The sequence below is a fragment of the Tinamus guttatus genome, unplaced genomic scaffold (genome assembly GCF_059628265.1).
Source record: "Tinamus guttatus ecotype Peru unplaced genomic scaffold, ASM5962826v1 Tinamus_guttatus_pri_ptg000150l, whole genome shotgun sequence".
Classification (NCBI taxonomy): Eukaryota; Metazoa; Chordata; class Aves; order Tinamiformes; family Tinamidae; genus Tinamus; species Tinamus guttatus.
Window position 1 is genome coordinate 7,291,836 of NW_028288684.1, and position 72,089 is coordinate 7,363,924.

At 40.1% G+C, this 72,089-nt stretch overlaps 1 protein-coding gene across 1 annotated transcript; it reads left to right on the top strand.

Annotated features, from left to right (window-relative positions):
• The first annotated feature begins 11,210 nt into the window (after nucleotides 1–11,210).
• On the top strand, nucleotides 11,211–44,413 carry USP12 (ubiquitin specific peptidase 12). The gene is made up of 9 exons (XM_088522280.1): nucleotides 11,211–11,311; nucleotides 21,480–21,560; nucleotides 29,305–29,518; nucleotides 31,718–31,944; nucleotides 36,843–36,919; nucleotides 37,137–37,220; nucleotides 39,411–39,608; nucleotides 41,273–41,351; nucleotides 43,335–44,413. The coding sequence occupies exons 1-9, from the start codon at nucleotides 11,264–11,266 to the stop codon at nucleotides 43,434–43,436; spliced, it is 1,110 nt and encodes a 369-aa protein (XP_088378406.1). The 5' UTR covers nucleotides 11,211–11,263; the 3' UTR covers nucleotides 43,437–44,413.
• Nucleotides 44,414–72,089: the final 27,676 nt, after the last annotated feature.

Sequence of the window (72,089 nt, forward strand, 5' to 3'; positions counted from 1 at the left end):
CTAGATGCTGGTGGATTTATACTGAAGCCAAACAAATGACCGCTTTTTTTGTAACATTATTTCTGGCCCTGCCAAATCTGAAGTACTGAAACAAATTTTGTTTTTCAATTAAATATTTGAATAATGTGGCAATCTACTTGTGCATCTGTGTATATACATATATGGTCTAGTGCTCTTAAAATCTTAATTCCTGATTTTATTCCTTTTGCATCTCCTTTGTGTGTATATATATACACTATATACATATTTTTATATACTGCATTATTACCGTACAGTAGTCATTAGGAACAAAGGATTATAAGGAACCTGCTGTATAACTTCAGATCAGCTCCTCACAGATACAAAATCATATAATCCATTAGTAAATTTATCAAACTTAGTTTTAAAAGTAGTGAGTGTCCCTCTCCTCTCTTGTTGTCCTTACCAATTGAGTGGCTTTTCAGGAAACTAATTTGACTAATGCAGTGGGTTTTTTTTTGCCTTTTTTTTTTGTTGTTGTTGTTTGTTTGTTTTGTTTTGTTTTTCCATCTTATGTAAGTGGAACAACTTTTTGAGGTCTGTCTTTGGGTAACCTCCCCTGAGCCCTGCCCATGTAGCAAGGACCAAACAAGTCCAACACAAGTAGTTATTTGGACAAAAGGTGATTTGCCTTCCCTGGTCAGCATGGACAGTAATTACAGATAATTTCACTTCTCTGTCCTAGAGGAGCAGAGCTGATGCCAGCAGTAAATCTGTATAATTGGTGATTTTTTTTGGTTGAGATTTTTTGATAATGAAGTATATAATTAATCAAGAAAATATATGGGAAAAAAGGGATTTTGATCTTTCACAATCTCCTTCAAGCCCTCCCCAGTCGTCTGGGGAACTATCAACTACGGTTTAAGAGGTCCTGGCTTGTTGATTAGGATCATACAGTTATTTCTATTCATTTCCTTATTTGTGAACTTGCGTACTTTATGTGTACTTTTAGCTTGAATAGTGCTGATGTGAACCCCCTTTTCTGCATTTATTTACGCAGAAGAATGATACCTGCCTTGCACCTACATTTTACTAAGCTAAATAATGCAGGTTCTTGCAGGCTCCATATACATAACAGGCTCCATGCACTTGCTGCCCGTCCCACGCTTCTGTCAAATATCACCGACCAGAATCACTACCTTTCTTACAGCGCATTGATTATCAATGAGCTACCTCCTGTTATTGCTGCATATTTCCACATTTTGTGGGATACGAAGCTCCAGGGGTACGAAGGGATACGAAGGGACACGAAGCTTCACTCAGGGAAAATTCACAACATCTTCAAATAATTTTTGTCTACAAGGAATAAACAGCCATGGACAGAATTGGCCTTTAATCGCTCAAAATAGATTGGCCAGAGCAGAAAAAGCATAAGAAAAATTGCCCACTGGCAAGGGCCAGCTTTAGCTGACCTTTCCCTCATGTGATTCCCACCATGTTGCTTTTTTATTCACAGTGAAGTATAATTTAAACAGAAACTCAACCTATGGCAAATGTTTTTTTCAAGAAACTTTAAGCAGAACTGAATATGTTTTAATAATTTAATTATAATTTAATAATAAATATAATTTATCATATTAATGGTGAAATTTTACAGAAACTACATTGCAAGTCATTTTTATGCTCTCAGCAGCTTTGCCGATGGAGGAAGCGGCCGATACCCTGGAGGGCAGAGGGACTGGGGAAGGGGCTGACGGGAGACGACCCTGCGTGGCAGGACGGGCTGAGGGCGACTGCCTGGAAAGTGGCTTTGCAGAAAGTGACCTGGTAGACGACACGTTTCAAGTGAAGTGTGTCCTCCTTGCAAAGAAAGTCAGCGCCAGCCAGCGCTGCAGTACCAAGAAAACAACCAGCAGGTCGAGGACAAGAGACATTCAGAGATGCCCGAGACGCTGGGTGTCTTTGATTCTAACTTTTCAACTGTATCTGCTGTAATTTAAAAAGGCAACAGATTTGATGGATACAACAATGTAGAATAAATTTTTGGTGGAATCATTCTCTTTTCTAAACACTCTAGGAAATTGTATTGATATATGATATTCGAGGTAGTCATTTATATTTGTCATTAATTGTTCTAATGGGAGCCATTAACGTTATTGTTTCTAATTGCTCACAAAATGACAAAGAGCCTTGCTGGAAGAAAAGGAATGGCTTTACAAAGTGTTGCCAATTTTATTTCAAGTAAAGGAATGTATTCTGCTTATTCTTCAGCATTGGCTGAATTCCAGTAAAAACAAATTTCATTTCATTTTCAAAATATACCCAGTTAAATTGATTGTTCTTTATGAATACAGTAAATGAAGTGGAATGTTTATAGTTTTAATGGTGCTACAGATGCCCTTTTTAATAAGGCATGAAGTAACCAGCGTTAGTGCAAACTCAAGTATTCAGCAGACTGTAACAATATTTCAGCAAACAATATTGTCTTACTGGTTGTACATATCTCCTGGATGCTAAAAACCCTCTCCTACCTCTAAAGCCATTTCTTGAAAAAAAAAAAAAAAAAAAAAAAACGAAAGAAGAATCGAATACAGAAACTACAGAACTACAAAGTATACTGTTTTTTGCATCAAAACACTTCATGTTTGATTTTAATCCAGATTATATTCTCTTTCTTAGGTGCTACAGCAGAGTTTGAATTTGTGCTCAGAAGGTTTGGGCATTGCTGATTTGCCTTTTTGCAGCCCAACCTCTTCTCCAAAATTGAAAATTACCTCTAGCTTCTGCAGTCCTACAGGTATCATTAGACAGCCTGCATGACATCACAAGGTACACATGCTTTAAAATAGTCCTATTTAAATAATAAAAAAAATCATTTTATTCTCAGTCTTTTGCAAACATTTCAGTCCTTTGTCATCACTCTTTTTTTCAAGAATTTTCTAGCTTATTGAGCTAGGAACTTATTAGGATAAGTAAAAGGTGAACTTCTCAAGTCAGCTTCATAACCAGACCCCAGTAACCGTGGTTGCAAGGGACTCTCCCACATCACAAGGCTTGTGATAAAATAATGAGCGTAGGCTGTGTTCTGACACCTTCGCCAATGCGGAGACAAGAGCTGCTCTGAGCAAGGATTGTACAGTCCTAAAAGAATAACATAAGGGGTAAATTAAGTGAAATTGAGAATTAATAAATCATAAACTTGACCAAGCTATACATCAACTTTTCATCCTGCAAAATGGGAATAATAATATCTATTTATTGAGCAGGGTTACTGTTGATTGATTAATATTTGCAAAATGCTATAGAGGCCTGAAGTAGAATGTGCAAGGGGGAGAGAGGCAGCAGCAGTGAGGGCAAAAGGGGCAAAGAAAATGGGAGGAATGGCAGAAATCATGACTGCAGGGAGAAAAGAAGAAATGAGGGAGGAAGTGGAGAGGGGAAGTGGAAGGAAATCAGCCCATATGGGACACAGAGGCCATGCCGGGTTGCTGAAGTGCACAGGGCGCAAATCCATAGGAAGCTTCATTAGTTCTGCTGCCTACGGGATAACCTATATTAGTAGCTGTTGTTTTTTCCCTTTGTAGAGAAAGCTAAATGCTAAGTATAACCAGATGGGAGTGTTTAACTGGCCACCTGCAAGTACAGAGCGGAACTGTGGATTTTTCAGAGTATAAATCTTCTACGAGAAGAAATCAAAATTATTCTACTTCTGTTTTACTGGCAAAGAGAGCATTGTATGAGAACTGATTGCAACATGTTCTTCAACAATAGCTTTAGATCAGCGGAAGCACAAAATATCCCTAGCTGTGACATATGTTTAAATTAAAACAAAAATAACAAACCACCCATTAGTATCTTGAAAAACATAACAGTAAATGTGCTTTAACAATTTTGTTTTCTACACCAAGTTGTTTCCAGTATTTTTCCACCTCTCATTAGCCAGGTTTTCCACTACGTAACTGTTTGCTCTATGCGTGGTGGTTATGGTGGCAAATAGCTAATTCCTCCTCAGCTTCCTTTGCATCTTAATACTGTATAGAACTGATTAGTGGGGGAGACTGAGATGATACAAAGTCTCTTCACCTGGAGGCTGCCTGTGAGTCAGTGTTGTTGCTACATGACAGCTAATCTGGAGAAATGATGACAGGCTCACAAAAATACTGGCTGCAGTGGGAAGCTCTGCACGATATTCGGGTAGAGAACACAAAGACTCAAGTGTCTTGTACTTCTCGCCTCTAGGAATAGCTTTTCCAATCTCACCTCTAGGTCATGGATGAACTGTCTCAAGATCAAATCCACTCAGTTTTAAAAGGGTTACTACTAGAAAGCATTTAATTATAATATTGCCTTATTTCCATGTATACCTGTGGCCCTGTTTCTGAAAAGGAGCCAGCAGAGGACTCTGCAGCAGCTCAGAACAATGAACAATGTCAACCACCCCACCACAGTTAGAGTTTTCACACCTAACTCACACCCTTCCATACCAAGATCACTGGGACCTGAGTTATACACATTTCGCTTGTGGAGTATGACCAAATCTATCAAGAGTTCCCATTTTTCAAGTGGAGTCTCTTTTTTTTTTTTTTTAAGAACTTTTTATTCTCAGCAAGAATTTCGTCTTCTTTTAACGGATGAAAGGCTGTAGTGATAATAATTTAGAAATTGACTTATTTTCAACAAATTTAAGTTCTATCTCCATTTTACAGTCATGTTGGGCACCTCTCTGTCTGAAGTATATTTTAAGTGCTGTTGGTAGAAATTTGAAGCAATTTGTATTCAGCACAGTAGTGTATAATTTTATCTTCTCTGTTATTCTTTTAACTTTTCATATGTTGGTAATCTTTTGGATAATAAAAGATTAATCGTTTGCTGGCTATATATGTGGAAAACACCCAGTATATGCTGAGTTGTGAAAACAAAAGTATCAAAATATCCTCATGTGGGAACTCTGTAAGAAACAAATACTACTTTCTGTACTTTGTGCCTTTTTTTTTTCTTTAAATAGGGCACATTTACTGAGGAAGCTTTGGTCTTCTAAAATGGGCCTAAGGCTAAAAACAGCACAAACAAACTTTACACTGCCATAGAACTCTCTTTCACCTGAGTTATTCTGTTCATAGAATTGATCTAATAATGATTATTTTTTATTTCTCTTTGTGAATTATTCTGAGGTATATTGATGCAAAGTGCATAATAATTCAATAATATGTATTTATATACTTTACAATTATGATAAATATTTAATATTTTGCATCATGTGCATATTTTTGTATAGTAACAGCGTTAATTTCTTGTTTATAACTAGTGCTGAACTTACTCTTTTGAAACTATAAATGAAATATATATCACTTTTTTAACTACATGCCTGAATTTCTCCATATGCAGTTAGTCCCCCAACTTTAATGACTCCCTGAACAGCAAGTACAGCTATTTTGAAAATAGTTGTATTTATGAAAATGTACCATGAACATAATTTGCAAAGATTAATCCACTAATGTAGTTGTTTGCCTGTCAGTCAGTAGAAGATGATTCAGTATAAAAAAACTTTCCAAATATATTTCTTGTTTATCTCTCCCATCCCTGAGAAGGATCCAATTTCCCTCACGTAATCTTTTAAGATTCAACGTTCTATATAACTTACACAGAGCTTCTGCTTTTCTCAGAAATACTAAATACAGCTTTCCTTTTACGTCTGCTTCTCTATTACTGCTTAGAACAAAACTTGTAACACCGGCTGCCCAGAAGGTGAGGTGTGTTTCCCAAGCAAGGTTGGTCCACTGATATCATGACAACAGTGGATGGCCCCACTGGCCTGTGTGTCAATAGCAACCCAGAGGGTGAATTCAGATGGCATTTTTACACTGACCAAAAGCCCCACTACCATGTCTGGATCATGTCTGGATCATGCCTGGTCCTTTTGCCCTTTGATCTTATGGTCATTTCTATTAGCCCAAGAGGCAACATGGCTGCATTCAGATACTGCAGCTACAGGCTGACTGATGATTGATTGACAGGTAAGCAGAGAGGAAAATTAGATTGATGAGAACAATTTTGTTGTCAAGCAACATCAGGGAAAACCTCATGTGCCGCAGACTCAGTCAAACCATCTGTAGCTACAGGCAGACGTAGATACAGGCATAAACATATCTGCAGCCTACACATGAGCTACTGAAGCCAACCTCCCCACACGCCCCAGGGTAAGCAGGACTCCTGCCATCCCACATGATGCTGAAACACGGAGAGGCACAGGATGAGCAGCAGCAGTTTGCACTTGTGGAGTTGCCTCTTTGCTCCTGTGTCCAGGGGTGTCTCTGCACATTTGGGGAATAAGCTCTTACCTGGTTTTCTCACTCTGTCTTGCAGAGTGATTAAGGAGATGATGGGTCCCTGACATGCATTTCTAGGTGTAATGGTAACTCAGATAGTATATAATAAGAACAGGAAATATAATGTCCTGGATAGAATTCATTCTATTTGTTCATCTAAACATTTCTGCTTAATATCTGTTCTTCAACTGAAGCCTTCAGGAGATGGCAGATGTACCATTTCTCTTGGAAGCAAATTTCTACTATTAATTTCTTCCACTGTTAAAAACTTCATATATTTTCTAATTTGAATTTGTTTGTAGATATTTGTTCTTATAATTTTTCTCTCTGTGCTAGATTAAAGAGCACTGTAGTCACCTTTCAATCTTCTTTAGATAAGCCAGACAGATTCCACTCTTTAAGTCTCTCTCTGCAAAGAATTTTCTCCAGCCTCCAATCGTTTCTCAGCATCATTTCTTTAGACAGTAAGGCCACCAGAGGCAAATGCAATATTACCACAGAAATCTTGCCAATGCCATAGAGAGGTGAAATAATGTCATTTTTTCTCCTTGCCATGTCCCTGGTTTTACAATCACAGATGTCATCACTTGTTTATACAATAACATTAGACTGGAAATTCTCAATTTCTTTTCCGTCACCACAATCAATAATATAGCCTGCACACTATATTATTAAGCATATATAGATTAAGTATATTCTATACTTGTGCCTATATCAAAACACAGTGTGTTTGAATGAGACAGATTTACCAAGCAATACAGGTCCTTATGATAACTGTCCTTAATTTAATTTTCCCTTTAGCCTCTCTTTTTCTCTTCTTCACAGAACATACATTTTGCTTTCACATCACTGACAATATTGACTGGCATATAGTCTAGAGCTAATCCATCAAGAGCTTCTCTTAATGTTTAGAATAATATCTTTGAAAACTTTATCCTAGTTATCCTCATGAATGCCATTCTTGTTTCCTAATGGTATATATAGAACAAAGACAGATTTACTTGTTTTCAAATGCTGGATAGAAACATGCACTGAAAACTTCTTTTCTAGGTCATTATTTAGCAGTTTATCATCTCCATATGATAATAATAATAACAATAATAACAATAATTCTCTTTTCTAAGCTGAGCAAGCCCAGAGCAAGTGCTTTAGCCCATGATCATTTTAGTGATTACTTTGTTAGCGTTGATCTGCATTTGTCTTGCATTGGAGACCTCTGAAATGGACATATCAATCTAGATGTAATCTAATGAGTGCTGAGTAAAGAGGGACAATCACCTCCTTCCAGCTGCTTCCAGCTGTTGGCCTGTTTAGCTGCCAGCACGCACTCCTGGCTCATGCTGCCCACCAACCCAGAGGGCCTTTTCCACTGAGCTGCTCCCCAAACAGCCGGTCCCCTACGTGTACTGGAACCAGGGGTTCTTCCTTTCCAGGAGGAGAACTTTGCATTTGTACATCTTGAATTTCTAAACGTTCCTGTTTTCCCCCAGTCACAATCTTCTCCTTCGTATGCCTAGAACTGTGTTCCAAGAGGAACTCCATGATTTTCTCAGAGACTGAAGTTGATCAACCCATACTTCTGCAGATCGTCCTTTTGGATGATCGTCTTTTTATTGGCCTATTTTACTTTATTTCAGATGCATAAAATGATTGCCTTTCTCCAGTTACTGGGGACCTCCAATGAGGTCTTTAGTCACTGGAGTACCCCACTCTCCATGACATATCAAAGGTGATAGAGAGTAGCCTTGCAAAGACATCAAACAGCTCTCTCAATATTCTTGGATGCAGCCCACCCAGTTCCATGGAGAGCCAAGATCTCTCAAGTAATCCCTGACTCAATCCTCACCCACTCCTGGTAGTTTTTTTTCCCTGAACTCTGCCTCTAAGCAGAGTCCTGGGAGAAGTTACTGATGAAGACATGAGCTGAAGAAGCTACTGAGTGCCTCAGCATTCAAATGCTTCACTATATCAACCACCCTGTTCAACAACTGGTCCACATTCTCTTTATTCAATTTTTACGATGGAAGTAACAGTAGAAACTCTTCTGTTTGTCTTTGATGACACTTGCATTAATTCTCAGTGTGCTTTGACTTTCCTAACATCATCCCTACGTGCCCAGGCAAGGTTTCTAAATTCCTCTTTTGCAACCTATCCTTGCTTGCTTCCTTGATCCTGATGACCTTTTTTTTTTTTTTTGGCACTGGAGCTAAGTCATGAATTCTCTGTATTGCCAAGGCAGTCTCCTGATACATCTACTTGTTTCCATACATATTAGGTTCCACCATTCTTGTGCTTTTCCTCCAGTGTTCCTGAGCTCCTTTATGCCTCAGAGTTGTGGCTCAGAAGACCCCACCTAGCAGTTCCCTGAATAAGTCTGCTCTCCTAAAGCCCAGCATCCATCCATGCTACACTCCTTCCTTAGTGCCCTACCACTCCTAGACACTGTTACTCATTTAACTGTGGGTCATGATCTGCCTTCCCTGTTCTTCCTACTTTAAAGTTATCCACACCAGGTTGGCCAGTCAATCAGCAAAAATGTTCTTGTCCCACTTTGTCACCTGGATTTTGTCTCTCACCACTGATACAAGATATTGCTGATATTTTTCTCAGATGAGATTAGTTAGCATGCTGATCTATGTATATACATTACAGTAACTCCGTAACAAGCTGTTTTTAAAGCTCTATCTTCTCAAGCACACACATACACACACAACATTCCTAGTCTACATGCCCTATTTTTATCCAAGCAGGTCAAATAATCAGAACATTGAACTCATGATTCCAGTCACCTAAAGGGGCTTGATGATGAGAATTAAATGGGAACTTCCAATTCTGTTGTTTCCTCAGATTTTATGTCATTTTAATAGTCAAAGGTAGAGAAAGCATTTCAGCATTTCCCCCATCTACGAAGCATGAGCTCAGTTTATTCATGACACAGCATCTCAGTTTACACAGCACTGTTTTTTTTTTTTTAATCGAGTTCCTTGTTACTAATTTAACATCTCTCCAGCTCCTCTGTTTGGACTCCCTCTGTGATTAGCCCCCATGCCTGTCAGAAGTGAGCTAGCATAGTCATACACCCAACGCTCTTTCTGAAATACGGTCCAATATTCCACTACACCTAAACTGTCTCATGGAACTGCAGACAGCACAGTTCCCACTGAGCGTATTCCATTTTCTTGGACAGGAAGGAGCATAAAGACAATCTCCGACTTTTCCTCTGAGTGCTTTTCAAGACTCCTGCAGTTTTCTCTGACCTCTACAATCCCACTTGGTGCCATATAATCAGTTCCAAGATGAATTATCTTTCAGATAATTGTATAAACTCATCCAATAGTGTTTCATGGTTTGTTCAAGGGAGACAGCATGCTGCCTTATTTTCCTTGTGTCATCTTTTGAATATTTTGTCCATTCTGGGTGACACAGGACTATCCCTTGTAACGCGCCTGATTAATACTGCAAGGAATCAGATGGCATACGAATATTGCAGCAGATGAATTGCTCAACATCTGACATCATGACACTTCTAGCAGGACAAATGTCCTTTCTTTTTCCCCCCTTTTTTTGTTTTTCTGCTCATAAATGGCCAATCCACTTCTTTTGTTTCTTTTCTTTCTTCTTCCCTTGATGCTGTCCTCCCCCATGGTTTCTGTGGAAACAATTTCTGAGTGTAGTCATCCAAGAGGCATTAATTTTCTCAAATACTATGCTTTTGAAATGTGCACTTCTAGACCACAGATCTTATATAAAAGATTGCTGTAGTATATTTCAGGTTCAATAAAGAATCCAGTTATAAAACTTTTTAAAGTCAAATACAACTTTAGCTGAAGGAAAATGCTACTCTGTATTTCCATTAATGCAGTTGTAAGCATTTTAAAAAACTGTTTACTTCTGAGAGTCATAAGAACTATATAATTTTGTAGGTATTAAGCATATTTTTTCACAGTGAAAGGATGTCTTCATGATACAGGTCTTATGTGGCTACACATTTTTCTTTAGAATAATATATCTCAATCTGGTAGATATTCCCCAAATATTTAGAAAGGTAGGACACAGCCAACTTTAGATTCTTATAATGCAGACATCAACATCTGATATGAACATCCCAATTTTCATTAGAGTCCGTAGACAGAAACAGGGACATGCAGGAGGCAATTTGTCTCATTTGAGAGTTGACACCTTAAGTGTCTTAAGCAATGCAGATGAGAGCCTTGCAGGTCAGCTTCTATTCTGGAGATGCCTGAGGTTGGGGCAGGTTAATCCCAAACCCACTGAACCCAGGGAGCTGGTAACGAAGAAGGGAAGGGGAAGGGAGGAGAAGGGAAGAGAAAGGTGATATACATTCCTCTATGCACCTCCCTTTTCTGTGAGGCATTCCAGAGGAAAGGCTTGGACAAAATAACTGCTAGCTACATGTCAGAAGTTACCTTGGAGTCAGCTTGGCTTTTCCCTAACTAAGGCTGATCAGAGACAAACGTTTTACTCCTCTTTTCTTTTAATTTGCCTTTGCATACACGGTGTCCGTTCGCCCTCCCACCCTCTAGGCCACTCTCCCCCTCCTCGACCCTCACCCCGAGGAGGCTCCCGCCGCCTCCCCGACCCCGCGGGTCCCCCCGCCGCACGCGGGAGGCGGTTGGGGCGGTTGGGACGGTTGGGGCGGTTAGCAGCGCCGCGCCCCGCCCCGCCCCCAGCCGCGCAGGCGCGTGGGGCGCCGCGGGCGGAGGGGGAGGCGGGGCCCGCGCCGCAGGGGAGCGGCGGGAGGGGGTGGCCGCGGGCGCCCCCGGGCAGCGGGTCGGGCGCTCTCTGGGCGCCGTCGGGCCCGCTGGGCAGTGCGCGGCCGGCGCTGGCGGCGGCGGCGCGGGCTGCCCCCGTCGCCTGCCTCGCCTCGCCTCGCCTCGCCCTCCTGCGGCTGCTGCTGCCGCCCGGCCCGGCTGCGCTCGGCCCGGCGCGGTGATTGGGCGGAAGATGGCGCTGGGCGGATGGAAATCCTCATGACAGTCTCCAAAATCGCCTCCATCTGTACCATGGTGAGCACGGGGGCGGCGGGACGGGGCGGCCGCGGCGGCTCAGTCGGCTTGGGAGGCTGCCCCGCGGACACCCGTGGCGTGGGAGCCCGGCTTGTGAGCGCAGCGCTTCCCCCAGCTGCGCGGGGAGCGCGGGGGCCGGCGCTCCTCAGCGCACACGCGTTACCAGGGCGGGTTTCTGGAGCCCCGTCGGCGCTGCCCCCTCCCGCGGCGCTTCCCGGTGTCGCGGGGCGCTGATTGCCCCGCACGGCGGCGTCTCCGGTTACCCGGAAAAGCGCCCGCGCCGCGCGTGATCTCCGGGTAATTTGAAGTGTTCGCATCGATCCGAGCCCTGATAGGGGACTTGCTCCACTGATTGCTTTTCATTACGCGCTCTTCTAATAAATTAGAGCCCTAAACACATGCACAGCTGCAGTAAGGCTCCCACGGTGTATTCTCTCTCCCTTTTTTTTTTTTTTTTTTTTCCCCTCTTTCTTCCCAAGAGGTGCGGGGAGCTGAATTTAAGGAAATTTAAGGAAAGCTGAATTTAAGGACTTATGTCTGCTATAGGCAGCTTCCACTCCTCGTGGGTGAGGGGTGTTGATGGGCCATAGTCAAAGATCTTGCATCTGTGCTCTTTTCTGCCTGTTCCTTGAACAAATGAATATTCTGGTTCCCAAATCTGTCCCCACAGAAGGAGGAGGAAGGGTTAGTTAAGAGATAGTTAAGGGTGAAAAAGAAAATGTACTCAGTCATCCAGTTTGTTACTTTGCTAAGTAGAAATTATAATGTACATTAATGTCAAACAATGGGAAATGCTCACATGCTGATCATTGGCAAGTGCTCCAATTTTCAAAAATCTTGCTGCAGAGACACTTTAGCATCGCAAGCAGACATTTCAAAGGTGGCCCAACAGTATTTTAAATGAATGAAGGTCAGTCAGTTCAGCTGTAGCCTTTGTGCGTGGTACAGGAGGTCACATCTTTTCATTTGAGCTTGGAGGGTCAGGCTTCGGGTACTCGTGAATATATGCTAAGATACTTATGTGACCACATTCTGTACCTGCAGGTCAAGAGTGCTTGTTCTCTGAAGCAGCTGGATTTTAGGTGAGGCTGTTGAGGAGCCAGTGTGATTGGGATCCTTGTGGAATGGAGTAGTCCCGTTTTGCTGTAGTTTTTGCTAACATATTTCCACCCACAGTTGGCCATCATCTTTGTCGGCAGTGAAGTTTCAGTGCTGGTTCCTTGATTCAAGTCTAGCATGGGACCTCACATTTCTTACAGGTAGTTTGGAAATTACAGGTCTGTATGGGCCAACCTGCTATCTTAAGCTTATCCTGTGTGGATGATTATTAGAGCTGGCATTAAGCTCCTTATGACAATCCATAAACATATTTTTAACAAAAAATCTTCTTGCTATTAACTAAAATGTCTATAACCCTGAAGCTAAAACTGATATCAGTTAGGTATTATCTGTCCAATCGCAATCATGGGCCCTGAGGTGAGGAACTCCAAGCAGAAGATTTTTCCCAGGCCTTTCTACTGCTTGAGCTCTAATAGTGCTGTGGGATGGGACAGCCAGCAAAGGATGCTCAGAGTACAACCTTTTAAAATACTTAGTAAGTAATGCAAGATTGTACTTAAACAAACACAAAAAGTAAGGATAGTACTAAAAAAGACTTAATATTTAGTCTAAAGTTGTTTAGAACATTATGCTTAGGTTCAGGCAGTGGGTTTTTTTAATTTTAACAAGCATATTAAAGCATACAGTTTGTGGTGAAAATGAATAATCACAGAATGGTTGAGGGTGGAAGGGACCTCTGGAGATCTAGTCCAACCCTCCTGCTCAAGCAGGGACACCTAGAGAATATAGGGGAATCGGGGTGGGGGGGGAAATAACTCTCTGAAGCTTTGTGTTATGCAGGGAGTTAACATCAAAATGTGCCTGAGGTAAGGAGGGCAGGGGCTTCATTTTGGCCTGCACACAGAGAACAGGGCTGTGAATTTGGACACAAAATGAAATCTTTTGTTTCTTTTCATGGTTCCAGAATTCCTACACGAACACAAGAGCCACGCCGTGTGTATATATATATTTCGGGCAGTTTTTCTTTGTGTCAATCTACCGTTAAATAAACTTCCAAATAACTTTCTGAAATTTCTCACTTTTTTTTTTCACCTTTTCCCCATGCCTCTTGCAAGAGCTCTCAAGTTTTTGCTTCTCTTTAGGTTTTGTACTAACCCTACACAAGTAACATGCTGTTTTTATCTAGACATGATTTGTGCTGACACAAAACCTAACATGATCTTATGATCTGTAAAACAGCTGTTTGAGAGCTGTGTATGTTGAAGAAGCTCTTCCACCTCGGGCCTGCATTTCATGACTTCCTCTTTTTTTGTATCCAAATTCAAGTTGTTCTACTTCTGACTAACTTACATTTTATGCATATTATCCTTTTTGTTCAAGCTCTGAATATTAGAAAGTAATGTTAAGTTTTACAGCACTAGTAGATTTTTAGTTTGTTAGCCACTGCCTTTTCAGGTGGTGTTCTCATCATTACTTCATTGATCTGTACTCCTGCGTTTATAGCAGTGATGTTATAGGCCTTCTTAAAAGTCTCTAATATCTCTCTTCCTGTATTATATACTTTATATGCCACATTTGGGCTTCTTTGGACACTCTTTTTTTTCTCATTTTTTTTTCCTACTGTCACCACTCCAGTGGTTCTTTGTGCTGTAGTGAGACTTACTGACAAGGTGGGAGATTGTGAAGAAACACTGTCCTTGAGTGATTTAACTACTGTTATAGATGCAAAATGCATGAAGTTAAAGGCTTTTGGGGATTTTTTTAATGCTTTTCCAGTTAACATAAACTTGTCCTTTTACTGTCATCCATGCATTAAACTGCAATAGCAGTCTTAGTTGAGTGAATTATATGGGGGTTTTGTGCCCGGCTAGGGAATAGCAACTGCAGTGAAGATGTGCCCCAAGTATATTCATCACCAACCAGAGACTGAATCAAGTATTTCTGACTTCCGTTTCTGCTGTTCAGAATCTAGCAAGCATTTGTTAGCAACTTAAAGGTATCAAGTCTTTTGAAGCAAAGAGTAGAAATGATCTTTGTAGCTTAGAAATCAGTCTGAATATGGATCTGTCTGAATTGTGCATGTCTCACATGCACAAAATGAAGTTGTATTAGTAGTAATACTTATTTTTCAGTGTTTCGTATAGAAACAGATTAATTATGTTAACACAGTCTGAAAAAGTTTAAAGCATAAAAATGCTGATCTATAATCTGTAGCATTAGATATGAAAGCCTTTTGCCTCATCTTTCAGGTATTTGTCAACATGCTCCCATCCTCTCTGACGGTCCAATATCTTATGTATGGGACCAGCGTACTTTGTTTTGAAGTGCCACAGAACATCTCCAGCGATTAATTCAGACACTGAAAACTGACATCAAACACACTGTTGTAGTTTAGATATGCACTGTATAATGTGACTGGATCCAGTATCAGAAGTCTATGCATATCGTAGAATCCAGATTTTTGGTTTTGGGCAAAATGGGTACCGATGGGAAAGAGAAACAGGCAGGAAAAGGTCAAAAGCCAGCCTTTTGATATGACTCCCTTTTTGCTTTTAAAAAACAAGCCACAATTTCAGTCACATTTGGCACTGTTGAAGAGGCCTCAAAAATTCTTAACTTCTTACAAGAGTGTGGGACAATAACGCTGGTAAGAAGAACCAGATCCTGTAAGTGCACAGCTGGGGTAGGGTTGCAGGGCACACTGACATATCTCAAAGGAGAGAAATTTTATAAAAATGCCTAATTGCAAGAAAAGCTTATACTTGTAACTTGACTAACTTGTAAAGTTTATAATTTGTAACTATACTTGTAACTTCACCTGGGTTAGTGTGCTGGAGTGTGTAGACACAGGCCATGTGGCGGTGATTCTGTTGCAAGTGCATTGAATATGGGGGAGATTATTTGTTAGGCAGTTGGGGTAAGAACTTAAACCACTACAGGGGGTTTCATTTATTGGGGTTCTAACCAGGAGAATTCGCCGTGATAAATGTGACACTAAGATGCAAGGCAAGATTTGACATTTGCCATCTTTACTTTCACAGATGTAACTGTTACAGTATGATAATGGAAGATGAGTATATACATTTGCTCTTTAAAATACTGGATTCGTCATACTCTCAAGTATTCTGTTTAATTTATGTAAATTTGTCTTAGGGTACATCAAAATAGAAATGCAACTCTCCAAATTAATATAAAAAATGCCAAATATCAGACATTTGAAACAAACAAACAAAAATCATGAAGCTGTGTAGTTCTAAAGCAATATTTATACCATAGGGCACAGAGAATTTACCTAGTTGGCGTTTTGCTAGAAAAATTGAAATTATACAAACACCTTTTTTTCTTTTTATACCTACATGTATACGTATGTTCATTCTGAGCATGAAAACATCATCAAACACAAACTCTAATCTTGCCAACAGTGAGAGTTAGGTGCTTCACTGAGATTAATTGATCCTATTAATACACAAAGCCTGTATAAATATTTAGTCTTTGCATGTATGTAGTCTTTATATTTACTCTTTTAATATAAATTGGTTGCCTCACTAGTTTAAACTCGCGGTGAGGATTCTATAAAAATGTACTTAGAGCATATCTGTTAATTATTTATGTACTCTACTTTTTCAAATTCTTTAAAGAAAAAGGGATAACATTTCCATTCCTAGATTAGGAAGTTTATATGTTAAATGTGTTTAACAAATGATACCTTTTGAATAAGGGCCTTATTCTATCTGTTCTTTGTATCCTTTCTAAAGAACAGATATTCTATCTATCCGGTCTAAAAAAAAAAATTGATAATTTTTAAAATTGATGTTATCAGAACTACATATCAACAGAAGAATACCTGAATGCAAAAACACTTTTACCACTTTTCATAAACTAAAAATATTTAATGATTACGTGATACCTGTGATTTATAAAAGCGGTATGCTTGTTTTTATCAAATAGGAATTACATGCATTAATTTCATTTTTAAAAGGGTTCATGAAACGCAGCATAGTGTGCAGTTTACTAATGAGACAATTTGAGCAAATGTGTTTTAATTTTAAGCACAGTATTTTGGGTGATCAAGTAAGTCTCTTTTCTAGAAAGTGAGTGTAATCCTTTAAACTACCAATACTTTTTTGTGTGTGTGTGTGAAAGTTTTTGATCCTCTTAAATACTTTTCATAGACTTCCTGTATTGTCAGTTAGTATAATTCAGCTTTTAACTAAAAATCTTCAAAGGTAATAGTTTTCATTGTTTGGGAACCTGCTTAGTAGTGTCATTATGAAATGTTTTACACTGAAACTGGCAAAGTCCATCTAGTTGGAGGGATATAAAGCAAGCTCATCTGATATTAGAAACATTGTAACCTCGGGAGGTTTTTGGAAACATACAAGATAAAATACGGTCATAAAATAAGTATTATTTATTCTTAGTGGTGCCATTGACTTCCTTCTGCATTGAGGATAATAAACAAAGTCTATTTCCAGCGTAGCAGCAAATTCGTTAAGAATTCTATTATTGCATTATTAGGGTTTTGCATGTTTTTGAAGATCCAGTCCATGAAAGAACAAAGTCTAGGATTCTAGTTCTTGGCAGTCCTTGCTTCATATGAGAGTAACTTAGATTTGACTTTAATATTCACACTGGACTTCTCTGGAGAAAGTGTGAGTGTCCGGCTGTATGAAGGAAAAAGAAGGAAAATGTGTGTGTGTGTGTGTGCGCGTGCGTGCTCAGTCAGGGTCAAAAGCACAGGTGTGGTGGATGCTCCAAATTTGAAGGGAATGTAATTTTATGCCATACTGCCGTCTTTTTTTGATCCACCAAGCATTTTCTGTTTTACTTGCACAGAATCACGGAATAGATGAGGTTGGAAGAGACCTCTAGAGATCATCTAGTCCAACCCCCCTGCTCCAGCAGGGACACCCAGAGCACTTTGTACTCCATAAAAACTTTCTTTTTTTCCTTTTCAAATAAATGGACAATGAGGATTGCTGAAACTTATGCAGCATACTTCATTTTTGCTTCCTGGGCAAGAAACACATCATAAGAAACACATTTCTGTATTGGTTTCTGTTGAAACAACAAATATAAACTGACTTAATATAGCTACATTATTTGTTCTTAGTCCTGATTATATAAATATAGGGGCAAATGTGAACTTACACTTTCTGACTAAATATAACTAGAATATGTAATTCTTTAATAGAAAACTTAGCCACAGTATTGTGCATTATTTTAGAACAGACTATGCAAATCTTTACATCTCTAGTAGCCCAAAGAAGAGTCTTCTAATACCTGGCCCCCAAAAAAAAGCAAAAAAAGAAAAATGAATGCTTAAACTGCTGAAACTTATTTTTACAAATTATAAATAATTGTAAGTTTAATTTTGCACTCATAATGTTTTGTGACAGACTATTAGGCCTATCTTGAAATCTGTCCAGGACTAATGTGTGAAGATTAAGAACCAAATAAAGCTGTCATTTTTGACACTTATCTTTTAAAACATCATGTATAGCATCTAGAACAGAATAGTTTAGCTTTGTATGAGTCTCAGTTTTGTATATATTGTTTTACATTTCTGCAAACTATGTGACTTGATAATTTTAAGGATAAATAATACTACATTCATCAAAAATACGGAGATCTTGACATTTGTTTCTTTATAGAATTAGCTTTGTATTTTGTTCAGTGTTGAAATAATAATGTTTAATAGGTCATAATCAACATTCTGATCTTTTCATACAACATTATAGTGTTATTTTCCGTGTGCTGTTTTAACACGCACTTCCATTGGTCCAAACCAAATGAAGTTTATGTTTTGGCATTATTCCATTGTTCCAGTGTCTGCTGTTACAAGCCAAACTAGATGTGTTATGAGATTTCATATTATGTTCCTTGATACACACCTTAGTTGTTGAAGTTTTCACTTTGTAATCCTAGTTAACAGAAAGAGAATTGTGTTAGCTGTTACAAATATGCATTCTGTATGCCAGTGTAATTATCTCTGGGCTGGAAGGAGGAGAGCAGTGTAATGCAGTGTATATAGGTAAATATTAGCTTTTGTTTGATCTCTGTTGTTCCTCTGCTCCCTTCCACTGCCAAAAATTTGGAGTAAACAATCTGCATGGTCCCTGTGCTTCCAGTCCGGAAGGCAGAGAACCTGGAGATAGGATCTGCAGACCAGAGCTCATGATGTTCCCTTCTCTGCACTGCACAAGCTCAAAGTGGGGAATGAGCAGCTATTGCATAGGTTGATTGGTGAGTCTCAGAGGAGTAGAGAATCATTCTGGGATCGTCCAGCATCTCATGAATTGCCAGGGAAGTGCTGGTCTGCTCTGCAACATGCATCACAGACTGAAGCATCCCAAACCCATCTTGAAGCCCACTAGGTCCATCGTGGCTGTAGATAAGGCTGCTTGTGCCTCAAGCTATTGCTGACCCTTGGCCTGAAAAGTGCAAACCAAACAGTACTGTAATAGATGGTGCATCTCAGTGCTTCCTTTACCTCCAGGTTTGCAGAATGAAAGATTCAAAGGTATTGACAGAACGCGCTGTCCTACAGAATGGAAACCCTTTCCTAGACAAGGCTAGTTAGATTTTTAAAAGCTTGTCTGGATCACATGTTAACATGCTTATATTTTCTAAAACCTGCTTTTGGATTTATTTTAATGAACTGAAGATTATAACAATAGGGCACAAAAGGCCTTCTCTGTTCCTTGTTTTTCCCTAGTTTATTAGTAAATAATATTCACCTTGGCAGACCTTATGGCTGTTTTTCAATTTGGGTTTGTTTTAAGGTTGGAAAATCAAATATTCAAAAGTCATGGCATGCTTTGATCTAAAAGGTCTTGCTCTCCTTCACCACCAGCATCGTCATTTGAGACCAGCTTCTAAAGTAGCAGGTGCTGAGGCCATGTCCCCATGAAAGAAAAGCTGTATGAGACCGGAGAGCTCCAGGGAATATGACTGACGAGAAGGTGACCAGGACCATGTTTTGAGCAGAGCTGTAGTGGCCATCTGAAGTGCAGAGTTATGTTGGTTTTGGCTCTAATTAAAGCTGCCATCTCCTGGTGGCTCTTGGCAGGGTCTTCCCAGCTTGAGAATGACTGAGCTGAGTTGTGTAACCGGTCACAGCTCTGCACTATTGCAATCCCATCATGGTAGATATCACATAATACAGTTTTAACTCTAAGCATTTTGGTACAGTCACAAATTTAGCTCTGCCCCCTTTCCCTTATCTGCAATTAATCTGTGAAACCCTGAGCACTATTTTTAATGTACTTTGTGATTTTTAACTTTATTCTGCTAATGCTCAATGCCATTTGTGATCCATTTGGTATAGATGAAGACCATGGGAAGGAGCCTTGTGTGTTCTGAAGATTTTTTTGCTGTGTAGTATGGACTATTTAACTTATGTGGACCTGTCTTTAGACTGGAATATTCATGCTCATTCATTAGCTTGATGGAGAAAAATATATATATATATATATGGGGTGGGGTATTGAGACTGATTGACATATATATGTATGTAGCATGCAATGAGTATTGTATGCAAAAAAGCATACTTAGGGTTGGATAAAATTGCTTCTCCATTGAAGCACTTAGTGAGCAGTGAGACTTCATAGAAAGTTGTGGGGGTTTTGTTGTTGTTGTTTTTTAATTGGTTTTCTGAGTTTTTCAGAGTGGGAATTGGTGTATTTTATATGCATAGTTATTTGCTTTTGGGTAAGGTTGTGTTCACAGGAAGTGACTGAGGAGAAACTTAAATGCAGCAATTTATTATCCTCTGAGGAAAGTATTGTTTCACCTACCAGAACAAGTCTAAAAATGATGCATCTAAAGTTCCCCAAACTAATTTAAATACCCTATTTATAAAAGCTGTGTGTGCTATGCTGATAATCCATTTATGAAAAGGACTTTAGTGTTTTTTTTCAAAAGGATTTACTTGCAACTGTTGCTGCATACAATATTAAGCTCCTGGATAAAATATTATGTTCCTCTGCTTCCCCCCTCATTGTAGAGGGGAGCTCACAATTTGGCCTTGTATCACCTGCTTGACAGTACTATATAAGGGCAACTGTTACTCAAGGAACTGTGTTCTGAAAATAATATATACAGCACACCAAAGCAGAGTAATTGCATGAGTATACATAAAAATAGTGTCACTTATTTTGAGGTGTTTTTTGAATAGTATGTGCTTAGGAAAAAAGTCTTGAAGAGGTTTTGGGTGATGTTGAAATAATTAGCTGATGTTGGAAATGTGTTAGGTTCCTCTCTGTATTATGAGGATCTAAGGCTTGCTGGTGACCTGTCCAGTTTTAGACATGATTTTGGCACCAACATAAGCAATTAGAGAGTGTAGATTAGCAGGAGACTCAAAGAATCCTTTTTTTTTTTTTTTTTAATTATTTTTTCTCCCCTCCTGCCTTTTTGGACTCTTTTCAAGCAAGGATTTGTCTTTGCCCTAAGAAATAGGACTAACTAAATGTATTTGGTTAGTTTGCCATGCATGATTGTGAAGCTGGGACACAAACTCTGCTTTCTCCTCCTTTTCTGGATACGAGTGGGAATATGTTTAATCTACTTTTAATATTTACTTTCTGGTTTATTTTTGTTTCCCCGCCACTAGAGGAATTGCTTCAGTGCTAGGAAGTCACCTAACTCATAAACACTAAGTCTTATGGGCTGAGATCTGACAATACTGGTTTGATGTTAACAAATTCTATACCTGTGAGCAGTATTTTTTTATATATATATAGGTAAAAGAAAGTAAAGAAACTAAAACAACATCTTGTTTGAGAATAATAATATTTGAACCAGGCAGCTTTAAAATTATGCAGATGTCATGATTAGGATTGAAATGCATTGTGAAATGCATAGCTGCGAATCAGTACCCACTGCAGAGGATCAAGATGGTTCTTGAGCGACGTGTCTTTGCCCCGGATGTTGGTTGTGTCCAGACTCTAGGCTGGGACTGTTTCATGTTCCTGTCATGTGTGTGAGTCGCTGCTTACGGCTGTGGTTGCACACTGGAGAGTTTTCAGAATTATCTTTCTCAAGTAGTTAAGCTCTCTGTGCACATAGCTATAACACTAATACTTTATTGCTTTTAATTTTCTAGGGCGCCAATGCCTCAGCTTTGGAGAAAGAGATTGGTCCGGAACAATTTCCAGTCAATGAGCACTATTTTGGTTTGGTTAATGTAAGTTCTAGTGCATTGCTTGATTGCTTTAGAATTACACAAGCCAATTTGCTAAATTACAAGATTTTCTTTGAGTGAATAATTAAAACACTGAAAGACGTATTCATTTAATATGTTTAATATTTTGAAATATATTTCAGAATTAATATATTAAAATGTTGAAATTGGACTATATTTAATATTTGATTTCATTATACTTAGACTATTTTTTGTTTAAATCACTGTCTTGCTATTAAAATGAAGAAGTATTAAAAGATATATTTAGAATATATAACTTGCAGTTGGCAATATCACATTTTAAATGAATAAATACGCAAAAATAAAAAATAATCTGTGGAAGGACCTTGAGGATATGGATCATCCTGTCTGCTCTTTGTAGTAAATGTTAGAAGAAAAAAAAAAAGCTACTGAAGGGGAAAAGGAATTGTGGAAAAAAATAATCTTGTTCAGTTATATCATATGTTTTCAGGTGTGACTTATACTTTAATTTCTGATATTACTTGTGAGAGATGTGTCTTGTTGAAAGTTTTGTGATTCCATCTGAAATCAATTATTAAGTAGTTTTCTTCTCTGGGGCTTCAAAAAGTACATATTAAAACCAGGCTGATCTAACATGAGCCATCATCTTGACTTTTCATAATGAAGCTAATGAATTATAATACTGTTCTGCTATTGCAATATGCATCTCTACAGTCTTAGCACTGACATGCTGCTGGGAAGTGCACTAATAATACTAATAAACTAATAATTTAAATTAGGTTTTATTTTTTATTTTTTTTTCTTTCTCATGAAATGTTGAAATACCTTTAAAATATAGCTTTTTTTTTCTCTCTCTCTCTTCTCTGAAAAGACGAAATATTGTAGTTGAACTGTTCAGGCTTGCTGTTACTTCCGTAGCTGAGTTTAAGCTTGTAAACTCATTTCCTTCAAAGTTGTTCTTACCTTTTCTCAGATCACTTACTCTGACAGATAAATCCATTTTCCTAGTTTCTTGTCCCAGTCTAGGGGATTTGTCATGCCTCTCTTCACGCATTTCCAAAAGGACTGAGATTTCTTTTATATCTATTAAAAAAACTCTGCTAACACTAGATTGTGCCTAGGATACTCGTTGAGATGATTGTGGTCCCATTGCCCCATTTTAGATTTGAATGTATCTATTTTTACTGTGGAAATGTATCTGGATGAAGGAAAATACAAAACACAGATGTGAAAACTTACAACACCCTCATAATAGTCCTATACAGTCAGATATCCCAAGTGAATCTTGTCTGATGATCCTATTGACCAATTCTCTTTCTCATGGCACTTTTAAAACTTGAATGGAGGCAAAGAACAAAAGCCCTTTCCAGTCTTGGCACCGTCTTTTAATGATGCTTTAACATTTCTGGAACAATGTCTCAGCATAAGCCTTTCTCTTGCTCTGTGGTTGTTTGTCTCTACCAATGCTTATGGTATGACCCAAATGTTCATACATGACCCAATGACCCAAATATTCATCCATTAAACAAACCAAAGTCAGATCCAGCTGTAGATCATGATTTAGAGAGAAATTCCAAATTTAAGTTAACCATTTAAATATGCTTCAGTTCAGCAAAAACCTGTATTTACTTTTTAAAGTCTGCTATGTTCTTTGCTCTTTTGTAGCTATTTAATAGAATAAGTTTATGCAGTCTAACTGTAGTTTCACACACAGTATGGTACTATATTAAGAATTAATAAAACAGTAGAATTCTTTCGAACTGCTCATCTGTCTGCCTGACATACTTAGTGGCTGTAAGAAAAGCTTCAATAAAGGATCCACTTCCTGCAATGAAGACATCAAATTCTGTCCCTCTGCCATCCAGAGGGAAGAGGGAACTTAAGGGGAGCTCGTTTTTTTTTGAAATCCTTGCCCTCAGCCATGCACATAAGGGATCAGCAGCTTGGATATCTCAAGATGTTCTTAACGGCCTGTGTGGAATAGAATAAATATTTCTTATCTTAGTATTGAACAACAAAGTTTTGTGGACCAAACTGTTTTGAATTGTAACTGAAAGTGAAGTAGGATTCTCTGAAGCCTGTGTCAAGCTGGTGCTGTTTGTTTCAGGTACAGCGAGTTGGCCTAGGCAGCCCAGCCCTCCTGTTGCTGGAATGTTGCTGTTTCCAGATGGGTTATGCTGATCGTGTTTACTGTTACGTTATCTGGATGCCATTACACGTGTGATAAACTTGCAGAACTCCAATCAGCCAAGAAGGGGGAAAGGTAGCAGTCTCTTTACTAGCAAATAGCTGATTTCCTGGTCAGAAGGAATAACAGAGCTGATAAGAATTAGGAGTAATGGACTGTTAGATTGCGAAGCAATGGCAGTCACAAATATTGTCCCCACAGAATTTTTAAATCCTTTTATATCAATTACAGAAAGTGAGGCTTTTGGAGGTTAATTAACATTTACTACTACATTTTTCTAACTCATTTATCAATTTTGTTTGCCCTGTTTTTTTTCCACAATAACTGAAAAAGGCCATATGATGTGGAAATTGGTAGCTCTGTCCAGCTGTGTGATATCTAGTTGTTTTTAGTGTCTGGGGCAGTATTTTTACATGCAGATGATAATTTTGTAAGAGAGACCTGTGAATCATAAATGTAGAGATTACCCAGGTATAGAAGAAGAAAAGATAGAGAACTCTTTATACTCTTATCTCCTCCCCAACTTTTGAGGGAATCCAGAAATTATTGAGACTATTCTGAAAAAACAACTTGAGAGGTAAAAGAAATATTAAGAAGGGGCAATTAAGGGAAGCATGTGGAAGAACAGATGGTCAATGGATTATTTGATCAGGTCAATGAGAGCTCTAAATAGAAAACTCTGCTTACAATGAAAAGGACAAATACATGTTCGTGAATTCAGCAGAAAATATTTAAGATACATGGTAAGATGAAAATGTTATTAGCATGAAGTACTGCTGTTTGAATCCTCTAAACTGAAGATCATTGTGAACCAGCTATCTGAGGTAGTGACTCCTCTAAAAATGCTCGACATGAGCAATGTTCGACTTTATTCACCTACTTCTAATTGCCTTCTCAGGGGAAAGTCAGAGTGCATTTCAGGCTCGATTCCTGCTGATTCCTTTTCCCCACATGTCAAGCCAAACACTAGCTGCAGGAAAATGAAGTTAGCACTGCTGATGTTGTCTGGAAAGCCTGAGAGTGAGGGAGTGACTCCTGATAGCGGCACAGAGAAAGGTTTCCTCTTTTCCAGAGAAAGGAAACCTCTGAGTAGAGGTTTTGCAGATGGCATTCTAAAAGTAATACAAAATATTACAAAATGCAAAAATACAAAAAGTATTAGCTGCCCATGTAGATGTGGCTCAAATCTTTAAGCTACACATTAATAATATATATATAGTATATGTTTGATACTTAGCAAAGCTGTAATCTCACCATTCCAAATCCAGCTCAGGTTGTCATTTTTTTTTTCCAAAAAAAAAGTTTTTTTTTTTGGGGGGGGGGGGCAGGGTCAATTGCAGGCTTCATTAGACAAATTCCTGCTCTGCCATCCTGCAGCTCTGGCCATCTCTGTCCTCATGCTGATGCATTTCAGCTTGCTTGAGTGCCAGATTTACCCCTTTCTTTGCCTTGATTGAATAGTTTTCTAGTAGCTGAGTAAGCTAAAATGGTTCTGTTCCAGGTCACACAAACTACAGTGCTGGCAGAAGATATAATAGGGAAGATTATGCAGCTGGCAAAGGAAAGGAGTGTGGGACTGTGAGGCCAGGGATTGGGATAAGACTATGGAAATGCAGCACCAGCCCTGCTTCTTGTCACTGCACTTCTGAAGTAGCTCTGGCACCTTGTGAGCAGGTAGAAAGAAGTATCCCTTCAGTTCCTGTTTCACTAAAAATGGCAGTCATGAGTGTCAGGTGTAGGACTTCAATTAGTTTTGCATGAGCTGAAAATTCAAGAAATGTGGCATGCAGAGAATATGGGAATGCACATGAACAGCCAGGTCTGCATATCATTCTTCTCCTCCTAAAATTCAGTAATGCAAACTGCATGTGTTCTTCATTAATTTAATTCATGATCTTATCCGATGAGTATCAAATAATGAACACTCTTAAATCTTGTAAGGTGACCCCTCTCCAGCGTTTATCAGACTTCCAGAGCAGAAAGTCTGATTATTCAGTGTCCTGTGATGGATCTGTGTTTTGGAAGAACCGCAACAAGCGGAAGTTGTCAGAACTACTGATACATCAGGTGGAGGAGGAACCAAGATGAAGGAGCAAAGCCATCTTCTGAGCAGATCTGTGTTTGCTCAGAACATCTTTGTAGCTCTCTTGGAGATCATTTTTGGAGAGCTGTGTGGCTCAACGAACAGTTCTCTTTTTCCCCAATGTGCATTGCATCAAAAGAGTAAAAACTGTAAGGCCTTTTGCAGTGAGTTCAGGTTGTTCCAACTTTCCTGATTGTCTTGATCTATTTTTTTTTCCTTTGTTTCCACATAGACTTAGATGTAACTTTGATATTGGACCTTAAAAATAGGGGGGAAAGTAGAGGAGAAATCATTGTGTGCAGTATTTTTGTGAAAGAAAATAATCTGATTTCTCAGAACTTAGAGCAGAAGAACCGTATGAACAGAAAAAAAGACACTTAGCTACGTAGGTTTTAAGATGGTCCTGGCACAAAGAAAGGAGGCAAACAAAAAGCTAGTTGAAAGCATTAGTTAAATAGCTTCTCTGTACAGTCCCCATTAACCTTCCCCTGATAAGATAGAGAAGCTTCAGTATCCAGCACATATGGACAGATTAACATACAAAGTTCCTGGTGGCCTTTCTGCTGTTTTTCTCTGAGGCAGACTTCATAAACATTTCATTTTCCAACTGTTTTATTTTGAGTAATACTAGCTTAATGTCCTTGTTTTAAATAGTTTGATGGGCTTTCCACACTGTACAATTTCATATCTTAGAGTGGTTGGAGCATATAAAGTGTCTCTGGGAAGCGTACAGTTCTTGCTTACAAGGTGTGTAACCCATATGTAATGGGTTACTTTCCTCTTTTTGCAAGTATTGTGCTTCTGAAGCACCCCCAATTGTAAAGGGAAGAGAGTAGGAAAGCGTCTCTTTTTCAGGTTGACAGGCGACCTAAGGATTAAATAAATGAAATTAGAAAACGCTACATGTTGTAGAGGTCAAAAAGGCCCAGATTGGTAGTGGTGAGTCGATGATTGGAGGACAAGGAGACCGGAACAAGGTTTTAGGCATTTTTAAAAATAAGTTTGTGCTTTTGTATCAGAGTTGAAGATGGAAAGGAAGGTAGTAAATGCTGAACTTACCACATTGAGCTGTATTACACAATCATTATAAGTTTTTGAATAAGGGTAAGCTAACATCTTAAGGATTTTAAGTTTGAAACTATGAAGATTGTGTGAAAAGAAAAAGAAAAAATGAGGTGTGAAGTAATAAAAAAAAGAGTGTCATCAAACAATCTTCTATTGATTACTGTCTTTCTGAGTTTGTATTTCTATCTACAGGCATATAGCTTAATGTATAATCATGTTAATCATCTCAGTTTCTTTCAGTGTTTTAATTTCTCTGTTACTTTGCATTTTTGGTTGTGTCTCACTGCATATTTGCTGTTCTAATTAATTTGTTCTCAGACTGCTTCCTTTTAAGACAGGAATATTATGAAATTTTTAATTTGCTGCCTTTTTATCTTTTGACACCTGCTGCAGAAATTCTAGCAACTTTTTTTTCCATTTGTTTTTTTAAGAGGTTTCTTAACATTTTAATATAATTCTCTTTTTATGATTATTTTTACTTGTAAACTCAAAAGTAATCAGCTTATATTTAGTATTTTGTCATAGACTACTGCATGCCTTTATCTGCTTCTTTATAAGAAAAAATGCCTTTTCCTCTTAAAATCAGTGACCTACTTGAGTATAGAACTGGGCCACAAAGAAGCTAAAATAAGCATTCACTCTTAAAAAATAAACGTGTAAAATTGGTGTTAATTTCCTCATTTTTTTAATATCTTAGTCTTAAGAATTTATACTTTTTTAAATTGCTCATTCTTTTTATCAATCTTGGGTATAGGCAGTTCTGTTTACAGAACAGTTTTTCATATTTCTTGAACTTAAATAATCACTTTTCATTTTTTTATTTGCCAGTTTTCTACTTAAATTATGTGTAGTGTTCTTTTTAAATCAGTGTCAATTGTGAGAGAGTTACTAACGGTTGTTTCTCTGTTATTCTTTAGTTTTAAAAACTTTCAGTCCTTTTTTTTGCTAGTGAAATAACTTGCACTTAAAACACCCCCCAAATGCACTCTTTTTTCCTGTAAAATAGAGGTCCCATGATAATGTATATAGTGTTATAATTTGCTACAATTATAGGGTAATATCTTTATTTAAAACATAAATATGAACAATATTTCTGCATTTTACAGAAGGTATGTAGTGGGCGTGTGTTTCAATTTTCAGGCCAAGTGACTGCAGCTGAGATGCTGGGTTACTTGCTGAGGGCCTTACAAAGAATTTCCAGAGCCTGCCGTGTTGCAGTTCAAACGGCTGCAGCGACCTGGTTCAGGGACGGCACGGCGACCACCCCCAAGCCACTCGGGCCATCAGCTAGTTGACACCAATGTGGTGGACAGCAAAATGGCCTTTATTGATGGGTAACAAGGTGTTATATAGCTAGGTTTACAACGTCACATCCGTCTGCTTACACCATAGACTAAACACTATTGGCTATTAGGGGCCCTATCTTTCCGTACAGCACGATATCTTCCGGCCGCCGTTCCCTAACTATCTGCAACACTGCCGGTGTTAGGTAGTGGGCTGCACAACGGGAGAGCAGTATGAAGTGGCAGGAACTGCATCCACTCACTGCTCGATGCCTTCGTGGAGACAGTGTGAAAGTTTCTGGGGTTGAGGTGAGCTAGTGAGTGTCAACGATCAAAGGACTCGAGGAGAGGGAAGGAGACCTGACAGCTGGCAGGAGCTTAGGGGAGAGGAACATCTGGGGCGTCCTGGTTACAGAATGGGTTACAGATGCCTTTTTTTTTTTTAGCAAACTCTTCCCTCCTTTCAATTCAGGGACCTGCCTCCATCAAACTACGCATGTCCAATTTGTGTGTTCTTTTGCTTTCAGTCTCAATTTTGAGCCTACCACCTGTGCCATAGCTTTGAATCCTAAACTAATGATATTTCAGTGATTTAAGAAATTTCTTGGATGTGAATCCTGTCACCCTGAGGTGGAACTGACACTGTAAGGACAGGGTAAAGTGGTTATCTCTGACTCTGATTGCAACTAACAAGATTTGGTGAATCTTTCTGAAACGTCTGAAAAACTATTGTAATTTATAGCTGAGATTCTTCACACTACAAGGTCGTGCTGTTCCTGTTCTTTACTGTTATGGCTGACGTGGTAGATCGATAAGTATTTTTACTTTTCTGGGTAATTCTGGATGTATTTTGGGAACTGCAAAATTTTTGGTATTTGCTGAATATTTTGATACATGTTACTGTAAGATATTATTAATAAATTCAATTTACAAGTAAGAAAATAATTGTTTGAATTTATCAGGGTATTCCTTCTACTTAAAGTATACTAGTCGTTTATGAACAGGGATATTGAGTTGCTTTCTTAATGTCAAGAAGACTCACAGAAAAAATTGTCTCTGCTCATGCACTTTCTTAAACTTTACATTTAATATTTCCTCAGTACAGTATTACAATGCAGGCTAATACATCTCTCTCTTATTTTATAGTTTGGGAATACATGCTACTGCAATTCAGTTCTTCAGGCACTTTATTTCTGTCGCCCATTTCGAGACAAAGTCTTAGCATACAAGAGTCAACCAAGAAAAAAAGAGAATCTCCTAACGTGCTTAGCTGATCTCTTCCACAGTATAGCCACCCAGAAGAAAAAAGTTGGAGTAATACCTCCCAAGAAATTTATAACAAGATTACGAAAAGAAAATGGTAATATTTTTCTTTTTTTCTCCATGTAATATCAATTGTGATTTAGTAATGAAGTTGACGTAATGGAACAATTCACCTATGTGTTTGCTAAGCATGAGCGTTCTTGGTGCTGCAGTAAAAGAGAAGAGTTGGCCCTAGAGGAAGGACATAGACCATTTCAAGCCATTTTGACTGAGAATCATCATCTCTCTTCTTATAGAGCAGAATAGTGTCAGTGGCAACTTCTGAAATTGCTTGTTAATTTTGCCCCTGTAAGATCTGTACTTTTATAATCAAAATTCACTCTAATGTTTTCGATCTGTATTTAAGAAAAAACATTGTTCTTTGAATGTAGATACTAGTTTCCCACATTGTATGTGTGGAAAGGACAATATGATGTCAGTGCAAGAATATAGCTTTTAAAAACAAACTTTTTTTTTTTGTTTAATTTAATGAGGATTTATGTAATACTTAATTTGACTAGCTTTTCTTTTTCTTAAATAATGTGCTTTAAAAGCAGCAAGTGGTTTCAGTTAACTTCTAGTGTTATGGATATCTCAGGTATCTAGAGTTCCACAGATTTTTACTCTTTCTTTGTTTATTTTTGCTTATATTAGCTAAGTATTGATAAGTGTTTACTGATTTAAGCGTTTTAGAAAATAATTCTATATTAAAATTCAAATTCTGTAATCTGCTACTTGATTTGGGTACCTTTAAATTATAACACAAAATTTACAAAAAAAGTAGCCATGTATAGTAGCCAGTATAAGGTAGCATATTTTTCACTTCTGCAATAAAAAATGTTCATACTATAGTAATGTCTCTGAGAGCGTATATTCAGACTGAAAAAAAATGTTAGGATGGCCATCTCTATAAGTAAAAACAAACAATATTACAATTCTATACCTGATTTTAAGTGCTCCCCCATAAAATATAGTCCATGAATACTCGTAAGTGACATTATGCAATGTTAAGAAAGCTTTAATTTGATTCTGCAGTCCCTTACCTATGCAGATTAGAAGTCTGCCATTCAGTAAATATAGTTGAATTTTGATGCATTTACAGAATAAATTAACCATATTAAATATTGCTAACCTCAGCCAGACTTGGGGTCATTTCAGATAGCAAGTAGAAAGTAAAACACAGGAGCCATTAAGTTCTTTTTAGGAAAAAAAAATTAAATTCATGCTTATTTATGTCACAATACTAGAATTCTAGGCAGGAAAAGGTGATTGGAAAATCTTTATGATTGGAGATCAGATGTGAAAGTTCAGCTGCTATTGACTTTTTACGTCTATTTTAGTGATGATAATCTCACTTCTTACAGAAGTAAATGGCTAAATTGTTAAGCATAGACACTATATATGCTATTAAGTATTTATCATAAAGATATGTAATTTTGTGCTGTGAATAAGAGCTAGTTTACAAAAGAAATACAGTGGCCATTCAGGACCTTTGAACATTTCCAAAGTCTGAGTCCAGTTTATGTTCATTAATGATCTTAAGCCTAGCCTGCTACAATGCAGTTTTAAGTCAGCTCAAGGCATACGGTTATGCCTGCTTAAAACTCTTCTCATTATAAAATGAACAGTAACAAGGTCACATTCTGTTGTACTTTGTGTCAGTTTACTTCCTGGGCACATAGTCCTGAAGAACTTCTGAAGTAAGTGTTTTACCTCAAGGGACTTGCAGCTCTTGTTTTATTTATTCAGTTAAATAGGGGTATGACAGCGGGTTAGATTCAGAATTAATTATTATTCAGGCATGGTGAAGGCAGTATAGTGGAGTCCAACAGTAAGAGAAGTGTTACATATTTCTACATCTATTTGAGATGGCCTGTTCTGTCCAAGAGATTGACCTAGGCTCGGCTGACATGATGCTCATATGATCCAACTTAGTAGGGACTGACATCTGGAGGCCGGACTGGATAAGCTAGACACGTCAGATAGCACTGTATATTTAGGTAGTTGAATCATGCCCTAGTTTTCTTGCAGAATGGTTTGCTGGTAATTCTTCTGAGTTGAGATACTGCTGTAAACATGAGCTGTGTTTTTCCCCTCTCATTCTGTATTTTTTCTTAGTTTGTGAAGTGCTCCTCGTAGGATGGTGTTGGATGTCGTGTATGATTCAAAGCCTGAAATAGACTGGTTGTTTTTGAAAGTTTTTTTTTTTTGTATTATAGTACTAACACACTAATTTAAAATTTGCATTATTTTGTAGAACTTTTTGATAACTACATGCAGCAGGATGCACATGAGTTCTTAAACTATTTATTAAATACAATTGCGGATATCTTGCAAGAGGAAAGAAAACAAGAGAAACAAAATGGTCGCCTACCTAATGGCAGCATCGACAACGAAAATAACAGCCCACCAGACCCAACCTGGGTTCATGAAATATTTCAGGGAACCTTAACGAATGAAACTAGATGTCTTACTTGTGAAACTGTAAGTGTTTATTTACTCTATAAAACAAATTCTTAATGTTTTCTCAGGAAACTAATATATTACACTGATATTTTTTTCCTTTGGAAATCTTATGTTTGTATGAACATTTGTGGGATTTTTTTCTTTGTCGTTAAGAATATTTCAACAGCCAATGCATGAGTTCTAGGAAAAGGCTATTGGTCACCTATTAGGAAAATTACCTGTTGAATTTTGTCGGTGTGGTCATGATCAACTTCAAAAATTAGATTAGAATTGATGCATTTCTAAAAGCAATGAAGCCTGATATTTTCTGGTACGGAGGTTTGTGCGGCTTTTTCTTTTTTCTCCAGACTTACTGTCTTAATGTCAGGCTTAGTCATACTTTTCAGAAATAGGTATTCTGAAGCAGTTTGCGCAGATTTCTAGTTTTTATATTACACAACGAAATCAACGTCCTTTGCTTTTGGCTTTGAGACATTAGACTGAGGTTTGCAAAGAATGTGGTCTTGGTTTACAAAAAGTAATTCTTTCTCAGACTTCTCTCCACGGGAGTTCTTCTACTGCTATAGTATAAGAAATAAAAGCCCATTTTGAAAAATAGCTATCTGAAAATTTTCTTTGAAGAGAGTTCCACATAAGAAAACACATGTATTTCAGAAAAACTTATCATTGAATTTTACCTGCTTGAGAAAGATAAAAAGCAGCACAATCTGAAAATTATAGTAATTGCTTTGTGGTCTGTGCTTTAGATAGTGTAGAGAGCTAAATGTATGGCTCTTCATATCTATTTTCTTATCAAAATTAGATAACACACATATTTCAGTGTGATGTTGGAAGTGTCGAATTAGTCAGAATAAATCTATGTATTTCATATGTCTTTTCCTCTGACTTAGAGAAACTCCCTTTTATGTTAAATAAAATAGCTTTTTAATGTCATAGGTAATGCAACTGCAGACTTCAACTAGACTGCTGTATTTTAGATACTGATTTCTAACTATAATCTATTTTTTTCCCTCTGGTAGGTTTTTTCCATCCTCTTTAATAATTATTTTATAGAGGGTGCCATTTGCTTCTCTTTTTAGCTCTTGAACTGAATCTGTTCTTTTGTTTGTTTGTTTGTTTTTTCTTGAAACATGAATTTACCTTAGTCTGCAATCAGTGCTTTTCCTTGCTGCGTCAAAGGGAATTCCTGCTATCAGACTTGATCTAGGTGCAGTCCTTAATGCAATTTCAAAATGCTGACATGCTCTTCAACAACATTCTTAAAGTTATCAGACCTATCATAATTTTGTCTCTTGATAATGTTGCTCTAGTTTGCAATATTCTGATTTTTTCAGCTCTTGCTAAACAAGATACACAATGTCAATTTATAGCTGTGCCTCTCTGACCAGTTGCATTTTGAAGAATATTTCAAAACAAAATGTTCTAATGGGCATTATTTTATTAATTATATGTTGGGCTTTTATATTTTAAGCCGTAATAATTCTGAAACTATTTCGTCAGCTTCAATCTATTCACCATATCAGCTTCTGTGTATTCAAAAACCAGCTGTGTGAAAACAGGCACTTAAATACACATTTAGATGCATTAAATGAATAATATTACTGTAAAGTGTTTTATTTTCAAATATAGTATATATGATTATTTTAATGTTTACTGCAAGCTGCTGGTATTTAGAGTCCTTTAGGGTTTAGAGAAGTAACTTAAACTCTCATGAGTAATGGAATATAGCTAATGTAGAGGACTGAAGAGCAATAAAGGTTCAATTAATTCCTTTTAATGATATGTCAATAACTTGTATATTTTTGGTCTAAATGGAATATAATGCTTAATATATTTTAGAAAATAGTATGGAAAATATTATTTATCTGTAGAATACAACATATCTTTTCTCCAAGTGCAAGTGATCATCTTTTAACTGTCCCAAACTACTTGCTGATATTAAAATCAGCACAGCAAGATTTTGTTGTGTTTTCTCTTTTCCGTATTATGGAAAAGGCCTTCTTTCCAGGACACACCATCTCATTAGCCTTTCTTTGATCTGAAAGCTTTAACAGAACATTTAAAGATTCATCTTCCATTTAAAATCTGAATATGGAGGGTAGAATATAAAGAAGGTAGAAATAGTCCTTTAACAAAGATTTATGTCTTGGATCATGCTACACTATAGTGTAAGTTATGAAATGGAAATGACAAGTTGTCTTTACCTGCTGTTAGTGTGATTCCCTGCTATGATGCCTTCCCTTTCCCCGTAGAAAGGCAGCATAATGAGGTAATGTGACTTTGTGGCTAACTGATAAAAAAAAGTTATCCAGCAGTTCATTGGTCTTATAAAGATTTCCTTCGGGGTTTAAGGGAAGAGTAATTGTAAACCAGAAAATTATATGATTGACTTGATTAAAATTAAATCTTAATAATTGAAATAGCTAAATTTTGGGAGTACTTGAACCAAAAAAGCAGAAGTGGCCTTAGATCAAAAGTATCAAACTGATACATAGAATGTTTGTCTTCAGCTGATGGTCTTGTTATAGTTTTAAGACAACTTGTCAAAGCATCTAATTCCACTTTATCTTAGTTCTACTTCAAAGAACTTGGAGAGGGCAATAAGAATCTCCATGGTTTCTCTTATGAGTACCATAGAGGAACTTTGTACCATGGAGAACTTTGTCCTCTTTCTCCTCCTTCTCTTTTTTAAACCCAAGCTAAAGCATACCCTTTGTTTCAGCTTCATTTTAAAAATCATTTCTTAGGATCCATGAAATCCATAGGAGTTAAAAAAAAAAAAAAAGCTTCCCCTCCAGTCCAAAAGAAATTTGGCCTCCGTGAGCGTTGACCTTCTGTGCTTTGTGCTCTGTGTGGCCTCGTTCATCAGGCTGCACGTGAGCTGTCCAAGTGCAGACCTACATCCATGAGATCAGGACAACATTATCTGCTGCAGGCAGAGTGCTGGGTCACCCAAATTCTTCATTTTTATTCAGATGCTCAGACTATATTTGGAGAATCATGTGGTTATCTGGACACATAAGGGCTTGATTCTGCAAGTGATGAGGTTCCCAAACTGTCCCTTTTTTTGTCATCGTATCAATAATTGCAATTATAGCATTGGACATTAATCAATTCTAGCCTAAGGAGCTTCCAATGGTATCTACTTGAAGCAACTTTTAGACAAGAGTTTTTGTTTGTTCCGAAGAGAGGCTGTCTTTTAATCTAAAACTGTTGGAAAAGTTAATCTATTTTATTTCAAATGCTAATATCAGAATCATCCTGAAAAATAAATAGCAATTTCTAAATTAGCAATATCTAAATTATTTATGGAAAGACTCCACTCAGGGATTCTTCTTTCAATAGAACTTTTGATGGTTCTTAATTATCCTAAATATTCAGTGGACTGGTAAACCAGTTCCCGAAGGCAGCGTTAACAATGTTATCATTTTTAATGGAAAAATTTGTATTGTGAACTGCTCGTTTTGGTACTAATTTCCTTTTTAATCAACTGAGCACATCCTATCATCTTCTCTGCTCCCCACTCCTTCTCCAGAATCAAAGTGTGATAAAAATGTCTATGAATTTTTTTAGTCTTCTATGGATTTTTTTTTGATTAGCCTAAGAAAGAAAGAGGTATCTAACTGCGTGTCTGAATAACACTGATCACAGGACTCCCTAATTCCAGCCGAAGGCTGCAGCAGTCTCTTCTAGACCTCCTGATCCTTTCTGAGCTGTGGTAAATCCCTAGATAAAGATGATTTTTCAGTCAGACTTTCTTATGTTGTTTATGTTTTTTATGTTTTATGTTTATGTTTGAAGAATTGCTTGTCTTCATATGCCTAAATAATAGGACATCCTCAAAGAAATGAAAAGATGAGAATGGCAGGCTGAAGATGCAGGTGGCCTATAAAGATCTCGGACATCTTCATGGATGTCCTGTGATGCCTTTAGAAGACTAACTGTTGCACTTTAGCATTTAAGTGATGCACTAGAAGTGATGTGTGCTGGGCTACTGGCAGGCTTTCTGTACGCGTAATCTGGCAATTTAGCTGCAGAAGAGTGGGAGAAATCTTCCCTAGTCTGATTACAGAAGTTAGCAGAAACTTTTCTAACTTTTTGGATTTGCCCAGTGATGATAATTCGCAAAAGTAGTTGTCTGAACACTTTTTATTTGTTTTTCTCTGTGAATGCTGCCTTTAGTAAGTGCATGCTTTTAACCTCTTCATAAGCAAAGAATAGCGTTTCAAGTATGCCTTTGTTTTAAGTTGAAAAGGGAACTTAAATCTCATATGTCTTAAAGATGAACTTACATTCATTTTCCTGGAGCAGCTGTTTCATTTCTGCCCTTTTCATCAAGAAACAGCAGACAAGCATCTTTGGAAATTCTCCTTTGCTTCTAGGGTTTTCTTTCAGAAATTGATTAAGTTCCCAGCTCTCATTTACTGACAAATTTGCTTTCTGTTGCTTATTTATGACGATTCTAGCACTCATGTTCTGAAGCCTGATTCTGGCTATGTTTTAAGGACACTTAGTAGGCAAATATGTATCTTCTGGAAAGAGGGAACGATAGGGGAAGAACCAGGGTGAGAGCTCTACAGAGAAGAGTCCCAATGATAGTATTCCTTTCAAAAGAGTGAGGTAGAGAAGGAACTTGACCTTAAGGTTAATGAGCTGAAATTGCAACAAAATGACAAGTGAGATTATATTCCCCTCACAGACACATGTTCCTATTCCATCTTCCTATTTCCAAACAAAATTTTAGAGATCTGGCAATATTAATAAAAACAAAGCCACGTGTGACAATTTGTTTGAAGGCTATTCTACGGAAAAAAGATTACTCCTTACTCAGAAAGTAAGTGCTACTGAAAAACTGAGGTAAATTAATATAACTAATTTTATCTGTAATATGTTGGACTTTTTTTCCCCCCCTACAGATAAGCAGTAAAGATGAAGACTTCTTAGACCTTTCAGTTGATGTGGAGCAAAATACTTCCATCACTCATTGTTTAAGGTAGATACAGAAATCTGTACTTTCTTAATTTGTCTTTCATCTTTTACCAGATAAAAGCAAGAAGTAAAGATAAAAGCTCATGTTCATTTGACTTAACAAATGTTTGGCTTATGTAGACTAGAATGTAAAAATTATGCTTGTATCTTTTTTCAAATGGTGGTATGTTTCAAATAAGAAACTAGTATCTATAGCTTTTCTTGTATTTTTTTACTCTCAGGGGTTTCAGCAATACAGAAACTCTGTGCAGTGAATACAAATATTACTGTGAAGAGTGTCGCAGTAAGCAAGAAGCACATAAAAGGTACCTCAAACTGGAAAAAATCCCTCCTTTAAATAACTCTTGCATTTCCTTGTGTGGGTGTATTTTGGGCAGAGAAGAGGGAGGGTTCTTTGTCCCTTAATTGTCTCCATTCTTCTACTAAAGAGTAACTTGATAGCATTCCTTGTGCTTGAATTCAATGAGCCTGCTTGCAAGATTAATTAAAATACACCTAAAGCATTTTGGGAAGCCTTTGATTACATTTTGTTTTAAGAAGGAGAAATAAAATGATCTTAAGCCCCAAAACAGATAAAAGATAAAAAGAACAGCACAAAAAAAAAAAAACAGTAACTAATCAAAGGTTATGGGTAATGATGCAAAAGCAATGATTACATGGATCTTTTTAAAGTTTGTTTTTCACTAAATTATATAAAACGGATTTCACAGAAATTTGTTAAGAAACACTGATAGATTAAACAGATTAAAGCAAATTGCTTTAAGCTCTTGCTGTGAGATAGATTCATAGTGATCCAGTCAGAATGCAGCTCTAATTTTACATTTATGTTAACTGAGTTTCTGCAATCTTGAAAGTGCATAATTAGGTGTGCTAAACTTCTGCTTGCTAATGCATCTGAAGAGCAGCAGAAGCTCCATGAAAGCCTGGCACACTTTTTCCCACATATTTCTTGTATGTCTAATACTGCTTCTCTTGTTTACAAGCTCTGATTTTGTGCGCTGTGCTGTATTTATTATCTGAGGAGGTATTTGTCTGCTTGTGGTTGAGCTGAAGGGATGGGAACGTTGACATGCTGTACTGGTTATACCACTGATTTCACGTACGTGGTTTACCATAGATTAAATACGTGGCTTTTGGCATCTCTCTTCTGCAAAGTCTGCCCTACCACGTTACCTAAGCTTACTAACTGGTGTGTATTGGAGAGTTGCAAGGTCAGGTCTGTCCTGTTTTCTGTTGGCTTAGCTCTTTTGGTTGAGGATCCCATTACCTCCCACACAGCAGTGTAAGGTGTGTTGGCACAAACCTGTGCTGTAGGAGCTGGTCTATTGGCAAATCACAGCCTTTATTGTTTGTAATTTCTTTTTCATATGGTGTTTAGGTTGGGTTGCACGATATTGACGATTTTCTGCCATTTCTATAATATGAAATTTATCTCATTTAATGAGGGAAAAGGAAAGAAACGGAGTTTCCAAGGCTTTTCTCCCCAGCCACTTCTGTCTTGAAAAAGCATTGCCATGCAGACATCTTGCATGGTCTTAGTGCACGTCTGAGCCCTCCACTGGGCCGTGTTGTTGAGGCTTGGGAGCTGTCCCTTGGCACAGAAGGCAGTTAGACAAATTCAGGTCACTGCTGCTCGAGGCAATTAGCTGTGCCAGGAAGCAGAGCGCTCTAGTCTGAGGGCTGCACTGGCACAGGCAGCTTTATCGTGCCGGGAGCAGAACTCGGTATTCACAGCCTCGCCAGCCGCACGGGCCTCGTGGGGACCTGTGGGCACTGAGGTGCCATCTCAGTGTCTTAAATTAGGGAAAGGGACTAGTGAACCCTCAATAAAGCTTGATCCACACTTCCTAGTTATCACTTCCATAAAATAATAGTCCAACGGACTTACAGAGCTGCTGTGCTAGAGCCTAACGTTATCTCGTTTGGGTGAGTAACAGAATGCTATTTGCATCCCTTGGCAATATTAAATGAATGGCTTGATATAAAAACTTACAGTAATGTGTGTAGCAAAATGGTGTTGGTTACTTTCTGATGCTTGTTTGACTTGGCCGCTTTACTAGGAAATTGAGATGGAACTGGAACTCTGAAACAACGTGGTTGCAGTACCTCTGCTGTAAAGCACAGGGGATGTTGGCTTTGCTGTGGGGACCTCGGGAAAGCAAAGGGAATGTATGTTTGAAAATTGAATTCTGTGTTAGGTAGCCATAATTCCTAGCTTCCTGAGTGCATTGATCACAGCTATTTTTAGCTTATTTTCTAAATATGTTTGCAGTTCTCTGAGTTGTTAAAATCTACTCTTGGTTTAAGTAACAGAGCAAACAGCTGATAGCTTTGCAACATAGGATACGTTCTGTATTTGTTAAACAGGTGATCACACGAGCATCTTTTTTAATTCTTGCACAATTGCTTAGCATTTAGTAGATGAGATTTCTGTTTGTCAAGATCAGCACTTTCACTAGATATTGGAAATATTTTTTTATTTTTTTTAATTTCAGGATGAAAGTAAAAAAGCTGCCTATGATTCTAGCTCTCCACTTGAAGAGATTTAAATACATGGATCAGTTGCATCGATACACAAAGCTCTCTTACAGAGTAGTTTTTCCTTTAGAGCTTCGTTTATTTAACACCTCAGGAGACGCCACCAATCCTGACAGAATGTATGACCTTGTTGCTGTGGTAGTTCATTGTGGAAGGTGAGAACAGTGTATTTCACACAAAGAATCTTTGTATGAGCTTTAACTGCATTAAAAAAAATCTTTTAACATCATTTAAAACTCTCTTAAAAACAGAAAACTACTAGGAAGGAAAACCTTGTAGAACAGATGTTCCTTTATAAAGTATATCCTTTAATATTTTTCTTTTACTTTTCTGAAGTGAGACTTTTGTTGAATAGTTTTCTTTTTTTGCTTAAAAAGCATGACTGTTAGATTTGTATTAGACTTGGTTATATTCAACAAATGTTTTTATTGTTTTAATAATCAATGCTGCAGTGTAAACTACTTACTGAGTAGATTTGAAAAAAAAAAGGTTAAGTGGGGAATGATTTAACATCTCAAATCATTTTTCTTTGGAATGTCAACTACTTCAACCTCAAAGCAAGTCTAACTTGGACGTTAGATTAGGTTGTACAGGATTTTGTCCAGCCAAGTTTCAGAAATGACTAGGGAAGGAGATTTCCCTACTCGGTGGGCTGTGGTTTTCAGTCCATCAGCATTCTCACTGAGGATTTTTTTTTTTCCTTATTTCCTTTATTGTTCCCATATCAGTTTGGAACCTCTTCCTTTTGTCCTTTCCATGTGCATTTCTGAACTCTGCCAGGCTGTTTTCTTTAAAACCCCTCCCTTTTAGGGGTTCCTCTTGATCACAGGCCCCTTTTTTCAGAGCTGCTGTGAAGCCGCTTGGTTTCCAGTCTGTGTTGTTGCATGGATTTATTTGGGTACAAGACTTGGCATTCGTTGAACTTCGTGACTGTTCACATTCCTTATGACCAGTCACACCATTCTTCTAGCTTTTTGAGATCCCTCAAAATGGGCATGTACATGTAGATGTTGCTCTCAGATGGTAGCCTTCCCACCCCAAACTAGGCATAAGGGCTGCAGGAGTGCCATTAGCTACGGCAGTTCCAAAACTCTTTAGCATTTGTCCACTTTCAGAGCTAGCTGAACCCTACAACTGAAGCTGCATTGTTTCCTTGACTGAAATCTGATTACGTTATACGTTAAGATACGTTTTTTAATGTAATAGTCATAGAGAGTTTTTTTGTTTATCATAGCCTAAAGCACTGTGTGTTAGAAGTGTTTGAATTTAATTGGGAGCCCTTCTCTTTGCTGTAAGAATCCTCCAGTCTTCTGAGCTGTCAGTTTAATTCGGTTTTCCTTTAGAGTGGAGTTGTTTTTGCTTGTCTACACATCAGTTATAGTGATTCCTGATTGAAATTGTAGATGAACAGCAGCTCTGCCTGTTTTTCTTCACAAAGATAAGAAATGGCTTGGAATTTAGTTTTCCTTTTGTAACATCAGAATGTTTTCTTGATTTTCTTTTTTTCTCTCTTTCTCACTTGCTCTTTGCTTTTGTTATAAATTTCATTTATACTTTCAATGCCTGTGTGCTGCTCATTCCTCATTTGAAACTGCCTCTTTTAAAGCCCAGTATTAAATGTAGTGATAGGTAAGACTCTCCTACGAAGATCATTTAAGTGTGGGGGGGAAATAGAGGAAAGAAACATGCAAACAGAAACCATACTGGTATCTATTTTAGTTATTGCTAAATGTTTCTTTTCTACAAGAAAGAACACTTTAATGAAATACATTTGTACATACATATGTGTTGTGACTCATGCTTTTATTTTATTTTATAGCGGCCCTAATAGAGGACATTATATTGCAATAGTGAAGAGTCATGATTTTTGGTTGCTTTTCGATGATGATATTGTAGAGGTAAGCTTTGTAACCATGGCCTTTCTTCCCCAGCTCTACTAACCAGAGCACGTGTATGCCCCATGCATGTGTGATTCCTTGAAGTAAGAGGACTGGTGTAATAGTGAGAGGAGGTTCAGCCACGGTGTGAGCAAGTGGTATCTGTGAGGGCAGAGGTGCACCTTCTGGTGCACTTTGGTTTTATGCTTCTTGAGTGAAGTTTCTGTGTTTTAGCCAGCCTCTTTCTCCTTCATTCAGTAAGCTACTCCTGTGGCCAGAATGTATGGCAAATAATCATAGAGGTAAGCTGAGTTAAACTGAAATGATTTGTTGGAGGAATCACCTATTTATGGTTTTTCTTTTTAGGAGCATATGATTTGAGGTAATAGCTGAATCGCATTGTTCTATCAAATATCTTAGATTGCTTCAGAAAAGGGTAAAAGAAATAGCAAATAGACAGAAGCTTCAGGTTTCTGAGACTTCCCCTTGACACTTAAAAACTAACCCTGGAAGCAGGAGCCTTCTGCTTCTGATAATCTCATTAACATTAACATGTTCCCAGATGTTCTTTATTATTTAAAAGGATATTTTGAATGTTTCTAAATCTGTATCAAGAACTTGTAGTAAATTATTTTTAACTAGTTTCTTGGCACAGCAACATTCCCTTCACGAGTTTTAACTTTTGTCATCTTTCAGTTCAATGAGATACCGTTTATTCTTGGAGGGAAAGAGCAGAAACTGCTGGTGTCCTTACTCTTTCAAGCAGTCCCACTTTTTTTTTGCTTATTCTGTCATCTTCCTTCCCCCTCCCTTGTCTATGCTTATGAGTGGGCAGAGGTATGACTGTGTTGTCTAGATTTTTTGTGACCTTATTTAGATTAATTAAACCTGTAAAATGAATATCTTTACAGAAGTACTGTATAATTAAAAAGAAGAAAAATGAGTGAAACAGGAGTTGGACTTAGTGTGTTAACTGGCAGAACAAGTAATCATATTGAGTGGTTCTTCCCTGCCATACTGAGGATGTTCACACAAGAGAAAGGGAAAGGATTGCCTCTGTGTCTCATCAGGATGCACTGCAAATTCAAGTGTGTTCTTTAGGGGCAAAAGTTGGCTTTTCTACAGGGAGAGCAGATAGAGTTGTGCTAAATCTCATATTTCAGAAACGTTAGGGACAATCTGTCCAGTTCTAAGCAATAATCCTTGACAGTGATGCCTTTTTTTTTTTCTTAGCTGTTCCAAAGAAAAGGAGAGAGTGTTTTTGCTATTAGATCTAAAGTATCCCACTACCTGTTAGGCACGTGATTGTTCTTTCATTTCAAATATTGGAAGTGAGATGAAATGTGAAGCCTGCTGAAGTGAAGGAAAATTTTGTATTTCTACCTTTTTCTTGTCTGTAGCCTAATTGCCATTGATTTAAAATGCAACAAGAGTTTGCTTTTAGTTTCAGGGTTCTATTTGTTTACAAAGTTTCTGTTTCTTTTTGGTACATTGAGAGTGAAAACCTGTTTCACCTTCTAGTAGCTTTACATCTTTCCCCCAAAACTTGGTTTTAGGAGGCTTTTCAGACTAGTAGGTTCACAGGCAAACGCTGTTTATGACAAACTTCAATGGAATAGTATTCCAAAGTTTCAATGGAATGTATTTCCTATAAAACTTCCTTTCCTCTGTGTGTGCGGGTTTTTTTGTTTTTTTTTTTCCCAAGTACTGCAGCTAAAGTTGCATTCATAACAGGTTCATGTAATACTAAAAACATAAATATACCAACTATGGAGTTGATGGGGAGGACCCAAAGCATAAAAGATTTAAGAATTACTTGGATTTTATTAGTTAAACAAGTGAAAGTTGTTTTTGTTGGTATGTTTTTATGTTGTTTTTGTTGGTATGTTTTTATGTTGATATGTTGATTTGTGTTGTACAGGTGTGGTGATTGTGTTGATACAGTTTTTACGTATGTGTTATACAAGATATTCTTACTTTAAATTTTGGGGTTTTTGCATACAGAAAATCGATGCACAAGCTATTGAAGAATTCTACGGGTTGACATCAGACATCTCAAAGAACTCAGAGTCCGGTTACATCCTCTTCTATCAGTCCCGGGACTGAGCGGGAGCTGCAGAGAAGCGATTTTTATGCCTCGCTTCTTCTCTGACCATCATGGGATGGAGCAAGTGCTGAAGAAAGAAATGCAGGGAGCTCCAGGGGCAGTCGCACAGTTTGCACACAATTAAGCAAAGAATTTGAGATTTTTTTAAAACCTTCATATCATTTTCACTTTATTTGCTCAGGTATCATGTTGACTACACATCTCCACTGCATCCCATAAGCAAAAAGAGATACCAGCCACTCTTGCAGGAGCTTTCAATAGCTGATACTATCTCTGTGGTCCTAATTCAAACCCCATTAACATCACTGGAGGACTTTTCATGAACTTCAGTGGAATTTAAGTCAGGTTCTAACTGCACTGCCAGATTAGTGCAATAGGAGTATTAGAAATCTGATATTTTATACAGACTTCTTGTATAAAAGGTAAAAGACTCTTTGTGAACTTCGTTTCCTGTACTTAAGTTTGAAAGAATGAGGTTGGGAGGGTTAGTATGTAAGCAAGAAGCTATATTTGGGCCCAACAAAATTGCCTTCTTGATGGTAGTAGTTTAACTGAAAATATGAACTGGTGTCAGGGAGGCAAAGTATGTTTTGCTTCTCTGAAGAAGCTTACATTATTTATAATATATGATCGGGAACAATCAGTCAAGATTATGGCTTTTAATCTCCGTATGGGGAAAGATTTGGTTTGTAATAGTTTATTTCTATTTATAAATTATTGTAACTTCTTAGGATCCTGTGTGTTGTCCTTTATTCTAACAAGCATTGGATTTTTTATATATTGATTTGAATTAAAACGAATTATCTTCAAGAGTTTGAAAACAGCCAATATAAATTCTAAAAGCAATGCCTACTATGTCTTTAAATGAGTAACACAGTAGAGAGATTTCCTTCTGGAGCAACTGGTATCTAAGTGTGCTATTTTATTTAATTAAATCAGAATTTTCTCTGTGCATTAAAGGATGGTGCAGTGGTGGTATACTGGTCTTTATAGTTCTTTAATTATTTGTTAATCATTCATACTTTTAAGTAAACTAGAATGACCTGGATCAAAGTAAAGAGTTTACAGAATATTTTTTCCTCTCCATAAAATGGATCCACTTCAGGCAGTGGCATTCTGACTATCTCAAAAAAAAAAAAAAAAAAAAAACCTCAAGGCCTCAAATATGAAATATATCTGAGTAATAAAAGCTTGGATTTCATGAACCTGAATATACCACATTCCTTTAAAAGTCTTAACAATACTTAGGTCCTGTAGGGTGAATTTTTCTGAAATTAAACAGTTTACCTTGCTTTAGGTTTATGAAACAGCATTAAGAATTAAATCTTGATCCAACACCTGATGTGTACTAAATGTGCATTGCTGTGATTTGACATTCTTCCAGTTACCAGTGATCTTTGTCTGACAGTAGCTGAATGTAATTTCTGGAGACTCACGGGAGTCCCAGGTTATGGCAGCCAGGCCTTGGGTGCCCTTGTCACTCCTTTTCAGCTAGTAGTTTTTTCATTATCATAGTTTTCTGAGGTTATTTTATTGATGCTGTTTAAAGTTTTTTAGAGAATGTCTCCTGTCTGCTGCTATAACTACTTACTTACCTGTATCTTTTAGCTCAGGAAATGACTTCACCTGCACATTCAATTGAACAAATCTTTAACAGGGTCACTAAATAAATTGGGCTATTTAACAGCTGTCATACTGTAACAAATTGCTTTTATAAAATGCAAAATTTCTAAAGCTCTGGCTTGGTAATAATTCTTTTATAGAAATCATGTATCTAATAAAACTACCAGCATTTTAAAGAAAAGCTTGAATACTGTAGGAGATGCGTACAAGTACAACCAATTGGATTGAAAGGATTCCAGTGATTTTAAAACCTTTTTTCAGTTTTCAGTGGAAAAAGGGTTAAAGGGTGAAGCATGTTAAAGGGCATGTTAGAAGGATGAAGTCCTTTGCATACTAAAGGTACAGTATTATAAAATAATTGTCACACTTTTTCCTTTTTTATGTAGTTAAAAGCTGAGTTCAGTAGCTAAATATTTTATACCATAACAATATTCAAAACACTTTTTTCCCACTGGTAGCCACAAGATATTTTGTTTTACTCCCATAATGTATTTTTTATAAAATACAGACTTTTATTTTGTATAGGGATCTTGAGATGGTATTCCAAATGATATACTGCATTTTACTTCCAGGGCAGCTGAGATAACAGTAATTTTGATTAAACTGTTATCACAAACTGCAACTTACTTTTAGAAAGAGTTGGGAGGAAAAAACAATTATAGCTGATTGATATGTAAAGTGTTACAGAATTATTTCTTGATTGTAATACAGTAGGAAGTGTGGAAGGGTTGTCAGTTGTTGTAAATGGTGGAAATAACTTGCTGTGTAACTTTGTAAATGTCACTTGGGACTGTGGTCCCCTATTTTGTATATTGGAGCAAAAACTTCTATTAAATAAAGTATGTTCTCTAAAGGTAAGTACTGTAGCCTTTGTAGATCCCCCATGCACAGCCAGCTGCTTTTTGGGTTTTACACTACAGCAGTACTAATAAAGTATCTGGCCTTTCCTGCGCTGAGGTGACTACGCCGAGCCGTGGAGGGGCAGGTGTGTTTGCACACGCTGCATCACGTATTTTACCAGATATTTTGGTATGAGAATCATTCTGCAGCATTCATGTTTTCACTGTGCTGTGCTTCTCTGCAATTAGATTTTAAGTCATTAGTTTCTGAGATGGAGAAGGAGGAGTCTTTTCAAATACAATTCTTTCTTGGCTTTTATTTCCTCAAAAAAAGATACCTTCCTGTAAGACACACCTGTGAATTACCTAATGGATTTTTTTGATCCCCTCTTTGGGAGACAGAGGAGGGAAGGAAAGGAGAGGAGAATGCTGTCAGCATTTACACAGGAGAGAGACCGACCGAGGAGTTGAGTCCAGCATCCGGAAGAAAAGATGCAGCTGGATACAGCATCCGTGTACAATTTGGTAGCAGTCATTCTTTACTTGAAATGTACACGACTGTGATTAATATGCACTCTGCTGGTTTTACAAACAGTTTATATCCTGCTGTATGTGTAGTTGGGAAGCCCACATCCGCGGTCTTTGATTGCATGGAAAGAGTGAGCTCAGGTAGTGTTCAGGTATGTGGGTGAAGGTTAAAATTAAGTTGTGTTTTCCACAGCCAGTCGTGAATCATATTTGAGTATCAATAGGTGACATTCCGATGTCAGCACAGGGATTTAATGTCCTTTCAGATGTTCTACTGCACCCACAGAAATCCAGCAGGACTGGGAGATACAACACGAGATCCGCAGAGACCTTCAGGAGCAGCACCTGGAAGCCGCACAGGACATCCTGCTGTTCTCCCATGTATCACACACGCAATGTTTGGTGCAAAGGCAGATAAAAGTTCATATTGCTTGCTTACTTTTCTGTGATAATGTTTGTAAAGCTTCTTTAGTAAGGGAATTATGGAAGTAACTGGAGGCCCCAGACATTTCAGCTTTTAAACTTTAGTTTTTGTGCTGTTTTCTGCAGTCTCTCATCTGTAGGTTTAAGATGATTGTGCATGGACTTGTTCTTAAGCTCATCCTTTTAGCTAAAAGAAATTTTAATGTGAAAACTTGGAATTCTCTGCCTTCATTTAACAGAACTTACTAAGATGCATTTCTTCTTACCTTTCTTTGCAGAAATGCATCTTACAAGAAAAATCTTGCCGACTGTATACGGTTAATTTAATAAACAGATCCTTGTAACTTCCTTTCCAACTGCTCATTCAGGATAGCTGTCCCTGAGCATAGTGTATCCACACAGCAGGGATTACAAAAGAACAAGGATGACTTTTTTATTATATACACAAAATGGCTATTTATACATATGAAGACATGACTTGCTTTCTATTTACTATTAACTCCTGACTTTGTTCAATGACCAGGTTCAGATTGGGCTGCAAGGTTGGCAGTGGGAAATTTTAAAAGCTGTCAGAAATGCATCGATGACTGAGGATGCCAAAAAAGTATGGGGGGTTTTTGGAGGGGTGCTGGAAAGGAGCTTGGTTGGTTGGATGTTAATGTTGCCTGAGAACAGTTGTTTGAAACTAGCTTTCCTCCCATTTGGTATACGAATATATTGCAGCTGCAGGACCTGAATGTCTTTGGTTAACTTTATCTGTAAGAAGAGAAAATTTAATTTCAATAAACATTAATCTGTGGGTTGCAGTATCACATTGCAGATACTTATTATGACTTTGTTTAAATATTTAAATAATCTAGATATGGTTTATGCACTCTGTGAGAGTGGCTTTACAGTCTAAGATGTTCACTGTTTCCCCCTTGTTTGTCTGGGTTGTTTTTAAGGTTTCATGTTTTATAAATTCAGTCTTTTCCTCCCCTCTAACACAATGTGCATAACCGCCTTCCCGGAATTTTCCTGTAAGGCTTTAAAGTCTAAACTCTCACAGTATCATGTGAGATGTATAATGTGCTGTTCTCTTCAGCCTCCAGAGAGCTCAGTTCATATTCCACATAATCTGTCTGTATTCAAGAGCTTTCACTTGCTGCTGCTTTGCTGCTGATGGGCTGTTAAAACACACAAACACACACACGTGTTTCAGCTTCTCAATACGGAGATCTCTGAAAGCTCTTGTATTCAGTTTTAATTGAATGAGGCAAAATTAAACTTAGTTTAATATTCAGAAACATCTGGAAAATTGCTTTTTTTTTTTTTTTCTTTTTTCCTCCCCTGAAGTGAGAGAATTTTTAGATTTTTAGTCTAAACCTAAAATCTGCTGTTGCAGTTGATGCATCCCTTCTGGGGAACTTCTGTAAGGATGTGTTAGATATATAAAAAGCATTTTCTGCAGACATCATCACCTGTTTTGAAATGAACTGGATAGTATCTCCCCTTTTTTTTCCCCAAATGTACAAAAAAATCTTATTTTTTCTTTCCCTCTAATGGCTTGTGATTGCTGCCTGCGTAAGAGGCTTTAATGGCTCAGAGAAAGGACACGGCTACTGTCCACCCAGCTTTTTGTGTAGAGCTCTTGGCAGCATCAGGGAGCCTTAATTACAGAAAGATCATAAATTCCATCTTCGATCTCCATTCCATAGGTTGAGTAAAGCAAGAGAGAAAATACATGGCATAGATTTTTCTGGGAATAAAGAGAAGTAACTTTTCAATTATTTACTAGCATACTAGTTATAAAAGCAGCATTTTCTAAAAGATAAATTGTTATGTTTAATGCAGATTTCTGGTGTTAGAGAAATTTAGGGTCTACCATTATGGCCTACCATAATCTAGGCTTTTATTGCTTATGAGAGTCATATCTTTAGGTGTCTGTTTAATTCATTATTTAATGCAGAACTTCTGTCTGTATCTATCAGGTTGATATGACTGCATTACTAAATGCAGTCTAAATTACTAAATTACTGAATTTCTTCCAGAAAGAATTTAGACCAACTTGCATGTATACATCTCCCTCACATTAAATACATTTTTAATGCTCTGATATACAGAGCGATTTCAGTTATTCGGTAGGAATGCTTTTTATTTTTGTATTTTTAAATTCAAGTAATAAAAAAAAAACTAGCAAAAATTAAGACCTCCAAATATTTTGCTCACATACCATGTTATTAAGTGATTCCATATCCATGGCTGCCTAGAAGTCTCCCTGTTATCAAGTATCTTAGCGGCTCTTCAGAGTGTGCTTGTCATCACAAGGCAGCACAAGTGTCCATCAGCCGCTTGGGGCTTTGCTATTTCAACTCTGTATTTCACAAAGGAGACCTAGGACAGTGGTTGCTTTAATCAGCTTGTATGAGATGCTGCTGCTGCTGCTCAGCCCCAGTAAAAGCGCTCTCATGCGTGCACACTTATCTGTGTTTCTACAATCTGATTATCCTCATGTTACTGCACGTCAGTCTTCCCGGTGCATCCTTCATGTGAAGGGAGGCTGCTGATACGCAGCTACCGCTGAACTGTGTTTCGGAGATAAAATCGAGGTGTAAGCTTTTTTTTCACTAAAAAGATCTGGAACTTGTTGTTTTCTGATCCTCATGCCAGTGTAGTGCAAGTTTTCCTGTCCTCAGTATCAAAAAGACTTTGTTTTTGCAGTCACAGTACTGAACAAATGCGAGCTCACCACACACACCTCTTCCTTTTTTGAAACGCGTCAGAAAGGCACTCTACTCTCTTTGTGGGATTGTTGTAGAACCAGGAAACTGTTTGAACAAGGAAGATAATTTATAGCAGATCTTCAGATTATTGTCCAGTTTACTTAGACTTCAGTGTGGAGACAAGTCTATTCAACAGAGACCTATTAAAAGGCATAAGTGGTTATGTTAAGTTCCATTATGAGCCAGGTATTAAGGAGGTATCACTACCTTTGATGATTACAAATATTTCTAGCAGGACTCAGTGAACATCCTATCAGACTGCTGTTTGTGCACGTTGATAGAGACTGTCATTATTATGGATCTACATGTCCAAAAAATTGTATATCCTGATGCTTACGTCAAATATATTCAAATTCATGGGAAGACCTAGCTGTTTGCTCAACTAAGACTTCTGTAGAGAATACACCTGTGATAAGATGAGATCATGTGCTGATGAGAACACATTGTCTGAGAGGAGTAATGTGAGGAAAAAAAAAAAAAAGTCATTTTTCTGGGAGAAGGGATGGGAACAAAAGAAGCGATTTTGGCTTTCTGAGCAGACCAAGCATACTCTCCAGAGTCCTCCTGAATGAAGCACTCCTGCTTTCATGGAAAGTCATGTTTGAGAGCAAGTCTTCCTTGGAGGACTCCCATGTACCTGCTCCTGCCTCCACTACGTCACTGTCTCTGCTCATGTGGGCACTTTGTCCATCCATGCAGCACCCAGAACTCTCTCTTCCAAAGCATTCCTTGCAATTTTGCGTGGAAGAACGGGAAAAGGTCGCCTATGTAGATTGTCTGCTCCTCATTGCTCTGCAGCAGGTACAGCAGCTTCTAGGACTCCTTCAGAGCCCCAGCTTTTTTATTTCTAAGGTACTTCTTGCTCTGACTTGCTCCGCTCTCCAGCTGAGGGGCATTTAGCATCTGCTCATGGAAATCAGCTCGTTAACCATGGTCTGACTCCAGTTTCCAGTGTTGGCAGTACATGGACACAAGCACTTTCTGATGTTGCTCACCTATTTACCTAAGTACTAAGAGCAACACTGTGTTTTCTGCTTTATTCCCTTAAAGGCTGGACAAGATTGCAGGGGTCAGCATACAGCAAAATTGCAAAAATCCAATTTATCATTAAATTTAATAGGAGCTACATATTTTAAATACCTTCGTGAATCAGGACCACAGATAGGATAGTGCAAAAGTAATTCTTTCAGAAGCAAGGAGTGCTCAGAGGTTGTGATCTTGAATACTTGAGAGAGCAAACCTTTAGCATAGTCCTGAAGAGCATTTGTATGCTAGAGAAGCAATGGCTCTCCCTGAGCTATACCGTGGAGATGCTGTTTCAGTGCAAATTAATATTCTGCAGAAATGGATAGTGAGACATTTTTCCCTTCTGCAAGCAAGGTCTGTGTGTCCTCTGAGGATGGAGATGATGTTTTTCAGGCATTATAGAGAAGGAGAAAATAATTCCAACCTTGTGGAAAACGTGTTCGTGTTTATACACTCGTCAAAGAACAGGGCCTAGTGGCACAATTTATCTGTATAAATAAAAATAAGAACTCCTTCAGCAATCTTTTATTCATGACTTTTCCTAAAAAATGGGTTTAAAGTTTCTGTGATTAATAGCTTAACGAAATACTACTTAAAAAATGTGAGGTTCGGTTAGTTCAGCTTCAAAGTGCTCATACCAATATTTGTTTCCCATTGCTGCTACTGTATTTTTTAAATTATAGTATGGAAGATCTGGAGATCAGAGGTTGGCTGTCACATTAGTACTCTATTTATTTGCCAGTTTGGTCTGTTGAGGATGTCTATAATTAGTGCAGACAACTGACTCTTGCTAATGGCCAACTTGAGCTTTTTTTCCCGCAAATTCCTCATTTCTTTGATGTTTCTCCTAAACTGTGGGGAGGAATGAAAAGCATTTTGACATTTTCATGCAAGTGCAGGTTGAATGTAGGCATGTGAGCGCTAATGCTCTCCATCATCTCTAAACTTGGATATTTTGAAGCTGCTGCTTTCATGCTGGTGACAGACTATGTATTTTAAAACTCCAGGACCTGAAACTAATTCTCTGTCAATGAAAAACTACTGCTCTGAGTAGTTTTTTAGCATTGAATAATTTAACATTTAAATCCTATTTCACTTTTCTTAATCTGAGCTAATAATAGCAGTGGTCAAAGCTTTAGGAATATTGTACGTGTAGCATAATAGCAAAGCATAATCAAGCCTGTGTTAGCGCACATTTGTGTATGGATGATTAATGCTATTCATACAAAAATACCAACATCAACAGCTCTCACGTACTTAATGTGGGAGAAAAGCTCTATCTTCTTTAAATAGTCGTTTAAAGCGGTTTTGGAATAGTCTTTGCTAATAACTTCACTGCAAAAGTCTTCCACAAGAATTTAACCTAAGCTCCTTCAGACAGCATTCAGGGCTTGTAGACAAAAAGAAAAATCCACACTAAATTTGAATTGCTTTATAAATTTAAATAAATGAGTTTCAGGCTGGAACAGAGTTGAAAAATGCAGCCAAATGTAAATATCATTAGTCTATTCCCAGCTCTCTTATTATGTACTAAATTTTAAATCTCTGGGACTGAAGTAATAACACTTGGAAAAACATGCTTATTTTGGTTTGTAGTATTGTTGATCTTAGTCTCTTTGTGCTTGATAAGAAAATATGGTATTTGAGAAGATTCCATAACTAAATTTAACAGTAAGAATTATATGAACACATAAAAATTCTGTGAAGTTGTGGATGCCTTTGATAAACATAGTACAAATATTTATGAGGATGTTGATTTATCAAGTGCAATTTTGAGCTATAAAATGGCTGTTTGAATGGAAACATTTTCTTTGGTAAGTTATGTTTTGGTTACCAGATGTAAATATTGACTTTCCCCTAATGTGTATCTTATGCTCTTTTTAAAGAGCCCTGAGGATAAGAACTAAATCTACTCTTTCTGTTGCTGGATAAAACTGGAAAAGGCAAATACTGGCCACTGCACACAATTTGTGCACTTGGTTTTATATAAACTGTGAAACAATGATTAATTTTGGCCATGTTATTCAAGAACAAGGCAAAATTAAATGCTATCAATATGCAACATCTAACCAAAAACTGATTTCATGAAAAGACAATTCATGGATTACCCTGGAACTAATCGTCAGTTACTGCTGGGCAATGTGGAGTAAAGAAACTGCGACTGTGCTGTCACTGTGGTTACTTTGGCCTGTTAGTTGGCCTTTGCATACAACTATATGTATCTTAAAAGAGGAAAGGCACTGTGCCGTGCCATAGGATGTAAACCCTCTAGTTAAACCATCCTTCCAACGCAACTGCACTTATACGATGTCATTATGCATTTGGTTGTCACCAGGAATTTCACCGATGGTTAATTTTGTATTAGGGATGTTTTTTTCCAGAGCACTGTTCTGAGGGAAAGTAAAGTTCATGCCAGGGATACATCCCATTAAAAACAAAGCTGTCCAAGCAGCTGTGAAAAAAGAGCGAGTCTAGTTCTGTTGAGACATGTTCTCTTTTGGTGTCAAAAGCAAAAATCCAGCAATTTGCTTGAGCAAACAATGGAATTGCCAGAGGGAGCTTTGAAGAGGCGCCAGCTTGTTGATCACGCAGCGGCCACCTACCAGGCAGCGCTCGTCACAGCGAACACAACGCCCGGCGCGCGGAGCCGGCGCGCGCCTCCCGTACGGCACTGGCGCAAAGCCAGGACGCTGCTCGCCATCTTCAGAGCTCTCGTGGAATGTGCCTAAAGTTTCTCCAATTTAATCTTTCTGATAGGAACCTGATGGAGCTACCCAAACTAGCAAGGGCAGGGGAAACTGTACAAGAGTGGGGTTTGACACCTTTGAAATATTAATACTATTAATACACCTATTCATACTTATAATATTGCAGCTAGACTTGGGCGAGAGATGTCGGAAATTGAACTGAAACATTTTGCGGGAATGTCATTCACCAATTTGTGATGAAATTGCTGCAGAGCTGAGAGAGCAACCTGTTTACATGCTGTGGGCCCATTCATCCAACAGACTGAGGAAAAGCCCAGATTTTAGGACTCCAGAGCAACTTTGCTACATGGACTCTTGAGTGGCAGGAGATACGAAGCTTTGCAGTGTTTCAGCTTAAGCTCTGAACTCAGCAGAGCAGGGCCCCAAGTTTCAAGGGCTGCCCTCTCTGCAAAAGGAGAGCCCTTGGCCCTCTCCAGCTACTCATGAGGGTTTAACGTGATGTGAATGTCTTGAGGCTGTGACTGTTCAAGGTGCTCCCATGGCACACTGGCTTCAGTGGGTGTCATTGCACATGCATGAGAGACAGGATTAGGGTTGCATCCCGCCCATTTCTACCTAGCATGCTTGACTTTACCACCTTAATAACATTGATTGTGTTTAGAACGTTCATTTGGATAATGACATTCATTTCCATATTTTGATAAAAGACAATGCAGAGGAAAACTCAAAAAAAAAAAAAAAGAAAGAAAGAGCAAATAGAGCAAGTAATAGGATGGTTATCCTCTGAACAGTTTGGTATGGGAAGGAATGAAGCCTGTAAGTTGGCAAGGAGCTTCACAGAGATTTGCTGAATAGGTGATTCCCAGGCTGCAGGAGAAAGTTTCCTCCTTAATCCTTCTTTATTCCAGTCTCCCGTTTCCCCATGGTCACGTTTTTAGATTGCTTTCCTAGGCCATTGTTTGTTTGCTTTCAGCAATGGTGAATTTAAGCAAACACTGTCAATGATAGTAATAGATTCCCTTTCCAAAACTACGTTTCCATATGCTCATAGGATAATTTAGCTGTGAAGGGACCTCAGGAGGTCTCTTGTTCAACTTCATCCGCAAGATGTTGAATTTTGATCTCTGGTCAGGTTGCTCAGGGCTTTTTTTTCCAGTTGGGTCTTGAAAACAGCCCTGGCAGAGACTGTACAACCTCTCTGGGCAACCACTTCATCTATTTCACTGTCCTCCCTGCAAAAGAGTTTCTCCTTATATTCAGCCTGAACCTCTCTCGCTTCAATTTGTGTGCCTGTTGTCCCTCATTCTCCCACTACACAACTGGGAAGAGCCTGGTTCCCACTTTTAATGCTTTAAAGCTGAAGAACTATTATTACTTAATGCAATCAAGAGCTATAAATTTCACTCAGCTATTCCTGTGTGATATGTCTAAGTGGTACCACACATGACTCTTCACTGAAGGTCCCTCTTCCTAGTGTTTCTCACTAGGTTCTGTGTTTGAACTCAGCACCTTTCCCTCTTTCTGCCTTTTCCATCCTTCAGCCTTCTCACGGTATTCCCGGCTGGATGGGCTTAGCCAGCAGTGTCCTCCTCTCTCACCTGCCTGGTGTCTCCCTGTCCTCACTCAGCCTCACCTTCCTCTCCCTCACTCTGGTCCCAGTTCCTGTGTATGTGGGAGAGTCAATTTTCTTACAACTCACTCCTCATCCCATGAGGTTTCCTGCCTCTTCCACCCATGCAGTTGCACTTTCTGCTCCTCCCTCATCCTCTGCCTCACACCCCAAGCCCAGTTCTCCCCACTGTGCCCAGGTCATGGTCTGTTCTTGTCCCCTCTGTGTCTCCCCCAGTGTCAGCTCGTTCCCTCTGCTCTCATACGCGAGGTGCTCTGCTCCTTGTCTCTCCAGGTGCTTCTGCTTCAGCAATAGTATCACTTTTATCTTCCCAGCATCTTCACTGTGCTTTTTCCTACATCTCCGCTTATGTGTAGTATGAGCAAGCTGCATAAAAACTAATCATGTGTAAACTGAAAATATCAGCAAGATCACTTCTTTATCCTCTTCCTAAGCAAAATTATCCCTCAAACTGTAAATAATGCCTAAACAGAGTCAAGGGGGTCAGGGCATTGGATGTGCTGCTTATTACACTAATCATTATCTTCTTGTTTTCAATTTGCACCTCTCTTGTCCGTTCATATTTCCCAGTGAGTTATGATCTTCTCTGTGACAGCTGGGGGAAACACATTATCAGTATGTGTTTATACAGCACAAGGCAGAAGGGCTGGGGCCCTCTCTGCTGTGGAAGGGCTGTAGTAAGAATCACTGTGTACAATGGATGTTGGGCAACCCAACAGGAGTCCATTACTGTTGAGCTCCTAATTGTTGTCAGATTCCTGCCTCTGTTTCCCATGGCCGTAATGGAAACAGCACGTTTTGTGTTGTGTTATTAACTCAATATTATAGCCCCAGGTGCTGCCCCAGTGATAAAAAGACTGCTTTCTGCATAACGAAAAGCACGCGACCAATTCTGAGAATTTCTGCTTGTCAGACAGCGAGCAGTGAACGGATGCGGGACCCACCCTGAACAGTGTGTGTCTCTGTGCTTAATCCTTAAAATCCAAGCACTGCTCCGGTTGTGCATGCTGGTTTTCCAATGCAGAGGGGTGGATTATTCCCCAGCTGCCACCAGCTGTGCAGCGATGGCTCACGGGACGGGAAGGACAAGCTGAGCCTTGTAAGGACAAGCTGAGCCTTGTAAGGACCGAAGCGGCCAGATGCAGCCAACACGAGGACGGCAATGCAAACGCTCCCAGGAGCGGGCTCGCCAGAAGGGCTTTATAGCGTTGTGCTAATTCTTTACCAAATGGAATGAGTCGTAATAGCAAGTAATGAGAGGAGGTGCAGTTCCAGCATGCTGCTAATTAGTAGCAGAAGCTGGAGCGCAGGTGTCAGCGCCTCTCTTGGCAGTGATAATTCAAAATGTGGTGTTCTTCCCCTGACAAATCTCCCTTGCAGAATGAATAAAGCAACATTTGGTTAAACCACCTAACCCTACAGTAAATTCCATTAATTTTAAGCTGTTATACATCTAAAAGAAGTCTCCAGTGAAGTTAAGAGGATGCTTTCCAATCTCACAGAAACACAAATATATATTGCTATCTTTTCTCTTATAAACAGTTACTGAAAATTGCACTTGTTTTTTCCCCACAGTCAGTGCCAGTAGCATTGCTTCCTTGCTTGGATGGCCTCCAGCACTAGCCCGGGCTCTGTACATGCCGCAGCTTGTTTGGGAAATGGGCTCTCGAGCTGTAATTTATCACTCCAGCTGGTGCCTGTGCAGTGTTGCTGCAGGGATGTGCTAATTACCTGGTATTCAAGCAGAGACAAGCGCCCTGCACTGCTTAATTTGTAGGTGGGATAAAGATGCTGGGTACCAGTCCTAGCTGAAGCTGGATCTTTTGTTTTGCTTTGATGGGTGTTGTCAAAATGGATATTACAAGCTTGGAAGAGATTTTGATTTTGGAATTTTATTTCTTTTCTATTCCATACTGTAATGTTGGTAGCTTACTCCAACTCAGAACTCAACATGCCAGTTTTCGGATTTTGAAGTTTCTTGTGGAACGGATGTTATTTGGTGACTCATATGTACAGTGGTTTTGACAGGCCAAGATGAGCATCTGAGAGGTTTCAAAGAGTAAATTTCAAAATTTCCAAGAAAATTTCAAAGAGTCCATGTCCAGCTTTGCAGGTCTGTAACTGAAGGCAAATCCTTTACCTCTTCCCTCGCACCTTCTGTAAAAGCCAGAACAAACTCCAGATCAGCAGGTGGGAAGTGCTGCAAGGAGGCAGGAGTCCCAAAGGCCAACATGTTTCTCCAAGCCTCATGCATGCTGTCAGAGGAGTAAAGCAGAGAGACACAAATTAATGTTTCCACTGGTTGTTTATTTTAAAGTTTTCATAGTTTTCATTTGTGTTGAGATACAGAGTAGTGGAAACCATATCTGAGAGCTGAAGATGGAAAAATCAGCTCCCTGCCAAGTGTCAGTGACTCAGTCCCAAACCCCTGGGATGTCTCCTTAACATTTCTTCCCTCCCAAGGTTTACCAACAGATTTTTATTACAAGATCTCCCCTTATAAAGGGGGGACTCTGCTTTACTAGGCTGAGTCTCATTTTATTTTTCTCCCCATTCATGTTTTCCCTTAAAAAAGTCTTCCTCTAACAGGTCAGTCAAGATGCACATCAGTGCTAGCTGCGGCCCTTTGCTGTGTTTACACTGGGTCTTTTCTGAGAAGCTTCCACTAATGGCACCTAAAATTCAGTGCGGGGAGGATGGACATAGGCGGAGCAGTGGTAAATCATCACAAGTTACTTTAATTCCAGATATGTTATTAAAAAATTAACTCTCGTAATAGAGCTAGGCCCTAGTTTAAGTCAGTCTAGAGCCTAATAATGCTCTGCTAGTGTCTAACACCCTTAAAAATACCCTAAATTAGGCATACTCCTGTTAAAAGCAAATATCCCACGAATGAAACCTGACTCTATCTCCTAGCACTCTCCCGTGGAAGATACAGCTAGAATAAAGGTAACATCTGTAACAAAGCGCAATAACATGGATCCCCCTGTATCCAAGACTGCTCTACCATATTCCTATTTTGAACTACCAAATTTCTGTTTTGAACGGTGTTTTTGCAGCCTTGCTGCCCAGGGAAACACCAAGCCGAAGGCAGAGATCTGAAGCCACCAAATCTGCCTATAGTTTCTTTAAGTGCTCACCTAACCCATTAAATTGCACTTCCTATTCTGAGCCGAAACGTATGTATTAAAATCCCGCAAATATTATAGCTGCAATCAAAGACAAAAAGAACAGAGTAGGCAGTCATTTATTTTTAGAGCTGATGATAAAACCACGGAAAAGATTTTTGCGATTGCGTCCATGAATATCTTTCCGTGTAATATTATGAATTATTCACCCGCTCTTCCACAGTCTGCTTGTTTGGAGTAGGCAGCTACTTGGACTCCCAGTCATAAATCTCCGCTTGCGAGAATCCTTCCTCCCGTCACGGTTTCCATCAGCGGCCTCAGCAGCCGCGTTACGTTGCCCCACATGCAGCTCTGATGGACACTGGGGAAAGACAAAGCGCCCCTGGGCTCGCTGCCGCGCACGGGGAGGCAGGAGGGCCTGAGACAGATCTGCCCAGCGCTGCCCTGGAGTGGGAAGATGGCTCCTTGGTGTTAGCAAAGCCAGTCGTCTTCTTTGGCTGTGACAAATACGACCCACACCTAGGGAATACTTCTATCAATATCTGCTCCAGAGTACCGGGAAAAGAAGGGGAACTTCTCCAGGCAACTGTCAGAGTGAACCTGGGGTGAAGATCCAGCCATTCCATGGTCCTACCAGCACCAGGATGGCTCTGGTGGTTAACCAAAGTTTCAGTTAATGGAATGTTGTGTTACAAGTTACTGGAATATGAAGGTAGAGGATTCTGTTACTCAAGGTAGAAACACTAAAAAGAGGACAAGAAAATGCTGCTTGCCTGATATAAGCATCACTGGACACACTGGCAGCACAGGCAGCCGTTTGCACACAGCTGCCACCGCTGTTTCCTGTGGAAGTCGGAGCCCTTTTGTGAGTCAGGCTGTCCCACAAACGCGGCATGGAAGGCGGCCTGACAGCGACACTGAAAGCCGTATACACGTGTGCCTGATCCGTGGTTAAATGGGAAGCCTCTCCCAGACATCATCCGAGCACAGACCGATTCCCTGCAGGCCGACCAGCCTGCTTTTGCAGGAATTAAGCGTTCCTGTCTGGAAAGCTTGGGTGGCAGTGAGGCCATGTGGCAGTGAGGCCGTGTCCCTGGCCTCCAGAGCCACGGCAGAGCCTCGAGTTTAATTCCCTGCTCTGCTGTTTGGTTTTTTTTTTTTTTTTTTTTTTTTTTTTTTTTTTTTTTGCATTAGATGCTGAAAATGGAGCCACCTGCTTGGCTTGACACTGCAAGTTCATCTCCTTGTGATTCCTCAGCTCTGAGTCCTGTGCCTCCTCTGCGAGCCCTGGCCTGCGCGGCTCGGTGGCCTCCCCGCGCAGGCCGTGGGCCCAGCGAAGGGCCAGGCAGTGCCAAGGCCTCAGCTCGGCCATGGAGGGGGCTGCAGGCCGGACGTGCTCCCTGTGCTGCAGAGCGGTGCCTTCCAGAGGGCCTTGGTGCTGGTGTTTCCTTTTCTTGGAGCAGCCCTCCAAGGCAAGGGCAGCCTCTCCCCCGCAGGCCTGTCTACTCTTCATGCCAAACATATATAAGACCAGGAACCAGGCCCAGCTGAGAGGACAAACCCCGCAGAGCGTGAGACTTGCCCTTTTTTTGGTTTCCTTCTGCATGCTGCAATGTGGAACCATGGCCCTGTTGAGCAGGGGCAGCATCCAGGGGAGCACCCAACTCAGCCTGCCTCCTATCGGGGTCACCTGCACGGCCTGGCCCACTGCGGCTCCTGGCCCAGGGGGCAGCGCTGTCAAACGTCTGGTTTTCAGTCTTTTTCCCTGCTCTCTTTGTGCCAATTTTGTCCCACTGGGGAAGACAAGATGGGGGTAGATGCTGAAGGTGTCCCTCACTGGGTCTTTGAGCACACAATTCCCCTTTCACCTGAAACTGCCTTATTTCAGGTGGGAGATTTACCAAGGACCATAAGGTGCTCACACCCAGCACCCAGCGCTGGGGCTCCCGAGCAAACTGGGGGAACGTTCCCTTCCCGAGAGTCTGCTAAGGCTGCCTGGGAGAGACAGTCAGAGGCAGCTTAGATTAGCTGAAGCACGATGTTTATTTTAAGGCACAGACAAGTAAAAGATTCAGCGAGACCTACAGGAAAATTTTCCAAATTTTTTTTTTTTTAATTTCAGTGTGTAGGAGGTAAGATTAAGGCAAAGACACTACACTGCAATGCTCACATTATCCTGTTTGGTTTAGGTCAGATTCAGCCGAAACCTAACTTCATTTCTGCCTCTCTACCTGGTGCTGTCAGACACAGGTCAAATTACTTTTAGATATAATCAAACAGTAAGAGATTTAATTTCTAAAGGTCCAAACCTACCTGTATGTTCTGCTGGCTTCAGCAAGGCAAATGAGGTTTCCAGTGCTGATGAAAAATCAGAGCCCTGGTACATTCCAAAATGCATTTTCCACAGGTCTCCTCAAGTCTGGTATCAGCTGTCATATCAGGTCCACTTGGAGTCAATCAACACAACTAGCCCTAGTTATAGCCTCCATTCTCCTCCTCTGCAGCTAGCTGCGATGAGCTGGACCATGCGGTGGGTGAAGCAGCACCCACTGACACGAGGTTGCTTGAAGGGGGAACATGAGAGAAGGAGAGGCCGTCTGTGCGGTAGGTGCCCAAGACTGCAGGCAGCCATAAGCACCGTTTCTGTTTAGTGATCGCAGGACAGCCCTGGAGAACCAACATGCAAACGCTTGCATGTCAGCAAAGCCAAAGCCAACACACTCCCTTACTGGCTCCACAAGTCGTCCCCTGCTCTCGCCTCCTCCACGAAGGGAGGAAGGAGAGGGTGCTCTTCCAAGGGGAGAAAGAGTGAAGAGAGGAAAGAGGAGGAACAGCTTAAAATGCAACAGCTTTAAGTGGACTATCCTGCTACAACTGAATCAGAGAGAGCAGCCCACAGTGGGAAAACACAGTCCTTATACCCTCCTGATCGCCTGCCTCAGCATCCTGCACCCTTCCAGGAGAACAACATCCTTGGGATCGCCTCAGAGAGCTGGGCATTTGCCTCTCCAAAATATGGAGATAAACATGAAAAACTTTATGCAATCCCTTGGTACTGAGTTCTCCATGTGGAGGAGTACTGTACAGCACTACAAAGAAGGAGCCTGGTGAACTCTTGCTACACAAATCTACTGGAGGGACGTGGGTGGAGGCTTTGCAGACTGCTGGGAAACATTTGTCCTGAACTTCCAGGAGGGGAAGTCTGAGCTTTCGTCAGCTCTGTGCCAGTAGGAAGCCTCTTGCTGCAATGCTCTTGCTAAAGAGAGCAGTCCCTGCTCTTCTCCACCAGAGCAGCAGTGTGCTCCTGGCCCTGCTCCTTGTCTTCCTCCCAATAGCTCAGGCGGGATCGTGACTTGACTGCAGCAATGCAGCCACAAATGCTGCAGTGATCATAGAATCATAGAATGCTTAGGGTTGGAAGGGACCTCTAGAGGTCATCTAGTCCAACCCCCCTGCACACGCAGGGTCACCGAGAGCACGTGGCACAGGACTGCGTCCAAGCGGGTTTGGAAGATCTCCAGAGAAGGAGACTCCACAACCTCTCTGGGCAGCCTGTTCCAGGGCTCTGTCACCCTCACTGTTAAAAAAATTTTCCTTAAGTTCATGCGGAACTTTTGGTGCTTCAGTTTGTGACCGTTTCCTCTAGTTCTGTCGGTGACCACCAGTGAAAAGAGGCCAGCACCATCCTCCTCACTGCCTCCCTTGAGGCACTTATAGACACTGATCAGATCCCCTCTCAGCCTTCTCTTCTCCAGGCTGAACAGGCCCAGCTCCCTCAGCCTCTCCTCATAGGGCAGATGTTCCAGGCCCCTGATCATCCTTGTAGCCCTGCGCTGGACTCTCTCCAGCAGCTCCACATCCCTCTTGTACTGTGGAGGCCAGAACTGGACACAATACTCCAGATGCGGCCTCACCAGGGCTGAGTAGAGGGGCAGGATCAGCTCCCTCGACCTACTGAAGACGCTCTTCTGAAGGCACCCCAGGATCCCACTGGCCTTCTTGGCCACAAGGGCACACTGCTGCCTCATGGTCAACTTGTCGTCCACCATCATGATGCCCAGGTCCCTCTCTGCAGAGCTGCTCTCCAGAAAGTCAGTCCCCAGCCTGTACTGGTGTCTGGGGTTATTCCTCCCCAGGTGCAGGACCTTGCACTTGGCCTTGTTGAATTGCAGGAGGTTTTCCACTGCTCAGTTGTCCAGTCTGTCCAGGTCCCTCTGGATGGCAGCGCAGCCCTCTGGGGTATCAGCTACTCCTCCCAGTTTGGTATCATCAGCAAACTTGCTGAGGGAGCACTCTGTGCCTTCATCCAGGTCATTGATGAATAAATTGAACAGGACTGGACCAAGGACTGACCCCTGGGGGACACCGCTAACCACAGGCCTCCAACTAGACTCTGCACCACTGATTACCACCCTCTGAGCTCTGCCATCCAGCCAGTTCCTAATCCACCTCACTGTGCGCTCATCTATCCCACACTTCCGGAGCTTGCTCAGGAGGATGTTGTGAGGGACGGTGTCAGAAGCCTTGCTGGAATCCAGATATATGACATCCACTGCTCTCCCCTCATCTATCCAGCTGGTCATTCCATCATAGAAGGCTATCAGGTTAGTCAAGCAAGATTTCCCCTTGGTGAATCCATGCTGACTACTCTTGAGCACCTTCTTGTCCTTCATGATAATACCAGGATTGCCACCTTTCGTCCAAAAGGGCCTTTGATGTATGTTTTAGATTACTAATGTTATTGGCTAAACTACAGGGCTCCAAGCACCAGATTCCCCCCGATTTGCCTTCTCCATTGGTCCTGTGTCCACCACAGGCACGTCCCAGCACCCAGCTGAGTCCATATGTGAGTGCAGTTGGCACCAGAGCAACTGTGAAACAACCAGGAAGACTCTCTTCACAACATCTATTATTTCCTTGGGCAATCCAAAAGGATCAAGACATCAGCTGCTCAACTCCTGGGCCGAAAACGCAAGTGGAGGCTGGGCCGCTCTCCCTATGTATTGTCCACGGTGGCCCTGGGCACGTGTTCCTTCCCGTGCGGGTACCAAATTTGGCCTCTGCCTGGGTGTGGGGAGGAAGGACCACAGAGTGGTGGCTGGGACTTGTGGCAACTTCAGTGAGCCCTCCCCTGTGGGCGCTTTTCCAAGGACAGGAAAACACCAGTGTGGGGAATATGGCTTGTGTCTATAGTCATGGTGAAAATCTGCATCTTGTTGCTTTTCCCCTCAACAAATTATATGTAGGTGGAACCAATTATATGTAATGTACTTCAGCTTCCTAAATGCAAAGCATAGGAGGCTAAAATGTGCCCCAGATTGACGTCAGCAGCACTTCAAGTATGTAGCTGAAGGCAGCAATCCTTTGATATCTGCCTACTTGTATCTGCCTTGTTGATGTCATGGGTAGGGTATTTTTTCATTCATCTGCTTTGAATTTTTCAAAAATATCTTTTAAGTTTGGATTTTCACTAGCAGACAGAAAAAGAATTAGCAAAGACTGGGGGCTGGAGTTGTTGTTTCAAGAATATGATGCTCTGCGGAAAACATTATTTTGAGCTTCCTGGGTTCTGAGCCCAGAGTCACGTTGTCTGCAGGTGCGAAATGCATCACTCTCAAGGCACTGGAGTTTAAACTGTGGCTACGGCTCCCAGCACTTAGGGATCCAGGTAATGGTTTTGCTTTCACAAATGCATCTACTCAGCATAAAATGGTTTCTCAGGAGCTTTGGAAAGGCCAGAGCCATCTCAAAGCTCTGCAGACAAATTCAGCTCTGCTGCAGGCAGCAGATGGGTAGCAGGGAGGGAAGGGGATGTGGGAAGATGCCAGGGCAGGATCAGGGACATTTGAGAGGGCTAGGGCAGGAGCTTGGGGGATTGAATTATCTGTAGGGGTGCCATCCTCTCATGCCACCTATTCCCTTGGAGAAGGGAAAGCTCCACATTAAGGCCTTTCAGATTTGGGAAGCAGAGGTTCCCCTCTGCCCCATGCTGCTGCCATCTCTCCTCGCTGAATCAGCCCGTAGAGACTCGGTGGAGGATGCAGATCGGTGTGGAAATATCATGACCCACCTGAGTCATGTGGAAACAGCAGGTCCTTCCTTTGGGTAAGAAGATACAGCTCCTCTGAAGCCTGTGAGATACAGGCTTACAACAGCCACACTATATTAAACAACTAAACAGGAGGGCATGTGATTTCTTGACAAGCTGCTGGAGATGTAGAGTTCTCGCTTGTGTAGAAAAGACTGTTAATTTAAGCAATGACAGAGATTTATTTACACAATTCTGGGCTTTATCTAGCACACTCAGTGACCTGCAGGCTCCGTCTCCTGCACTAGTCAAGATTAACTTGAGCAGGGGTGAGATAAACCTAGGGGGATGCTGTGTGGGAGTCCAGGTGTGCAACCAGGCTGGGAAAGGAACTAGATCAGTGCCACCTGCTTGTGGACAGGGCTCACTGAAAACCTTTCCCTTCAGTGAAGGCCTGGTGAATAACTCAATAAACTAATAAACCACTAATTGTGTGATCTGTTGAGAAAGGAAACCTTGACAAAAAATTACACATGCAACTTGAGGTCCATCCTCAGCTTAGCCCTTGTGTTCCTTCAGGGCTTGCCTGCATGGACTACCAGCTCAGCAGTAGTGACAGCACTACTTGGCACTTCATGCTTTGGCCCAAAAACCATTCACAAGGGTCAACATGTAGCCTTGAGGTTTGCAGTGTCTTTAAAATGACCTTTAATGATCTCAGAGCCCCTGTGCTCCACCATGGCCTCCTACCTCCTCCAGTTCCCAAGCAAGGTCACCAGTTTTCTGGAAGTTACACAGTTTGTGCTGCCCTGTCCAAGCTGCTCCAGAGTTAGGAAATGTTCATGGAGTGAGGTCACTTACTTCGTAGTTTGCAATTTTGAATTTTGCAGAACTCTTGACTAATTAGTCTCAAATGTTCCAGAGAATACTTTTAACTGGCGTCATATCAAGGCTATGTACACTCAGGCTGTGTATACTGCCTAAGATTTCATACTTCATTGAGGTTACTGCTACACCTAAATCTCTTTGAGGTGATCAACCAAAATCTAGGAGAGGGCAATGCTTCCAACCCAGTGAGTGCTCAGGTTTATGCTGCAAAGCCAAACAACTTCTGCAGGTGAAAGAGAAGTAGATTCCCCCAGTGTACATGGTATATTCTAAAACTGGAAGTGCAGGACTCTTGCTCAAGAGGACTTAGCATATGTCAGTTACAATCCCCAGCAGAAAGTGTGCTTAAATTACCCAGGTGCTGCCAAAAGCCTTCAGCCAACAGCCACCTCCATCTCCTCTTCTGCTTTGAGAGAGAAGTCCAGCAGGGTTCAAGGCCAGGAAGCCTCTGTGCTGTTGCTCTTTGGTGTGTCAGGACTCCACATCCCTGACACAGGTTGTTCCTGACATCCTGTTCTTGGCAGTTCCTAATGGCCAGCCCAGAAGCCCAGCATCCAATGCCCAACTTGAGGAGGTTTCCACAGTCGCAAGGATCTGAAAAGTTAAGGGTTGTGTCAGAGGCTCTGACCTAAAGCAAAATCCCCCTCTCCATTGTCAGACATTTCCTCTACAATACATAAAATGCACTTATTCAGGCAAAAACTGGATCCTACAGCGTCCCTCTTGTGCCTTTCCATTTTGATACAAAGCTGCAGCAGGCCAGGGTCAAATCCAAAATACTTCACAGGGTTGTAACATTTGCAAAAAAGAAGGAGGCTCTTCAGAACTGATTCACAGTGAAAAGGGAAGCTGGGCAGGAACTCTATGGGTAGCACTAGGATGACTTGCTCTGTGACTTGAGTATCATTTGCTTATTTTCCTCCTTTATCTATGTTATGCAAAGAACTCCATCCTCTCTGGATGCAACCATGATCATTGCTATTGCACACTTAGACAGGAAACAGAACTATAAAAGAACTGCCAGGTAAGACACGTGCACTGAAACTAATTCTTCCAAAATTAAAACAGGCAATGTAGATCAAATTGTATCTTCCTGAACAAGTTAATAGATACACAGGCACTTGTGCTACAGTGCCCAAGGGTTTAGTTTGCAAAGGTATTTCTTACCTAAAGATACAGATGATCACACATATCCATAGCAGCAGGGGCTCTTAGGGTTATTACAAATAGCCCTGAGGGCCTTTCTGCATCTTTAGATGAGCAAAGGCTTTTAAATCTCTGTCATCAGTCAGATTTGGTAAGAAGTGAACATTAGATGTTCATAGAACTGTGGGACTCTACTGACATTTTCATTGCCTGGGCAAAAAAGGGAGAAAAGGAGATTGCTCTGCCTTCATTAGCTGCTGCTTACTTTCAATCATACATTTCAAATGCTGATATAATATTAATAGAGCTTGGTGCTCTACTGTTAGCAATGGATAGAATATTCTGCTTCTTTAGCAAACCCATGTGCATCAACAAATAAAGTGTAATCAGTAGTTCAAGCTTTAATAATGTTATTTTAACAGTTTTTTTTCCTCTATGGATGATAACAAGGTTAGTCCATTCTTTGTATCATTTCAGAAGCTCTGACCCTCCTGATCCGGCCACTGCCTGAGGAATTTAGAAATGAGGAGAGGCTCTGAGCACTCCTGATTGCATGTACTATTAGCTGAAAGGACATCTTATCCCTCCACAAGCTGGGTGCTATTGAAGAGCACTCAGACCACTACACTGAAGCCTTGCAGGAAATACTGTCAGAGATGATTTGGGAAAAAATGCTATGCAAAAACAACATGTACAAAAAACATCCAGGCAAAAGAATATCCAGGCTACTGAGAAGCTAGAAAACATCATCCTGAAGTCTGTCCATGCCAATATGCCCCAGCAGTCCCCAATCCCACTCAGTGACCTCCTCCTCTCTTCTCAGCATCCCACAGCTATCACACTGCTCTTGGTACCCAATTTCTCTGCTCAGTTCATGCTGTTTTCCCCAGGTCTCTGGTGTTGCCACCCTTGTCCTCTGATTTCAGCCACTCGAGCTAGCCTTCCGCCTAGTTCCCAGAGCTGTCCTCAGATCCTTTCTTGCAGCTCTGCTTAGCGCTGGGATCATTTACTCCTAGAGACCTTAGGCATCGGCAGTAGACGGGGAAAGAGTTCCTGGGGCTGTGACAGGGGGTACAAGCTGCTGGCTCAAGCCCTAATGTGTGTGATGGCGACTCTGGTGACACAGGGGAGCCTTGAGTGAGGTCAGGGGGATGAGACCGATCGATCAGCCCCAGAGAAGAAGAAATGGGGTCTACTGACTCCTGAAATGGCTCTGCCAGACAAGCACGAAACAAGATTGGCCAAAGATGTACAGATTTCCTGGCATGCAAACCTTGCCAACTAACAGCCTCGGGGCTGCCATAGTTTCTTCAGAAACAGGTTTTCTGAAGGTGGTACTGCTGAGAACTACGGTAGCTTCCCTTATTTTATCTATGGAAATGGAGATGAGCAATTTTGGCTCAATCTGTTCCAAGCAAGCCCCCCTGAATCCAGTATCTACCCTGGAAAAAGTCAGCACTGTGTCGAAGCTGATGAATCTAGAAATAAATAAAAGCCTCATGACACAAAGTGTTTCTCTGTAGGAAAAGCCCACCCTTATTTTAAAGGACTATCTGAACTGTGGCAGGTCTCTCTTCAAATGAATTGTGGGGGTAAAGTACACCTCACTTACAACAAATCAAGCAATGACACTTTGTCTTGTTTCTATTGGGAAGTTAATTGCAGTGCTGTGTTTCATCTCAGAGAAACATAAAAAGACATAGGATTAAACTGGTTTTATTTTCCTTCCATTGTTCCTTTTGCAGTCCTGTCCAGAAAACGGACCTCCCACAGCTGATAAGAACCATGACAAACCATACTACGTTTGGCATAAAAAGCAGACACATCTTCCACTCGGCCTCTCCTCAGTTCTCATTACATGTAGAAGCCAGCAAAGGACAAAGCACTAACAAGGTAGCAAAAAGATCTGAGGAGTGGGGATCATACAGCAGCCACCGAACATAAGAACCTCCTTAGTCAGAAGGACAGTCATTTTGGGGTGACTCAGCTTAGGAAAATGTGCTTCTTGATGACTTAATAAAAGGTTGCCTTTTTTTTTTTGATTTAAATAATTGCTGTTGCTGACTCACTGTTAGCGGATGTCAAGGGTGAAGTAAGCTTTATGGCACCGGTTTGGCCTAGCCAACATGTAGCTATCACTTCAAAGTATGTTCTTGGTATATATAGCTAGAGCTATAGAGCTATTCTAGGTATATCTAGTTAAAGCTCTCCTTACACTATTTACACCATCACCACCAAGTAGCCATCATTTTAACTGAATCTTCTCACACTGGTGGTCTGCCCTGAGCTTGTTATTAGCAGCACTATTGTGGTGTTTCAGCCATTTCCAAGAACTAAACTAGGAATAAATGTTCTGCAGATGGCTGTTTTGTACGGTACAGGACACAATAGTAGAGTTTATGGGCTCCTAACAACACAAATCATTAATGTTTGTCCAATTTGTAAGCCTCCGATTTCTGAATTCTCACATGTTCCTAAGCGACTTCTTAGAATTCAGTGTATACACAGGTGCCTACAAGAACCTGCTCTGCTCTGCTATGTCCCTGGTGCATGGACCATCCTGCACCCAGGTCATGTCTGAGGGCTAATGCCTCATTCCCTGGTCAAAGTTTGAGCAGGATTTCTTCTGTAATAGCTTAGTTCAGCTGCTGGGTGCCATGGAAGCAGCAACCTGGGGTCAGAAAACCACTCAGTCCTGTCCTTCTGACATTGCTCCTATTGGCACAGGGAAAGCAAGGGGGGAAAACAAATATCATCCCTTGAATGCCTAGCAGTAATAAGTTGAGCTATGGGTACGGGGGAGGGAGGACGCTAAGAGACAGACAGACTGGAGGCAGTGGGGGCAGAAGAGGTCAGGCTTGTTTGGAGGGGATAAGCAGCCAAGGAAGAGCCTGTTAGCAGCACAGTACAATCCTCTCCTGAAACCTGGAATGGGAACCGGCACTGGCTAGTCTCACTCTTTCCTCTGCAGTCAGTGACATCCCTGCCATCAGCTGGTGGAGGGCGCATTGGGGTCACGGTTGGGAAGCGCTGGCGGTGGTGCTCAGACATCCTCTGTGGCTTCTGCAGCAGCCTCTTGGCCACACATCTACGCAGTTGGTTGCAACATCTCAGCTGGAAGTTCATGTCAGGCTGCAGGGGTCAGTAAAGTGGAATTACTGCTGATACATGCTGAGGGAGGGAAAGGAGAGAGGAAGGCAGGGAGGAAGGGAGGGGGTTGTACACACTGCTTTCACTAAAAAAATAGAAGTATGAAGTTACAGAGAAAGCACTGTGGAGAACCTGGGGAATGCCAGCCTCACCGTTAACAATTCGACCTCTATTCAGCTCCCAGGAGAGTGGAACACTCCTTTATCATTTCATTATTTATTTGGGTAAACCCAATTTTTAGTTAGTAAATATGAGTGAACCCAGAAGCAGATGCCTACAAGTGCCCTGCTGTCATGGCTGACAGAATCCCATAACCTTTTCTATGAATCACTCAAGCTGCATCTTAAAACAACTTGGGTTTTGCTTTCCTGCTCATACAGGAAGACTCTGTTCTAGACTCTCACTTTTCAGAGCAATCTTAAACCTTCTGATTTCCAGGCTAAATTTACTCAAGTCTTTCCAAAGTCCAAGACACACCATGAACTACACAAAAGGCAATCCTGATTAGTGATTCTCTAAAGAACTCGATTTGAGAGTCAGAGTATGACCGATTCTTCCGCTCCCTTATTTTCCTAGTGTTTGTATTTGTAATGATGAACACTTTTTAAAAACAATTTCTGTATGTTAGCTAGTTATTGCACTGAATTGAGTTTAAACTGCAGTATGATGTTGCCAATATTTAATGCCCCAAATGACTAAGAAGCCAGTTATGAGTCTATTAATTTTATTCTTGTTTTTGCTTAAACAAGTCCAAATCTTCTCAAAAAGGAAAAGAAACACCTGTGTGAGCTGCAAATTAAAACTTCAGGCAAATATCAGTAGAGCTTTCTGAAAGATGGATTAGACAGCAAGTTTGTTTTATTGGCCTTTTAGAATGTAACTAAATAAAGTCGTAGGAATGTGCCCTAAGAATAATTGAGCACTGGCAGGAAGATATATTACAACATCTAAAAGGCCTTCTCCTCAGTAATTTTTTTATGATTCTCAAGAAAAGACTCCCAGATACTAAAAACAAAAACGAGTCTCCTGCATGCTTGCAGTTGCATTTGTTATATTGGTCTAATTTTATACCAGTGAAGTCTGGAAAGGAGTTTGGGAACCTGTGTTCATTGCAAAAGAACATCTTAGGCCTTATATATTAGTGTTCTGGCATGTCCTCTCAAAAGTGTCAAAAAAACATTTTTAAGTAAAAAGCAGTTTTAAGGAAGCCAATCTATCAAAATCAGCCCTCCCTGAACCCTAGGAAGCCCCACTCCAAGATTCCCCCTCCTGTCCTGGCCTGACTTTGCTCACCCAGTCTTGATTGTCAGCCTATGTTTTTGGGAAACATTTCCTGCTTCTCCCTTTGGGCACAACACTTCCATGCTCTCCCTTCTCTTACTTCCTTATGCTTCTCCATGTTTCAGCAGAAGTTGTCATTCCCTTTCTCTCCTCCTTCACCATCAACTCAACTAACGTCTTACATGTGGCTGTGTACACACACATATGTCCATGTTCGCTCTGCACTCAGTCTTGTGGGCTTGTTTCTTCCCATCTGCCCCCTTCCCTCCGGCATCACCTAGCTCACCTCTACACTTCCCACTTATCATCATCTTCTCTTTCTCTGTTCCTTCACCATAGTTGGGGATAGCTTATGCTTTACAATGTGCCAGCTGGGAGCTTAACAGCTCGCAGGCCTCATCTGCAAATGCTCTGTAACTGTGACTGATTTTCCTGTGCCAACACGGCCAGCCACCTCACATGGACCTTGAGTCCAACACACACTTGTTGCACATGATCTCTGAAGAACAACTCTGCCATTGTGGAGCCATCCATTCACCCAGATGTTCTGGGTGTCTGATGGGGAGAGCTGTCCTAAGCCTCATAACCGGGCCAAGAGGCCTGTTCTTGACAAGCCCTGCATGTTCATGATGAGTCAGGCCACTGCACAGATCAGTCCTGAAGAGAAACACCAGTTTCGAGGCACATGTGCTACGCAGAAGTGGCCTGTACAGGCCATGTCCTGCAAATCTCAGATACTTCTAAGGTAAGGGGCAAAAGAGGAAGAGACTAAGACAGGATTCAGAGGTAATTAAATGGAAAGCATAAAGTTACTACTCTTGAAAGGATGGTGGGATTTCCAGAGATCTCAGATAAGTGGCAAAACCTTGCAATTCTTTCTGGACCAAACTGTAAAGGAAAAAAAAAAGAAAAAAAGAAAGATAAAGGAAGAACTTTGTGCTATCTCTATTCTCCATGACTCTCTTTTCCCATCTCCTCTTTCTCCAGGAACTGCAGTTGACTTCTCTTGCCCATAGCTCTGTGCCCAGAACCCGCCATGTCATGTAGGCTGGCAGAAGGCAGAGCAGAAGAAACACCATGTAGAGCACAAAGCAGAAATAAAACAGCTCCCACTCTGGAAAGGGGCAGAGTGCCTCCAAAGATAGCATCGCACAGTCATAACCGAGGCCTTTCACGGCAGCTCCACTGGTCTTCGCATCCTTGGCAGGGGAAGGCTGCAGCCACCTCCCACGTCACTGCTGGCAGCTCTCCAGGCCGGCTCACTCAGCTCTCTGAACACAGGGTGCTCTGAGGCTATGGGGAGGGCAACACAGAGACACAGGAAAGAGACACTGTCTTGCAAGCAGCTTGAAATCATCTGGGCTGATAGATGAAATTCCTGCTTTTCCTGATGAGGCTGGAGGAAAGGGGGTGGGCAAGTGTATGTGAGAGCTTGGAGGATATTCACCGACATGACCTGCACTGGGCTGGGAGAATCATGTGAAGACACCAA

What these genes read in the sequence shown, in the direction of transcription:
- USP12 (XM_088522280.1), top strand. Translation starts at nt 11,264, where the DNA reads ATGGAAATCCTCATGACAGTCTCCAAAATCGCCTCCATCTGTACCATG. An exon ending in GTGGTAGTTCATTGTGGAAG is followed by an intron (nt 39,609 to 41,272) that starts GTGAGAACAGTG and finishes TTTATTTTATAG; the next exon opens with CGGCCCTAATAGAGGACATT. An exon ending in TCGATGATGATATTGTAGAG is followed by an intron (nt 41,352 to 43,334) that starts GTAAGCTTTGTA and finishes TTTTGCATACAG; the next exon opens with AAAATCGATGCACAAGCTAT.